This window comes from Seriola aureovittata, chromosome 4 (genome assembly GCF_021018895.1).
Source record: "Seriola aureovittata isolate HTS-2021-v1 ecotype China chromosome 4, ASM2101889v1, whole genome shotgun sequence".
Taxonomy (NCBI): domain Eukaryota; kingdom Metazoa; phylum Chordata; class Actinopteri; order Carangiformes; family Carangidae; genus Seriola; species Seriola aureovittata.
The window spans coordinates 5,047,942-5,104,531 of NC_079367.1; the positions used below are offsets into that span (position 1 = coordinate 5,047,942).

The 56,590-nt window shown below is 42.2% G+C and overlaps 4 protein-coding genes across 5 annotated transcripts; 2 read left to right on the plus strand and 2 right to left on the minus strand.

Annotated features, from left to right (window-relative positions):
• Positions 1 to 5,741: 5,741 nt before the first annotated feature.
• LOC130168139 (histone H3.3A) lies at positions 5,742 to 9,552 on the minus strand. The gene is made up of 4 exons (XM_056374739.1): positions 8,848 to 9,552; positions 7,713 to 7,856; positions 7,436 to 7,589; positions 5,742 to 6,997 (listed from the first exon to the last, which is right to left on the minus strand). Exons 2-4 carry the CDS (start codon positions 7,838 to 7,840, stop codon positions 6,869 to 6,871), a joined length of 411 nt encoding a protein of 136 aa, XP_056230714.1. The 5' UTR covers positions 7,841 to 7,856; positions 8,848 to 9,552; the 3' UTR covers positions 5,742 to 6,868.
• Positions 9,553 to 9,999: 447 nt separating this feature from the next.
• LOC130168138 (histone H3.3A) lies at positions 10,000 to 12,885 on the minus strand. Its single transcript, XM_056374738.1, has 4 exons — positions 12,736 to 12,885; positions 11,641 to 11,784; positions 11,020 to 11,173; positions 10,000 to 10,913 (listed from the first exon to the last, which is right to left on the minus strand). The coding sequence occupies exons 2-4, from the start codon at positions 11,766 to 11,768 to the stop codon at positions 10,785 to 10,787; spliced, it is 411 nt and encodes a 136-aa protein (XP_056230713.1). The 5' UTR covers positions 11,769 to 11,784; positions 12,736 to 12,885; the 3' UTR covers positions 10,000 to 10,784.
• Positions 12,886 to 13,027: 142 nt separating this feature from the next.
• On the plus strand, positions 13,028 to 20,759 carry nop53 (NOP53 ribosome biogenesis factor). 2 transcript variants are annotated; one of them, XM_056374735.1, is made up of 12 exons: positions 13,028 to 13,653; positions 14,356 to 14,432; positions 14,653 to 14,755; positions 15,633 to 15,841; positions 16,712 to 16,767; positions 16,889 to 16,984; positions 17,772 to 17,873; positions 17,959 to 18,120; positions 18,884 to 19,059; positions 19,472 to 19,538; positions 19,954 to 20,030; positions 20,146 to 20,759. In XM_056374735.1, the coding sequence occupies exons 1-12, from the start codon at positions 13,448 to 13,450 to the stop codon at positions 20,204 to 20,206; spliced, it is 1,392 nt and encodes a 463-aa protein (XP_056230710.1). In that variant the 5' UTR covers positions 13,028 to 13,447; the 3' UTR covers positions 20,207 to 20,759. The 2 variants fall into 2 exon arrangements, with proteins under 2 accessions (XP_056230710.1, XP_056230711.1); XM_056374736.1 differs by having other exon boundaries at positions 15,633 to 15,835.
• Positions 20,760 to 23,846: 3,087 nt separating this feature from the next.
• Positions 23,847 to 52,713, plus strand: LOC130168127 (gap junction delta-2 protein). Its single transcript, XM_056374721.1, has 2 exons — positions 23,847 to 25,096; positions 45,520 to 52,713. The coding sequence occupies exons 1-2, from the start codon at positions 25,026 to 25,028 to the stop codon at positions 46,367 to 46,369; spliced, it is 921 nt and encodes a 306-aa protein (XP_056230696.1). The 5' UTR covers positions 23,847 to 25,025; the 3' UTR covers positions 46,370 to 52,713.
• Positions 52,714 to 56,590: the final 3,877 nt, after the last annotated feature.

Consider the following 56,590-nt stretch of genomic DNA (forward strand, 5'->3'; position numbering starts at 1 on the left):
GTGGCTGTACTGAACCCTGCTGTGTTGCTACTTGAATACCAGGTTGTGCTAATGGCTGAACACAGTTAATCCCTGGGAGCAATTCTCTAAACACCCCCACCCTCAGGTTTTCCTAGCCCCCCCCCCCCCCCCCCCACCTCCCTAACTCACCATGCCCCTTTGTGCACTAGTACAATACAATAATCTCAGTGGTGTACTCATCTTGTCTGAACCCACTCACCCCCCGCCCTTACCCCTACCCTCCCACCATGACTACAACCCCCACCACACGCCGAGAAAAACCCCCATGTCTTTCCCCTCTTGTCATCCCACCCGGACTTTATCTCCTCACTCCTCAGGGACAGGTGAGGGTGAACACATCGTAATCTCAGTTTAGTCGGAGCTGATGTTAGCCACCCAATGATTTTGCTTCTTTCTCTGTGGCAACACAATATAACATGGGTATAATTTTGTATATTATGTGGTCTTCCATGTTTTATCTATTGTCAACATTGCCCATCACATTTAATTGGCAGACACTTTGGCCCAAATCAACTGACAATGAGTTTATGAATGCAATGTTGTTTGGTAGCCTACTCTCAAGTCCTAAGAACTATCTGGTTCTCTTCTCACTAGCTTATTTGCTTGTTCTTAAGCGTCATTAGTGACATAACCTTCTGCGGGCTTTACCTGAAAATATAAGGGAAGAGTGCAGAAGTTACATCAGGAAAAGGCTGTCCAGATCCAGGCCTCTGTATGCTTCAAACAAAGTGCTTGTTGGATCATATCACGGTGTCCAAAACCAAGACGGCATGAGCGAGACAATTTTTGTACCTTTCTGAAAAAGACAGTATGTTAAACATCTTCATGTAGCAACAGGCCAGGTTTGCAGGTTTGTCCCAACATGTGTTCCTCATTTAGTCGTGTCTATGGTGCCAGGTTTTAAAGTTTTTTTTAGTGTTGTTACACAGGACACATTTAAAAAGTTTTGCCTTCAGATGTTTTGTATGAGCTTGATCGTTTCAAGCTCATCTTGACCCTTGAGTCTGACAATTTTTGTAACTTTCCAAAGCCGATGATCCGAGAAGTACTCCACCAGCAGTTAGTCAGGTGTGTGGAAGCAGGGTCTGAACTTCTCTCAAGCTCTTAAACCACTTACATCATTTTGCATGTGTGAACCTGAATGCAACACCATGACTGCTTTTGAGGAAATACTGTCTGAAACTGTGTACCATTCATACCATCTCACTCCTCTCTGTGACTCCACAGCCTTCAAGTGCAGCTATCCACAACAGGTATAAACTCATTCGCTATCATATGTTGTTGGACGGCACTTTGTACAAACTTGCTCATTTCTAGCTCATTTCTGCATCATATATTGTTTCAGATCTGAAACTGTATATGATGCTCCAACTGCTTCTTTATGTAAAACGCCTTCAATTGTCGCCATTCAGAACAGGAGTAACACTTCTGCCTTTAAACGTGGACACATACTTGAGACCCCAATCTCAATTGCACTACCTGTCTACTACTCTATACTCTACCTGTCTCAGTTCCTCTACCTTAACAACACTCACACATTCTTGTCTATTTCATCCATCAAAACTTTATTAGCAAACTCCTCATTCCACTGGAGTTTTGTGTTAATGCGACCCCCATCCTTCCCACCCACCGTATACATCTGTCCCTCTTCCTTCTTCCCCTTCTGTCCCTCTCTACTCGATGTGTATCCCCCCCGCCCCCACCCCCACCCCCATAAACACACACACAAACACACAAATACACACACATACGCACACTGTACCAGTTGTGTACTAATCTGGGGTCGACCTCTCAACCTGCCCCCAAAACATACGCATCTCTTTCTCTCCTCCTTAACATCCATCCATCTCTCTCTTCCACCCATCCCCCATATCTCCGCACTCATGCTCCACCCCACCCCCCCCACCCCAATCCCAGCACTGTGTTAATCTGGTGCTGGTCTGACGGTCAGCACTTTGAGCAGCAGACAGACAGATTGGCTGTAATCCCCTGAGTGCCACAGATGGAGCACCACTACGTAGACCTTGGGGAAGGTGAACGCACAGTTGTGTACACACACACACACACACACACACACACACACACACACACACACACATAGACACTCAGACACACTCACACACACACACACACACACACACACACACACACACACACACACACACACACACACACACATATACAAAGACATACAATAAAAAAATACCTATGCATCTACTTATTTATATGCATGGGCATGTATGGTCCATTATATGCAATTAGGGCAGAGTGCTGCTTATGAGTGGTCACATCATCACAGTGACGCTCCTCCACTTCATGACTCCATGTTTCTGATGAACAAAGACACAATATTCACCCTGCACATTAAAAAAAACAAGAGCGTCTCTTGGTTGCATTCACTGTGTGTAACGGCAAATAAAAAAGGAGGTTTTCATCTCCACTTACAATTTTCCACAGAGCAACCACAGGCCTGTTTAGTCCGATTTTATTTATTTTAAGGTGAAGCTTTTAGTTTGTAAAAAAAAAAAAGAAAAGAAGAAAAGATTTGTTGGAAAATTCACTTGAGCCAAACTATGCAAGATAATCCAGTCATCACAATTTGTCATTATCAAGGCTCATTCATAACAATAAAGACCTGGCTCTTTTAGTCCCACATGCCAATATTCAATTCCAAATCCTGAAAGAAACAATTCTTTTGATATGCCGCTATGTAATCCTGCAGTTAGATTAGCTAGGAGTTAGCTGTTTTTTTCCCGTTTAATCCAAAGAATGAAATTATTTCATGTATAATTCTCTGGTTAACTGTGTGAACCCAGTTTTTACTGTAATCTGGGAAAATGTGCCACATTTTGTGACTTGACTGGGCTACAGATACTGGATACTGATATAAATTTAGTTTAATGCAATAACAATATACTGGATATATCAATGGTATTTAAAAAAAAAAAAAGAACATATAACATGAACAAACAATCTTGATATGGGATGCGTTCCTAGTGAGACATTGTACAGTTAAGTTACAGTGCTGACAACTGGCTGACATACAGTGGGGTCCAAAAGTCTGAAACCACTAGTCAAGATACTTCTATTTTGCATTTGTTTTGAATGTAATACTAAACTTTTCTTTACAAATGACATTATCAGATTAATAATTTGAATGAAAACTTTAATCTTGTACCTGAAAAATGTATGTGTATAATGTGTCAATGACAACGTGCACTCAGACCGACATGGACTCCACAAGTCTGTGCACAAACTAATGACTCGGATGCTCAAAGAACCTTTTGTGATGTCACAAAAACCTTTATCTTTTCCAGTCCTCAAGTGCCCACCCATAATAATGTTCAATGGGGTTGGGGTCAGGTGACTGTGGTCAATGGTAAATTGACTGCGCTTAGAGTCTCACACACACACACACACACACACACACACACACACACACACACACACACACACACACCAATGATACATTGAGGGCGATTTGGGGTTCAGTATCTTGCCCAACTTCGACATGCAGACTGGAGGAGCTGGGGATCAAACCACAACCTTTCAGTTGGTGGACATCCCGCTCTAGCACCCAGGCCACAGCCGTCTGGTGTTTTTCAGTCTCTGAGTAGTTCTTGCAAAGCTTTGAGGTTAGTTTGGAATCATTATCCTGCTGCGATATGAATCCTTCTCCACAGAGCTGCAAACCAGACGGTGTAGCATGTCTCTGAGGATGGAGTCAGGTGTAGGCACTTCAGAGAAAAGAACATATTTGTGCTTAGGTGGGGAAAAAAATGGATGGTGTCAGGTTGATCTTTAGTAGCTGTAGCTTCTATTTTCACAGTAACCAAAGGTTTTGGATGAATGGTTGAACCGTCCAGCTTCTTCCACTCGGGAGTCGAAGAGTAAATAAACATCAACAACAAAGTCAAAACAAGAAAAGTTGGGAACAGCTGTCTTACTTGGTTGATGACTCACAGCAGTGTGGTTCTTTCTTTTCACTGTCGTGGTTGTTTTGATTTGACTGATTGAATTCGTGGCTCAGTGAAAACATTCAGACTACTATATTAATCAGAAGTGACAGCAACCTGAATCGTGATTTCCAAAACACTTTACTGGATGGCCCTCACCATGGTAAAGTCACCGGTTGACTCTGTGCGTGTGTGTGTGTGTGTGTGTGTGTGTGTGTGTGTGTGTGTGTGTCCATACCACTGTAGCTGTGGTGCCCATTCAAAACAACAGGATTAAAGGCTGGTGTTTGATTAAATGTTTGTTTGTCTTTGTGTGTTTCATTGTAATGAGTATGACTGAGGCCACAGTGACATCGGTGAATGTGTGTGTGTGTGTGTGTGTGTGTGTGTGTGTGTGTGTGTGTATTTCATTGTAATGAATATGGCTGAGGGCATGGCTTTATCCCTTTTAATCAAGGAAGTAGAAGGATGAAATTAAACACTGATGAGGGGAATGATGTCTGTCCAGAAAGGGATATTAATTGTATCTGTGTGTGTGTGTGTGTGTGTGAGATAGAGACAGAGGTGCATAACAAATTATCCAGCAAGAATATGACAATGGGTAAAGAGGTCACTTTTAAGTCGTATGCTATCATCAGAAAAATGTGTAAGCGGTAGAATTTGACTCAGATTTAGTTTAAAGGACAAATGAACATTAAAGTACAAATGTTATATGGGAGTAAATACATATTTCTATACATATATCAATATATATTTTAAATACATATTTTTACACATCATTCTGTTCTACTTTACTCCAGGCAAAAGTAGATTGTACCGTCAGGAGCTGCATTCCTTCGTATGAAGATTAATTTACAGTGTTTTACTGCCACCTTGTGGTATAACTGGTGTCATTGTGAGAATAGGGTCTCAGGACACTATAGGTTCCCAAAGCCTGGATGTATGTAAACATTATAGAAAGATTACTGAGCTAGAACAATGGGTCGTGTCATGTTTCAGTAAAAGAAACTACCACAGTGAGACAGTGTCACCTTCAGTGTTTTCAGTTTTCAGGGAGTGGTTGTTCCTGGTGTGTGAACATGTGTTGACCTGTTGCATTTTTAACAAACCTCAAAACCTTCTGTAGCTGTTCTGTAAACAGATTCCACAGAGCTAATTTTGCAGTTGCAAAGGTTGTTGTTGCCACTGAAATGAAACCTAGATGAATCTTGAAATGTTTATCCTGGACTGTTAATGAAGAACCCATTTTCCATGTTGAATGTTGGTTTGAATGTGGTATAAGTTTATTTTTATTTACCTAAAGTTACTCCAATACCAGTGCCCCAAAAGCAAACTGTTGTAAAAGGAAACTGGTAAAGCTTCCAAGCAAAACCAGCTTTTTAATGTATTATATTTTTAAAAACATGTCTATTGCATAATATTTGGAGTGTATACCATTGACACAGGGGAGTGTGCGTGTGTGTGTGTAACATCCATTTATTACCACCTTATATGACAAATCTGGAAATTACAAACATTGTTTAATTGAAACATCATCCTCAACATTTCAAAAAAAAAAAAAAAAAATCAAATTGAGCAAAAATAAAAATTAAGTTAAAAGGGTGACAAGTCAACCTGAGAAACGGTATACAGATGATCAACTGATCCGGAGGAAAAAAAAAAAAAAAAAAAGAAGCACAGAGGGGGGACGTATACAGAAACATGACCATTATTTGTCATGTAACACTGATTTACAATACATTTTAATCATTTCTGTTGTTTTAAAAAAAAAAAAGGAAAAAAGAAAAGAAAAAAGTTTTTCACACTTTGCGAACTTTTGGTTTTAGAGAACATTACAAACCTTGATGAACCTTTGTTATAAAAAGGTCCTTTATTAAAAAATCAGCCACTGTTAAAAAAGTACCTCTGACACCATCCTTGAGCTCTCAAACTTTGGCTTTAAATAATTAGATGAAACCAATTTGAACACCACAAAAACAGGTGAGGTTAAACACTTGTCAGTTAGGAAAAGAGCATCTACAAGAGGTTCAAACTTTGGTGCCAAAGCGAGTCAGTAGCATCACATTTCAGTAGAAAAAAATTATTTTGTTTCTGTTCTCTGTTAAGTGTTTTAATCTGATTCATCCCCCTGTCTCCATGTCATCCACAAACAGTTTGAAGTGAAAAAAAAACAACAAAAAAAAAAAACCCCTGTGCATGAGACTTAATTTGAAGGGAAAAAAAAAAGCTAACATGACAAATGACAGCATAATCATAAATCAACTTCTCTAAGGATGCAGATGGATTGTATACAATTTGCTGTGGTGATCAGAGCCAGCACTCATGCAGACACATGCAGGGACAGAAATTCCAACCTCGGCCTTCATGAGCAGAGACTAACGCTCTTGTTTCTGCACATTTCAGAGCGGAGGCTGGCAGAGCAGAGGAAGCAGGAGAAGAGGACTGGTAAGTTCTTCTAGCACCTTGCTGCAGAAAAGAGACTCCCCGCAGACAATACCCATCCTCTCCTCTTGTCTGTCCCTCCCAAATTTGCATTGTTCTAGTCCATTGTTTTTCCTCTTTCTATCCATAAATCATCCTTTACTCCACAGAGTCAGAGTAGAAACAGTGCAACATAGGAGATGTGTGCTTGAGGGGATCTCATCACCAAAGAGTTGGTACATGCACAAAAAGAGAGTACCCTAGAAGTCTGCTGCCGAGAGCACTAAGAAAAACACGACTATACACTTTATTTATTCATAATATAATCAGTTATCATCTACACACTACTAATACAGGAAGAGAGGGAGGAAGGGGGCAGGTGGAAGGCAGAGGGACGGAGAGACAGACTGGTGAAGGAAGGGCAGGAGGAGGTGAAAAGATTAAAGACAAGGAGGAGGAGGAGAGAGCATTTAAGCACGCTCTCCACGGATACGACGTGCCAGCTGGATGTCTTTGGGCATGATGGTGACACGCTTGGCGTGGATGGCGCACAAGTTGGTGTCCTCAAACAGACCCACCAAATAGGCCTCACTGGCCTCCTGCAGAGAGAAAAAAAAGGGAAACAGTGGAGTTTAGGTTGCACAGGTAGTTAGGGTACACATCTTTTTGGTAACTTATTATGGGGACGAAATGATAACTTTATGCAGCAACAAAAATACTTAGTTACTTGATTTCAAAAGTAAATGGCAATCCCTGCATTTACAGATTTTATACACACTGTATTTACAGTTAAGTCTTCAGTACATCTGATTATATGGATTCAACATGTGTTTTGCACATATATGCATGATAAATCAAATGCTTTGATATTTTGGTATATTTTACATTATAAATATTTTCTACCTCTACTTTAAAAAGGTGAAGATTCTTCTCCTATCTTCACTTTAAAATTCATATCCATACAGTTGAATATACACCAAGGATTTACAATTAACAATCATATAAGTGCATAGTGTGAATTTGATTGCAATACTGACCTGCAGAGCTCCGATGGCTGCACTTTGGAAACGCAGATCGGTCTTGAAGTCCTGGGCGATTTCTCTCACCAGGCGCTGGAAGGGCAGCTTGCGGATCAGCAGCTCAGTGGATTTCTGATAACGACGGATCTCACGCAGAGCCACGGTACCAGGCCTTTTTTCAAAATAAATGTGTTTTGTTTTAGCTTATACTGACATATGTAACAAAGGGGCATAAACCTGTAGCATCTCTTGTGTTGCTTTTCAACACACCCAGATGAACCCAGTGTGTTCTCACCTGTAGCGATGGGGCTTCTTCACACCGCCAGTGGAAGGGGCGCTCTTGCGAGCAGCCTTTGTGGCCAGCTGCTTACGTGGGGCTTTGCCTCCAGTGGACTTACGGGCAGTCTGCTTGGTACGGGCCATGGCTACTAAATATCACCTGAAGAAGATGGAAAAGAAAGGACAAATGATGTTTGTTTTAGTATGCACACTTGTTTCGTGAAGAGACATCAAAACATCTCCTTCTAAGTCTTCCTCTGATTTCTTGTGCTTTCTTTACACATCACTTGGGGCGGCAAAACCGCATGCTGTCATGGCGACTATAATGTAAATATGGTAACAAACAGAAAGCACAAGTTTGCATTCATTACTGTATTTAGTTTGTCTAATACTTCTAAACTTAAGGTGGAACTACTATTGAGGAAGACACTTCCTTATTTACCTCAAAGGTAAACAAGTTTTTTAACATCGAAGATACATACAAATAGTTTTGAAATTGGAACAGGAAACTTGAATTAAGTTAACTTTTTGAGTAAGTAAACATACAAGACATTCCCTAACACAATAAGATCGACAAACATCAATCAAGTATGAACGACGACACTATTGGCTGGTAGACCAATACGCGTCTAAAAATATAACGCGTGAGCCAATCAGAAGGTAGAGTCTATACAGTAGGCGGGCTCTACAGCTGCCTTCCACTGTTGCTAGGTCCGCCCACCCCGCTCTGATGATGGCGGCGGTTTGATGCGCAAACGGGATAAAGACCCAGGGCAGAAGAGCAAAGGAGTACCACATAAACAACTTCAATTTTACAAATAACCGCTCTTCCAGCGTACCGGGAAATACGAGAACAACACAGAGGACATTTCAAGGAACTCATAGATAGGCATTGGAAAGCCGAACGGTCCCTAACGGCTGCGTAGAACCGAGCTGAACCGGCGCATTATTTGAAACAGAATTTCCCCTCATCTGAACGGCTGCAGAAAAGACTGCATTTCACCGTCGTTTCGACAGCCGTGTTTGTTATTTTCCCACACGACAAAACTAAAGGTTATTCTCTATAAAATGCGACTACAAATTCAACAATTCACAACTAAAAAAATATAAAGTTCATTCACGAACACTGTGACGTATTTCGAGAGGCTTACCTAGGGGAAAAGTGAGCAGAAGTCGTGAGAAATGTTTCGCTTCTCTCTTATTTTCTTCTTCGTATCCACAATGGGAAGCAGCGTCCAGCGGGAAAATGGCCGCCGCGTCAATCATCGGTCCCACAATGCAACAGTGTTCACAACATTTATGTGGTCACTTTTATCAGGTTGACACATGCCGTTCCAGACTGGAGAAATAGTTTGACTACGTTTAACCAACAAGTCTGTGCTTTTAAATTCCGATTAAGTGTAAGGAAAATACTGATAAGACGCTGGGAGTGTTTTCGCCTTTTTCTAGCAACATTCAAAACAAATGTGGCCATTCGAGGTCAAACCGAAAGTAATACTGAAAAGTTAAGTCGTACTTTTTAGTGGTTGTCAGAGTTGTTTTGAAAAGAATAGATAACCATTTTGAGACAACTGCCATATGTCTGTGTAAACGAGAAAAGACTATTTCTTTTTTTTTTTAAGAGATGAGAAAACTACCCGGGAGCGATGTGTATTTCAAGCCGATTATTTGGTGATGTGCATGTCTTGTGAATTTTAAATTGTTTTTTTTTGTTTTTTTTAAATCAGTAATTTTGTCAACATTGTTACGTTGCATTTGATTTACAGTTAAAAAAAGTTTTGTGCAATTATAATCCCTGGATTTTATGTTGGCATATCATGGTCAACCAAAATGCTCAAGATTTATACTTTTTAAGTTAATGAAATGAAAAAAGTAACTGCATTAATATTGGAAGAAAGGCTCGTTTTAATGTCAGTTGACTGCAGGAGCTTTAATACACCTCTTTTGCAGCATTTATTCTAGAAGAGTTGTGCAATAATAGAAATTTACAAAAATGCACACAACAATATGAATTAGGACTGCAACCTTCTTTTTTAATCAATTCATCTGCCAACTACTTCCTTAATTACTCGTTTAGTTTATAAAGTGTAAGATTTGTGAAAATGCGTATCTCAATTTCCTTAAGTTGAAGCATAATTTAAAATTTTTATTTTGTACAATCAAAACTGAAAAGTAGATTTGGATTAAGCAATGTTTTACAGTTACTCAAATGACAATAAATGATCAAACTTTTGCCAGTGACTTAATTGTTTCCACTCTAATATTAATAGCATTTCAATTTAGGTAATCTCTCATACAGCTCATTTAACCACAAGAATCTGTTTATTATGTTTGTATGTGAATTCCGGAGTACAAATATTTTGCTTTTAAAAATGACTGAAAACATAAATCAAAACACAGTAGAAAAAAATTAGGTTACCATATCAACCTGAGAGAGGAACCAAAAATCATAACATTACCTGGACATAATAACATGGCTGAAAATCAAACATGATCAACATAGGTCTGCTACATATATGCCGCTTGTAGTCTGTCAAACCATGCAGTGTCATCATAGCACAATGACGTTTCTAATTGACAACCAGAATCAAACTTTTGTATTTTGATACATTAAAAAGTAACAGTAGAAATACACCATTATTGTAAAAAGAAAAAAGAAAAGAAAAATCAATACTTTTAAAACAAATTTCTCTTGAAAAAAAAATCAAAAGACCCATTATATCAATGTATGTGTCCGTCTGAAGATGAAAAATGTCTCAATGCAATTTCCTATGCTTATTTCAGATCATACACTATTCTTGGCTTGCAAAAACACCTTATTCATGGAGGTAACAAGGCATTCCTGTGAGCTATCTAGTTAGAAGTGAGGAGTGTGATTTAAAGTTTCAAACATACATGACGATATTTCTAAGGAAACTCTGCTACTAGTAGCACCGAAGTAGACATGATCACACATTTTACGGTTATCACAATCATATGATATATATAGAACCTCAAACCAAACTACTAACTAAGTATAGAGTAAAGAAAGGGATGGAAAGAGTGGTGAGGGGACAAGAGGACAGCATATAATAAATCAGAAAACATTTTAAGCACGCTCCCCGCGGATACGACGTGCCAGCTGGATGTCTTTGGGCATGATGGTGACACGTTTGGCGTGAATGGCGCACAAGTTGGTGTCCTCAAACAGACCCACCAGGTAGGCCTCACTGGCCTCCTGCAGATGACAAAGTCAAAACATTGTTTTTTTTTAGCTGAGATGATGAAAAATGGTTTTAGTAAATTCATTTAAATTTTTTTTTTTTACAATGGCTGCTACTGACCTGCAGAGCTCCGATGGCTGCACTTTGGAAACGCAGATCGGTCTTGAAGTCCTGGGCGATTTCTCTCACCAGACGCTGGAAGGGCAGCTTGCGGATCAGCAGCTCAGTGGATTTCTGATAACGACGGATCTCACGCAGAGCCACGGTACCAGGCCTGGAAAGGAGAGGCAAAAATTTACATTTAAAAATTGAGGTGTGAGCTGCTGAACTGACCTGTGTTTGTACAAACTTGTGTGTTATCCTTCCTTGATTTCAACAGAACACACTACTCTTAATTGTGTGCACCTATTTTCATCTTCACCTTGACCCACTTGTTACTACTGATCCAGTCTCTGTCTTTCTAGTAGTAAAAGTCTAAGATGGCAGGATAGAACATCAGCTCACTAAATGCACAATATACACAGCCTATTGTATTTTGTGGCAAAACTTATCAATAGAATGAGCTTCAATAAGAGAACTAAAATATGTCCCCAAAGAGTTTTTGAGAGCAGGAAGAAAGCTATTGAATCCGTGTGTCAGTTTTGTTTTAGTTTATATCGACATATGTAACAAGGGGCATAAACCTGTAGCATCTCTTGTGTTGCTTTTCAACACACCCAGATGAACCCAGTGTGTTCTCACCTGTAGCGATGGGGCTTCTTCACACCGCCAGTGGAAGGGGCGCTCTTGCGAGCAGCCTTTGTGGCCAGCTGCTTACGTGGGGCTTTGCCTCCAGTGGACTTACGGGCAGTCTGCTTGGTACGGGCCATGGCTACTAAAGATCACCTGAGGGAACATAACAAAGTTTGCTTCAGTGACAACAAAGAATGTTTTAGGCATGTGCAACAGAATAACTTAGGGCACAGGATGTGAAGGATAAAAATGTAATTTTCCGTTTGTATTGAATTCAATTTAAAACTTTATATAAACTTGACACACTCTACTTTACTATACTTTACTCAGTCAGAGTGGACAAGAAAAAAACATGAGCACCAGAAGCCTTATTTTCTTTCTAATTAGATTCAAGGTAGCTTATGCAATGCCTGTAGCAGAAAAGGACAGCGAAGGCATCCAATCATAGCACAGCTCTTTATCGCCTAAACCAATCACAATCTGTATACGGGCCTACAAGGCGGGATGTTGTGAACCTTTCAACCAATCACCGCGCGAAGACCGTCGAACATATCCCGCCCCTTGCGCACAGTACGTGGGTTTGTTCGTTTCTTCATAGTGTGCTCCCCGGTTGCGCACTAGCCTCGAGTTTTTATTCAGAATAAGCTATTATAAAGGAAAACCATGCGACCCCGCCCGCGCCGGCTGCCCAGTGCAGGGAAACTAACACACCTAAAGATGATGGCTGGCTGCTGGCTAGAAGAATGTAAACGGGAAGGAAAAATCGTTGTAGGAAACGGAGAGGGTGATGATAAAAACGACGGAAGACTATAAAAACTGCGGCACGAAAGTGGAATATACTTTTTGAAGATGACACCAGACATGTCCGGGGATCAATTGACAACAATATTTTGTCAGATGACCCCTCACTTTAGGCGCATTTCCGAGTCAAACCCGACCAGATCACAAGTGCTTTTTAGGTCCCTGACTCCCCGAGCAGGCAGATAATAGCTCGACTGCTCTGCGTTTTCTTTTTCACCGAAAATAAACGAAAAACATGTCCATCCGAAAACTAATATAACATAAAACGATAGATTGGAGTTTTATTAAAATGGTGATACTTACCTTTGAAAAGTTAGTGAAAGATTGCAGCTCAAAAATGGGAATTTATTCTTGAGTCTCTAAAGCGTTGTTCTCGCAATAAAACGAAGGGAGGAAAAAAAGGAAAAAGTACATAGGAAAGCAATAGGAGACACGTTTCCCATGATGCACCTGGGACGAACATATTACATACATGCAGCAACATGATAAACAACTGCCCGACCACACTGACAGGCAATGTTGTGCAACAAGTTTTTTCTCAATCCTGATTATTAATAGTTTTGTTAGTTTAGGTTATTATTATTATTTTTTAGCTCTTTATTAAACGTATTTTACCTCGAAAGAAAAAGGAAACTATGGTACTGTAAATATTAGGGAGACCATATAAAGTGAGTACCACTGAACATTTCACTATTTCCACGTATATAATTTTGATTTTTTAATAAATATTAAAAAACATTTAAAACCAACACAACAAGACCCTTCATCTTTCTAAGCATTGTATTAAACAATGTGTATAATAAATCAAACAGGCAAAGCTTAAAATAATCATCTTATAAATTGAGATAAAGGTTGGGGGAAAATTACATAATAATAAAGTTTAAACTTCTATTTATTAAGTAAAAGCTCTTACAACATTTACACTGTCAGTCCGGCAGGTGGCGCCAGCAGCTTCACTCCAACCCCTTCAGAGCTCAAGAAGAAGAAGCGTGTTTCTTTTTACCAGTCCTCCAACATGGCGGCTGCCAGGAGGTTGAAACGCGTGGTGGCTTCACAGCCAGGTTTTTTAAAGTTAAAGTCCACTTCAGGCTCCGCGGACTCGGTCAGCAGTCGAAGAAAACGCGTGAACAAGAATAAGAAGAAAAGCTGGAACAAACACAGCGACATAAACGACGTAGAGGATTTTTTAGAGGACGTCAGGCACCAAGAGAGGACCACAGGGTAAGTTAGCCAAAATGTGGGGACGACTAGCAACTGTGGTGCTGCTGTAATGTGGAAATTTAGTACATAAATGCTTCATCTTAAACGTTATTTAGTGGCCCTTCTCGCCGGCCTTGTATTTGTATCAGAGTTTCTTTGAATAACAGTACGTTTGCACAGTGCCCGACATATTGTTTAATTCCCTTAAAAGATTGGCACAAAATACAGTTCGCGTGAATTTATTTGAAATGTGTGAATACGAGTTGCTTCACCTAACAAGTTGAAAGGTTTACGGCCGGTTGACTTTCCTTTTTGTTGTTTTTCATGTTGTGTTGGCCACTATGTCATGTGAACTCCCTAAACTGTGTTGCCTAATCCATATTTAGAGTAATTTGATAATGTTTTAATGTAATGTGTGGGTACTAGTGCTGAAACCATTAATTGACTGACAGAAAATTAATCAACAATTATGACTTTATGAAGTCATGTAACTAACAAAACAACTGCTGAACAATTGCTGCTCAAATGTGCTGTTTTGCTCTGTTGTATATGACTGTTAATGTAATTAATGTGTTTTGGACTGTTGTGTGGACAAAGCAAGCAACTACTTGAATAAATAACCTACATAATTAAATTATTAGTTGCGAGAAATAAGTTAGAAAAGGCTGTTTTTCTTAGTTGTAAGTCCTAAATGTGACATGATGTGACCTTTGTGTATTTCAGGGGTTTGCTGTCTGAGAAGCCAGATGACAGTTTGTTCTTTTTGGATGTTGGACAACCGAAAAAGCCTGAACAGAAGGGTAAATATCTAATATTTGTGTGGGACAGGCATTGAATAAAAATTTCCTGTGACCCACGGATGTAATAAATAGCTCAGATCAGATAAAAACAAGTTGTACTCTTGTATTTCTCAGAACAGTACAGGTAATTAATGAAATATTTAACTAACAAATCTTGGAAAAACAGATGTGTATGTGTCTTTGTTCTTGTTAGTGAATTATCTTTTTGTTCTTTGTGAAGCTGAAGAAGCCGTAGAGGGGAAGAAGAGGAAAGGGAAAACGTCACGTCCTCTGAGGATAGACCTCATCCTGCAGCACGACTCCCTCATTCCGCCACCTAAAGAGTCAGTACCCATCATGACCCTGTGTGCTTTTCTCTCCGTCTGTGGCTCCATTCATAGTTATCTATAAAGATATTGTCTGAAGACACAGAGCCCAGTTTTCATTCATATGTCATTTGGAGGATTCTTAAGTAGGCTGTAGTATGTGTGAATCAGGCAGCTCAGTAGTTATGTGATAGTGATAGTAATTGTAAGTGATTGGTGATCATTAAGTCTCTAGTTATGCTTACCATGATGCATATGAACAGGTTTATGCATCATCAGCTTAAAGTTTTATATCTAGATACCTGAAAGTATTGCTATTTGTACTCCTTCTGTTTCTGAAGTATAAACTTGGCACAAACCACAAACCATTAATTGATGCAAAGCTACATGTTGTGATTTTTTTCTGTTTTTTTATCAAACTTCTAAACTGTTGTAAATGCATTGATTTTAATAATAGCTAGAACTGGAAATGTATTGGAGTAAGAGGGTCGTAGTTGACAAGTAGATCACCTCTTTACAGAACTCAGCTGTACTGCTCTTGGTAAAATTCTGCATCTGAACAAATGAACATTTAAAAAAATGTTGGAACATCAGCTTTTTGATTTATTGTCTTAAATGTTTGAGGGCTGTGTGTAACCGGTGATGATCTCATCCTTGCGCTCCCAGTATTTCCTTCATGGTAATGTGAAGACAAAACAGGAGTTCAGGAGACTGTTTTGTGAATGGTGTCCTGGGATCTGAGGATATGCAAACACACCAGTGTAGACAGTGTCAGAATATCTAGTGTGCTGGGTATCAACTTCTCTCCATCATATATCAAGTAGCGTGTTTCCATAACCTCCTCCTGTCCTACATAATCAATGATTTATCTCCTCTGCCCCACCCCCCTCCCCAGTGTGCTGGCCTACCAGCAACCAAATGCCAAGAAACTTCGTCGCATTGCCCAGAAGGCTGAGCAGCTGGCAGCCAAAGGTGTCGTGCCACAGAGGAGGAAACAGCTGCCAAGCAGACGGCCGGCAGACAGGAAGGCCAAGAAATCGGTGACGGAGGCCAACAACAACCCAGACAGAGAATATTATGACATATGGGGCCAAGAGTGTGAGTGTGAGTGTGAGTGTGAGTGTGTGTGTATGTGTGTGTGTATGTGTGTGCGTTTGGGTGGGTGTGTGTGTCTGTCCAGTGATGATCCCATCCTTGCGCTCCCAGTATTTCCTTCATGGGAATGTGAAGACCAACATGGAGCTCAGATGACTGTTGTGTGAACAGTCATCTGGGATCTGAGGATAAACATAAATAAATAAGGAAAAGTTTGGATTATGTGAAGATCCAAAGGTCAAAATAGGGATGTTAGTAATAAATCGACTAGAATTTGATTGATATAATATATAAACCTAAAATGTGCATCTCATTGGCTTTGAATCCTTCAGTGTTGGTGTAATCAGCGGCTAATCCTAAACTACATTAGCTATACTGTTTGAATAACTGCAGTGTTTTCCACCAGAGAGTCAGATCACAGTCTGTGACAAAGCCTCAGATTTTTTGATCAGCAGATGTGATCAGAGGAATCTGAAAGAGGAAGTCGGATGCCAGAGTTTTATTTTCTGGATTTGGGGACGCTGGCCTATTTTGAGTGTCTTTGGCAGTACACAAGGTTTGATGTACCCACGTGTTGTCCCAGTTTATGACCCCAACCAAATGTAGAAACTATAAAATCACTTTGAAGATTGCAGCAGGAATCTGATTTTATTTAGTTGTTTTTGCAGCCTCATTTCAAAATACGTTCAAGTCTTGTTATATCAGTTATTGAGTTTAAAGCTCCAGCACTCAAGGTATAAACAACAAAGCCGGTCATTATTAGATAGTGATTCTGTAGTTATAGAGCAGACCTTAAAGTGTAGATCACAAATATACTTGAATATTGTATGATTAAAGAAACCATGTAACCCATGTATCTTTCCTTTCTTTCTAACGCAGCCAAAGATTCAGCTGACCCCTGGTACCTTCAACAGACTGGCAAGAAGCTTGTCAATGTGAGGATGAATAAGTGTCTTTGTCCAAGATTTAACTGGGTGAACAGTATTTTATACTTTACATTGTCTGTGTGGCGGTTGGAGTTTGACTAATGTGGCTTCATCTGTTCTTTTCTGTCAGCGTCCAGAAAAGTTGAACGAGAAGCCGTCAGTGCTCCCTGCTGTGGAAGTGATCGCCCCTGGAGGATCCTACAACCCAGACTTCTTCTCCCACCAGGTAACTCGCACCTCAACACCTGACAGGCTTATAATTGGACTAGGAATCATCATTTTACTTTACAGTCATTTTAATGAAACGATTGTTAACCGTTAACGAGGATGTTAAAAGCTTGTACAAACACTGTCGACTTCATGTTTAGAGGTCTTAGATATTTTGTGATGGAATTTACAAAAACAGTTAGTTAGTTAATGCATACGTATGATCAAAAGAAATGTGTGTATTTGTCTATTTTGTTATTTTTATTTTGGTGTTATGTTTAATTTTATTAAAATATGAGAATGTATTAAAAGCCCTAAAACAAGAACATGATGATGAACTTTTTATATGTTGAAAAGAATGAGATTAACTTTTTGACGGCCTTTCACAAAGACAGTCAGTTCCCATTTGTTCAGTACAGTTTAAGTTGAGTTTGAATTAAGCAAAACAACTAAAGCCTTTGAGTGTGCTGTCTAAAATGCTTCAGCTGAAGATGCTGGTTGCAGAAACTGACATTAAGATCTTTGTTATGAGTGATTGCAGTCATTTTTATTAGTGTTGTGTGGCCTTCACTTGGTCGTGTATCTTCATAAAGCCAATTGATGGTGTTGCAAACCGTTAAGGCCGTGTGATGTAAATTTTAACAGTGTCTGCGTACACATACCCCTGATAGTAGTATGAATAAAGTGTGTCCGCTGCCCACGTCCATCCTGGAGTATGATCAAAGTATAGGTTTAGGTTTGCCTCATTGGTTATTCATTGTTAATCCTGTTGTAATGACCTGCACTAACTGACCGTTTGAACCCAGGCCTTGCTGCGGGAGGCCCACGAGGTGGAGGTAAAGAAACAAAAGGAGGAAGACAAAATAGAGAGGCAGGTGATGGTCAACAAAGCCGACACAGCGACAGAGGTAGAGATCATCATTCCTTCATCTTTTGATTCATTCTAAATGCAGTGGAAACTTTGTCTAACCTTCGTGTTTGTGTGGTCTGCAGGAGACGATCTTAAGAGAGCAGGTGGAAGGTCTGGTAGAGGAGGAGAATGAAGAAGAAATGGCTCCTAATGAGGAAGAGGAGGATGTGGCAGTGGGAGGCATCGCGCTGGCAGAGAAGAAGACTGAGAGACAGAGGAAGAAAGAGAAGGCAGACAAAATTAAGGTACATACACAATTCATACTTTACTCATTTTTGAAGACGTGCAGTTCAGTAACCTACAGTTTCCTGTCAGTAATTGTTGACATCTGCAGACAGGTTTGGACCATTACTGTGCCGTCAAACATCAGCAGTGTTTGAATGCATCTACTGATTGAATTGTATTGAGTCAAATCATTCTGCTCTTCCTGAAATCTCACATTTTTAAAAATGTAATAAAGCATTTTGACATATTGACTCTTTAAACTGAACAATGCAAGATGTAATCGTGCTGCCTTACACATAGAGCTGAAGTAACTGATCAGCTGAAAGAAAATCTATCTTCAGCTATTTCAATCATTTTACTGGTTCAAGCTTCTCCGATGTGATGAGTTGTCTTTCCTTTACATATGTGACAATAAATGAAACATGTTTAGGTGTTAAGGCTGTGGGTGGGACTGAACAACACATATGAAGAAATTGTGAAAAAAATTTCACAATTCTTTGGACATTTTATAGTTGAAACGATGAATGGAGAAAAAATAATAATGAAGCATGAAATTGCATAGCTTGTGTTTCAGGATGTGATTTTTAAAAGAGCACAAATGTTTAATAATCTCACAACTGCATTCTTACAGCACTCTTGATCGATCTCCAAACTACAAATATTTAAAATGAAAGTGTTGCAGGTTGTAAATACTTCCAGCAAGATGCCATGTTGTTGTTGTTGCTCCACTCACCATCCAAAAAACATCAACCTCACTGTCTCTCTTCCTGCCGCCCCTCCCAGGAGCAGCAGCGGCTGGCCGACAGACAGCGGATTGACCAGCACCAGCAGCTCTTCCAGCTTCGCTCCATTAAGGCGTCCATCAAACAGCAGGAGCAGGGCACCAAGGACAAACAGAAAGTCCGCAAGGCCAAGCAGGAGGCCCAGAAGAGCCAGCCCAGACGCCTCGGCAAACTCAAGTACACCTAACGCGCACTTTCATGAAGTCAGGGGACTCGCAACAAAAAATGAGCCGTCAAAATTAAGAGCAGAGAAGAGAATAGATCCTGATTGTTTTGTTTTTTAAAGCTCCAAAAATACTGCACCCTACTTTTCCCATAATGCACCTCAGTAGCGCCTTTTGTGAAGATCCTTCTTGCCTTTTTTAAATTCTTTCAAAGTAAGGCAACACAGTACAATTTTATCACTACTTTACTACTACACATAGACTGAGTACTAGTCCTCATGATGAGTAACCTCATAAGCCATGCAAAAACATTTTAAGGACCTTGTTCTGAAGATTTACCTGTGGTTACTTCAGCAGGGGGCCGTGTGTGAATGGACCTGTTTATGACCACATGGTAAATGTTTGCTTTTGGTCCTTACTCACAGGTTCCAGCCTCAGGACCTGGAGGTGCAGTTGAGTGACGAGCTGGCCGGCTCCCTGCGACGACTCAAGGTACGTCACTCACATCTGAAACGTGTTCTTGCTCTTCCACTTTGACCTTTGCCAGTGAGGACACGGTGTCTTTATCTGTGATGAGTTTTGGTTCATTTTGTTGGTGTATTATCTTCAGTTCTCTGCATTGTCTTATTCTAAGCTTTATCCTTTTCTCTAATACTGCGACGACCCACTTTCCCCCCAGGGACAGTTTTAATTTCATTTGATGTAATTGCCAGTGGAAATTTCCCAGCTCTTCTCTCTTATCTCCTGCCATAATGTCTGTGAATAAGGCTTAAATCAGCCTTTGTGGTGTGAATGGGATTTTATAATTCGGGTGGGAGTTGCATTTTAAGTCAGAGCAGAGTGACGTTCATCTCACACGGATTTGTCTGGACTTGTCTCCCCCTCATGTAACGCTGTGACTCTGCAGCCAGAGGGCAGCGTCCTCAAGGACCGCTTCAAGAGTCTGCAGAAGAGGAACCTGATCGAACCCAGAGAGAGAGCCAAGTAAGGACCTCTTACGTAACATCTCATCAAAGGCTCACAGTGATGCACGGGCTCATTAGGTGTATATTGATTTTTAAAATGTGTTTTTTTCCACCCTCCGTCCCCCTTCTCTTAGGTTCAAGAGGAGACACAAGGTGAAGTATGTGGAGAAGAGGGCTTTTAGAGAGATCACCTAGCGCCGACCCACAGACCGCAGGAGCTGAACACCAGAAGCTGGGCGACATTTAAAACCACAAGTGCAACATAATGGGACTGTGTATATATACGACTTAATGACTGCTGAGGACCTGCTTGTTCCTTTCAGACGATTACAACTTCTAAAAAAATAAATGCCACCAACAATTATAATATATAAACTGGTCAAATGTGTCGAAGATAAGTTTCCTATAGTGAGAAAATAACGTGCAGGTTTTATATCACTTGTCACGATTTAATTCTGTAATTTTTTTTTGTTACGTAATACGACCCCAATCAGGAAAAAGGTTATCTAAGGTTTTGCGATATAGAGTCTGCATAGGCCAAGTGTCACTGTGTCACTGCCAGGCTCATACACGAGTAGAGACTTGCAGCTTATGTTAATAACGGGGTCATCCACATGAAGTGTCGCTCTGCACCGCGGGGATATTGGGCAGGTTTATGTCGGATATTTGTGTGTCTGATATTTTCTGAAGATTAGTGCAACACCCATCATCCAGACCTGTAATTATAATAAATGCGTTTTTTGAAGGAGTTGCATAGACGATCTTTTCAGTGGGTCATATTTGATGAATATTCAGATATGTCAAGGAATTTAATTAGTACTCCAACATGATTAATCCTCGAGGTTGCTCTAGAGAAAAACTATTAGAGCTGAAACTTTAATTTATTCAGGTTTTTTTCTACTGACTTTCTGTATCTGCTTTAGATGCCATGGTGCCCAGATTAACACAATAAAAAGTACTGGACAGTGATTTAAAAAGTAAAGGCAACAGAAATCTGGCTGCTTTTAAATCCCCATAATTAGATTATTTGATTTAGTCGAGTTTAATTGAAGTAGATTAATGATTTTTTTTTATATTAGGTGAAAAAAAAAGCAGACAGATGGGCTTGTGGAAGTCGACATGTATAATTGATTCCAACCTGCTGCTTAAAACCATAATTGCCTTGAGTGTCCTGTTGGTGTGAACAGGGACGTGTAAACACACACACACACACACATTCTGTCCCATGGTGCCTGGAGCTACGCCAAAGCTTCTTATCTGTTAATCAGTGTGAAAATGTAATCTTTTACCTTTAGAGCACAGAAACCCACCCACCCTCCCACCTAGCTGCCTCAATCAGCTGATCTCCCTCCCCTCTCACAAGACAGAGTGCGTAATGCATCATGGACCATCTCCCATGTCAGAGACTTATCAACATCTTTATGCCAAAAACCTGCTGATGAGTTAACCTGAAGACTTATAGAGTTTAACCCAAGGTATCTCTAAGATTCAGTGCAGAATATTGTTGCCAGGTTCACCATCTTATTTTAGCTTGTTAACATGCTAACGGTTGCTAATTAGCATCAAACATGGAAGTACAGTAGAGGCTAATGAGAATGTCATTAGTTTACAGGAATTTTGTCATAAACCAAAGTGTTGGATAAATTAAAATCTTGATGGTGCATCACAAAGGTTATTAAAGAACATCCCGTAGCCGTTAATACGTAATGACAAAACAGCAAATGTAGATCTGGTGGCGCTAGAGGATGTTTCAGGGGCTCATCACAGTCAGTATGATTCATCCTCTGGCGACCATGAATGTCTAAAAAAAATATATATATATAAAAAAATATTCCCTGACAAAACATTGAAAAGATATTTCACTGTGGAGAGAAGTGGTGTAGCTGCTGACACGAACTGAAACTGCCACCCCAAGAGTTACGTCCCTTGCATGGCTAAAATGTAAGTATGGTATTTTTATAAGTCCATTTATAGGAATGATCAAGGATTATTCTATATTTTGGTTTTCTAAGTAGCAAGGAATGGGATTTATAGTCAATGACAGACATCGTACAAGGATATTCGGAGGTTAGAGAAATGTCCTAGTGTTTCCTTGATGCCAGACGATACAGACTGAAGCCTCGCTGTTTGTGTTTTCCTCTCCCCTCATTTAGACTTACTCTCTTCACGTGTGAGACATGGTGCTGCTAGATTGTCTTGGCATGGGGTAGGATGGATTGTGTGTGTGTGTGTGTGTGTGTGTGTGGGGGGGGTCATTACATCCTTCAGAATAGATTACTACTCTGGTGTGGGGAGCCGGGGAGTGACAGAGGAAGCCACTAAAACACTCAGCTGCGCTACATGGAGATGCTACTGTGTGTTTATGTGTGTGTGAGTAAATATTTGTATGTGATCAATACAAATATTACATACATACATGATATATTTTTGGTATATATTTGAAGTGTCAGGCTCACATATACACACACGCCTTTGTACACTGAGGTTTCTGCTGCTGCTAGCTAGCTGATTGTCACATCCCAGCATGCCGAACCATAGCCTCATTTACTCGCAATTATTTGATTAATTGATGTTAGTTTTTTAGCAGAAAATGTATTTTCAATTTGTGAATCCTTGTTCGTTGTTTTGGACGGGTTCAAATGTTTTTCGTCTGTCACTGTAGATTGTAAACTCCTCTTCAGGCTGTTTAAACACTTCACTTTCCACTTTTGAATTTTATACACTTAGATTAAATAGATGAGTGAAAAAATAATCAACAGATTAATCACTAATGAAATAATAACTTGTAATATTATAAACAGAGGTCTTGTATTATTACAGATTGTGTGTGTGTGTGTGTGTGTGTGTGAGAGAGAGCGAGCGAGTGTGTACATGGTTTTGTTGCTTCTTTGGGACCTTTTCCGGTACAAACACCGACCTTGTGTAGTGCTCCTCATGAGGCCCGAAGCCAGGTCCTGGTCAGGGTTAGGTATGACTTGGTTAAGGTTAGGGTTAAGGCTTGGGTTAGGCTGCCCAAAATGAATGGAAACCAATGTGATGTCCTAAAACAGATAGCTGTGCAAACTTGCATGTTTGTGTGTGCACTTTTTATTTCTATCTTTTTGAGGACCTTACGCAGTGAGGACATTTTGGCTGGACCTCACAACTTTATAGAGCCGTTTGAGGGTTAAGACTCAAACGGCTAGAATCAGGTTTATGTTAGGGTTAGCACATGTTGATGATGGTCAAGGTAAGGAGTTGGGGAATGCATTATGTCAAGGAGTGTGTCCTCACAGAGATAGAAATACAAGTATTTGTGTGTGTGTGCACACATGTGAGAGAGAGCGAGCGAGCGAGCGAGCATCCTCTGAGTAAATTACTCTAAATCCTGATGACTGTCGCTAATTCCATTTCCACCACACACACACACACACACACACACACACACACACACACACACACACACACACACACACACACACACACACACACACACTATGATTCCATCACATTCTCACTCTGTCACACACTTTCCCTGTGTCGGCTCAGTATCCTTGCATAGCCTCAGCATGGCACTGCCTCCCATGTCTCTGCATGTGTGTGTGTGTGTGTGTTTGTGTGTGTGTGTAAACAGCGGAGATCATCCTCGCAGTTACAGTAGGTAACAATGCACACAAGACATCAAGAGGCAAGATGATTAAAAACATGGCTGGAAGACAAAATCACAAACAATGTGCACTGTGAGAGAGAAATGGAAATGGTTTGCGTGGTGTGTTGTCGGTGGTGGAGCAGCGAGAGATGATGAGGGAGGGGGGATAAACACAGTGATGGGAGAGTGAGCGAGAGGGAGCGAGAGGGGGGAGGAGCAGAGAAATGATTCCTCTCTCTAATCCTGTAGACACACGCTCGGTCTTGCTGCCTACTGGCTCAGAGAGAGAGACGGAGGCAGGTGGAGGGTGCAAACACAGAGAGAGAGAGAGAGAAGGAAAAAACAAGATGAAGGGAAGAGAAGAAAGGAGAGCTGCCTCTCGTAAACCACGCTGAGAAAAACGCACAGAGACAGGGAGGCGGTGAGGACGAGGAGGAGACCAACGACTCTTGCATGGTTTTGAGCAGAGGGAAGGAGACAGGGGAGGAGGAGGCAGTGTGATGCTTCTCTCCGGTGCTGCCTGAAACAAACCAGGAGAGGAGAGGAGCAACAGAGAGGACGAGAAGGAATCCCTTGAAAAATAGAGAGGACAGATACAGAGGGAGAGAGGAAGAAATGCAGAGGACGGAGGACAAGCAGAGATCCCTGGTTACTCAGGCTCACATGAGTGTATGGACCTGAGCCCGGCCAGTGTTACTACAAGATGCTGTCAAAGACCCAGCGTGTGAGGGCTGAGTGTTACTGTGCGAGTGATGGATGTCTGCACAAACTACGGCTGCTCCTCGAAATTCAGTAGTAGATAGAGTCTCTGTGTGTGTGTTCGACCAGGTGTGTGTGTGTGTTAGTGTGAGAACATATGACCGACCAGCTGTTCAGGAGGTAAACAGGGTCAGGTGCACCTAGAGGAGGGAAACAAGGAGGAAAGTGGGAAGACACACTCACGTGAGCAGGTGCACGGACGGAGAATTACACACACACACACACACACACACACACACACACACACACACACACACACACACACAGACACACAAGAGTGTGTGTGTGTGTGTGCAGCTAGCACATAAAGGCTTCAGTCCAACCATCTCAGGTGCAGTTAAGGGCACAAGTGTGTGTGTGTTTTGGGGACAGCGACGAAAAAAGAAAAAAGGGAGCTCACGATGAAGCGTCACTGATTTTCTTCACGGTTCCTTCTTTTACACCGAACTAGCCGCCTGAAACCTGAAACCGCTCCCTACCTCATCTCAACTCAACAAGTGGACTTGTTGACTCAGAAAAAGAGACGTTCAAACCAACACCGGTGCTCCTGCTAACTGGGAAGCCCACCAGCAGTGGGGTCGGCCCTGATTTCCTGTGCCCAGTGGATGCCACCTAACTCCAACAACCATGGGGGAATGGACCATCCTAGAGCGCCTCCTGGAGGCCGCCGTGCAGCAGCACTCTACTATGATCGGAAGGTGAGTTCTTGTAAGAGTGAGGTGTGTGTCTGTGGTTGTTAGACTGAAGCTTGCACAGGCGTTTGAATTGTAACCGGCATGTAAGAACAAGTTGTTCTCGCCTGGTTCTATCATGTGTGCATGTATCTTCATGTATGTCCCTGCAAACATACAGTATTAAAAATAAGAGAGTACCAACGCATGTGCAGCATGCATGCAGAATATGAATCCTTCCCCTGCTTCCAGTCACTTCATTCCTGGTCCAAAGTGGCTGATGGCAGGGCGAGGGGGGCTTTAGCTTCTTTAATCCCTCTGAGTGACATGATGGGAGGGTTAGGCAACCAGGGGGGACGCTGTAAGCCCACGCAGAAGCTTTGGACATCAGAGGATCCAGAGCGGTGTGAGGATATCTCGCCTTAAAAATCCACGATGTCTCCATTAACAGTTTCCTGCTGTGCCTCTCTGTGCTCATGTCTTCATTCTGCTTCAGAAGCCATCACGTTACACGTGTGCCTCATTTGAGCTTTCCCACAATTTCCTCTTCCCCTCCTTCCTCTCTTATCCTTCTCTTTCCGTCAAGTGTGAAGTCATTTCACAATCTCAAAAACTAGTCACCAGTGCAAGGTCACGGCAGTTATGATTTATGCATTCTCCTGCATGCTGAGAGGTCTTGTATTTTAGTTTGAATAACTCATCCTCATCGGCTGCAGAAGGAGCAATTATTCATGAGCGTTTTCGCCACAGACGCACATCAGCTCTGGAGATGCTATAAGACATGATTTTACATCTAGGAAAGAACATATCTTGGGTCTGGGGTTTTCTTGGGACATGACTGAAGACCACAGATTCCGCATGGGTTCATTAGAGACTATCTGAATTAGAAGTTTAAACCAATCCCCTAAAGCTACTGACTCACTCGCGCAAGTAGTACTCTTGAATTATTGAGTGAATAAATGTCAGGCAGTTTATGAAATAAATGATCTGTAGAGACGTTCTCTCTTTTGGCAAAGGATGAGTCTTCTTCTTCTGCTGACAAAGCTCTGAGCGTGAATTTGTGTCGTGCCGAGAAATTGAAATGATTTCGAGCCTTGCTCTCAGAGCAGTCCGTCAGTTGAATGGTTAGTTAGAGCTGTTTGCTTTGGTTTTATGATGAATGGTCGGTCAGTGTTTGCTTCCCCTCATTCATGAGACACTGGAAGTGCAGTGTCTCTCATCGACTGGACTAGTCATACTGGCTTCAGGGTCTCAGCGACAGCAAGAAAGAAAAGACATGGAAAGAAAAATAAAATCAACAAAGCCATCAAGGAAAACGCAAAACAGTTTGGTTGCAGTAGTAGAGAGGAGAGGAGCAGTATCAACAGAGTGAGAGATGTGACAGACAGGAAGCAGATGAAGGAGAAAGAGTAATAAAGACTGTGAAGACGAAGGCAGCGAGGAGCGGTTATTCACAGACAGGCGAGCAGACACATGGCCTCAGTCTGCAGGGTGTTGGTAGGAAGCCAAGAGGACTGTCTCGTCACGAGATGGTGCTGCATGTCATGACCTAAGCAGCGCAACCAGGACACCCGGCGGCAAAAAGCCTCAGATCTTCTTCGTGCAGATTATATCCGTTGTCCAGACAGTTGAAATGTTCAGATGACGGCAGGAACCGGCCAAAAACTTTTTTCAGGGTATCAGAATTTACACGCAGGATGTCCAGCGGCCTGCACAGTTTCACTTGCATTTGTTTAGTCTCGATATATTTGGCTTCCTTTATCCAGAATCACTCACAGCAATATTTTAGATTCTGTAAAGTACACACTCTTAGTTTCAGTCAACCAAAGAATTATAGCTTTTGAAATGTTTCCAAAGTGAGTTGTAGAACTGTGCATAATATATTTCTGAGAAAAGTTGAGTTGTGCATTTTTTTTTGTAACAGTATAAAATAAGTTTTTATGTGTACAGGAAGTTCAGAGATCAGGGTTATATCAACAGGTGGATAATCACTGCCTTGAACTCTGTAGGATCTGGTGAGCGTAGTATTTTAGACACTTCTCTTGATGACCAAATACCTGCATGGAAAATAAAAATAAGCCTCAGCTACTGTATTTCCTCCGATAGCGACTGGGGCCTCTGATTGATGAGTATAATTCGTCATATTTTGGTTAAAAACCTTGTTTTGATCCGCTTCCGTTTGCCCTGTTAAAGTCATTTCATTACTCTGGCAATAAAAACTCAACACTTTCCTGTAAACATTTCAGATTAAAAAGCTTTCCAGCATTTCAGAGGACAGAAACTCTCCATTTCTTACCAGGGCTTTTATAGTGAAACATTTGCAGGGACGCCATATGCAACAACAGCCGGACGGGATTAAAGGACGACAAAGCAAAGTGGATCAGAATGAATGAACCAAATACATCAGATGAGTAATCGAGAACAACAAAGTGTTGAAAATAAATTAAAGCCATAGAAATGGACACAATTCTTAAGTGGCATGCACATTAAACCAGGCGTTCATCCACCCAGCTTTTCATTAATGAATCCCGTTTTTTTCTTTTTGTGGTAAGTGCTAATTAGCATTTGTTAGCATGCTACCAAGATTAACTACAACATGGTAAACATTGCTAAACATCAGCACTTTAGCATTGTTATGTTAGCATGCTAACATTTAGCTTAAAGCGCTCAAGTGCAGCTTCACGGAGCTACTAGCATGACTGCTAGGCTTGGTGTCTTATCAAATGTCCATGCACAGTAATCATATATGGCACTGAAGTGCGCTGAACAATGATGGAAGAAATTTCATTATCATGAAGTTTAATTTCACCCAACATGAACTTGTACAGCAAAAGTGTTGGTGGTTAGGTTGTAAGAGGGACTCTTTTGGCCTTGACTCTCATTTCCACAGCCGCAGACTGAATGGATTTGCAGATTGATTGACTGTCCAATTGACCGATTGGTTCAATATAGGCTGTCCTTTCTTTGGGAGAGTCTTAATAAATTGACCAAGAGAGTTAATTTTGTGGTTTCCATGGCACTACATACGTAAGTTTGCATGTGTCTGTTTATTGGAAATCTTAAGGGCTGTTTTTGCTCGTTTCATTCACTAATAGAACATTTTACCATCTTTGTCCAATGAGAAAATATGATTAAACAACAGCAGGACATTATTCATGGTATTTATTTACCTCTTAAATTTTGTAAACCGGAAGCGCTCCTAATAACTTGAAACTGAAAAGCGCCAGTCAGTCATTTATAGCTTTAGTTTCTGTGCAACAGTCTGTACGTTCCCACAGTAATGTGCCTTCCCTACATCTGGCTTTTCTACAGCTCAAAACCATCTAATCTGGGCCATCACTGCTGACATGAATTTTTATAAATGCACGCTAATACTCCCTCAATCCTAAAACCTATTGGTCCCATCCGCTGTGAGTTCGCTCGTCTCATTGGTCGGCGCAGGTGCCGTCCTGCGAGAGAAAGCGTTGGACAGGACAGGTTGGCTGTCCCTGAGGCGATGCCAACGTGTGCTCTCATGAGACCGCCATGACAACAGCCTGCAGGCCTGAGTCGGTTTGTCATACATGAGTCACACACACATTAGGGGGAATATAACACTTGTTGTTTATGTAAGATTACAGACGGCTCTAGAGATTCCCTTCTACGGTCAGGGTGTGTGTGTGTGTGTGTGTGTGTGTGTGTGTGTGTGTGTGTGTGTGTGTGTGTGTGCGCGCGCGCGCATAAATACTCAGACTGTGTGTAAGACATGAACTTTGTTGTACTTTCTGGGCATATCACGTGCTTGGATGGGTTTCAGTCCTCTCTACGAGTGTGTGTGTGTGTGTGTGTGTGCGTCTGTGTGTATTCACCTCCTACCTGTGATTTATTCCTGCCATTACGGGCAGTGGGCCAGGTGTAAATTGATTTCCCCGGGACCAACTGATGGACTGTGGGGTCGCTGTGCCTGTTGGTACACACAGCCTCTGAGGATAAACCCTGATGAAACACTCTCTACCTAACTACTGTCAACACATCACTCATGCTGTCTCTGTGGGCCCACTCCCATTGGCTGCAGTCCTACTTCTGAGCTGCCATTGGTCGGAGCGGGACTGCTAAACATGCAAATCCATCCTCCTTTACCCCTGATATTGATCTCCAATAATGGAATAGGAAGCGGAGCTTGATAGAAGACAGGGCACTTAATGAAACGGTCTTTAGACCTGTCCATTTGCAGCACACATAGTCTCACGGGTCGCAGCGACTGGAATGTTAAGTGAGTGATTAAAGCTGTAAGTACCTCATTGACTTTTTTGCCCGTTAAAATAAACCTTGATAGTAATTAGGAGAGCAAATATTTATTCTTGCAGTGTCTTTCTCAATGAGAATACCGGAGGTTAAACACCTCGAGGACAATAAGTTACAGTGTCTCTTGACAAGCAGAAATCAAAGAGTCAGTCCTCGTCTTTTCAGCTTCTTTTCTTCTAAAAGTAAAACATTTAAATCCTTTTAACAGAAAAGTGTAAATCCCACATTTTGGTTGTTTGTTTATCAGTCACACAGTCTCCTCAAAAACAGTCAAAGGTTTCTCGCTTGCTTTTTGTCTTTTTGATACTCGTTAGGACGTTTGGGACACTGCTGATTTTTTGGGCTGCTTAATATATAATTCTCTCTCTGCAGTAAAGACGTCGGGAGTCTTTTTCACTTGTGGAGAATTTATTTCCTCTGTACCAGAAAAACAGACTTGGAGAAACTCATTAGCCGAGCAACTCTGTAAAAGTATTCTTGCCACTTGGAAAGAATATCTGAGGTTGTGAATGTGTAAATGTTTAGTCTTGAATATAATACAACCGTCCTTCTTTCAAATGGAATTTCCAGAAAAATATATTGTCTAAGATCTGATGACATTATGTCCACACCACTACGATTTCATTTTAAAGACTCGCACACCTGAAAAACGTGTACACACCTGAGCAATCACGAACACTGGGCAGGCGCGACCCGGTGTAAACAGGAAGCAGATCGTCTGCTCTGCAGCTGATTAGTTGCAAAAAAAAAAATACTAGCAATGAGGAAAAGCAAAGACAGCTGCAGTGTTACAGTGCAGGATGTAACTCCTCAACATCTGCTAGCAAAAACAACAAGGTCAGTAACGCTTATAACTCGTTATCCATGTTGCCTAAGCCACCTGTCACCTGTAATCGAGGCTGATGAGACCCAATCAGGGAGCGACCGCGGGTGTCTGCACCATCGTTTCCAAAGGTCTCCGTTTCCCTCGATTGCGCACATGAAAAGTGACGGCTGATAAGTCATTTTCAAACTGTGCCTGTTTTTGCACCTATTCACATCTGTGCAAAAAGTGCAGTATTGTTGGATTGACTCTTTTTTAGGCCGGACGCAGCCCTCTCCAATATCCGCCAGCAGGAAGCTGGTTTCAGACGCTCTTACACGGTCCGACAAAAACTCTGAAGCACGCTGAGGCCTTCGAGCTTGGTAGCTTAAATGCAATCCTTGCGGTAGCAGTTGAAGTGGAGCAGTTGGTAGAAGAGAAGGTTTAAGCTTGGCTTGTGTCTCAGCACGTCTCTGCACGTGTACACTTTACAGGAGGCGATCGGGAGCGAGTCTGGGTGTGTTCTTACCAAAGCCCAACTATTCCTTCTTAACGGCGGCCAGCTCGCTTAGCATGACTCCTCAGCATGGTTCCCCCGAGTCAAATGAGTGTTGTCACTCAGGAGCTCGGCTCATCTGTCTAGGCGTGTGTGTGTGTGTGTGTGTGTGTGTGTGTGCCATTCACTCTTTCAGTGCGGTGCAACACACACACAAAGCTAAAACCAATATTTATTAGTGAGTGCTTGTTTACACGTGACTCAGTGTGCCTGTGTTTGTTGACAGGTTACAGCTCTGTCGTCACATGACCTTTAGATCATCGTGATTTTATTTAGCAAATCCCTGTGGTGCGTTCACAACCCCCCGTGGAGGTGATAGATGATTTTGTGCAGCGTGAGGCTTATCTAGCGAATGTGCGCTATATTGCATGGAAGAGAGGAGAAAATAAGAAAGAGAGATAGATAGCTTCTCGCTTGAGGCAGATTCCCCAGAGAGATACTTAAAAAGCGACACTTACAGAAGGCCAAGAAAGGCCCCCGACGTCTATTCACTCCGTATCCCACCCTGTCTCTGCTTTCACACTTCTACATCCATATGTAATGACCCCCGGGATGCTGTCGGCTGTAATGTCAGCACCTTCGCCGCGCTGCCATAAGAAGCTGGTTATTAAAACGCTGTCACATGTTCCATAGGGACATTATGAATCACCAGTGGGAGGTGGATGCATAATCTCTAACTTTTTAGAACAAAATCCACCTGCTGATAAAGCCGAACGCCATCTGGCAAAAATAATCAAAAGAAGCAAAAGATAGGTTTATGTGTGTGCATTAACGTTCATGTCAGTACAGATAGTGGGACTGATCTGCTCCAGCTGTGCTACTACAGATACAAATGAACCCGGATGCAGGAGAAGAGCCGCTCTGTAGCTGCTTGCAGCCTTTCATGACTGGAGCACTACAACCAGGCTCCGCGGGGACTGCTGGAGAAGCGGAGTCGTAGCTGGGGGAGAAAGAGAGAGCAATTGCACATAATTATATGGCTTGTGGTCTCATTTCTTTCTCCTTACACACCACACCCACTTCCAGCCATCCTCTCCGCGACTCAGCTTCTTATTCTGCGTCTCTTCATCCTCTCACTCCACACACGCTGAGGTCAGGGTTGATGTGGCGTTCACATGCTGATGGAGTAATCCATCTCCTATTGCAAGCGTGTGCGCGCGTGTGTGTGTGTGTGTGTGTGTGTGTGTGTGTGTGTGTGTGTGTGTTGTGTGTGTGTGTGTGTGTGTGTGTGTGTGTGCTCATCAGATGTTATATTAGAAGATGAACCTCAATCCTCATCCTTAATCTTACTCCAATTTGAACATCTACATAATGGTGTACATTGATGGAAATGCCAGTGCCTAACCAGAACACAATAACATGGATGGTCATAGAGAAGAGAGAGAGAGAGGGGGAGAGAGAGAGAGGGATGAATGGATTAGAGCAGGCGAAGGGGTCAGAGTTCAGACAGATTTCACCTTGCAGGGCCTCGGGGGGGAAGCTGTCTCTGGCAGGGTGACTCAGCAAGGCTTATGGGTTTAGCGTTAGCACCTCGCTGGAGGACAGAGCAGGTCAGTGTTAGGATGATACTGGGGGGCTAGTTTAACCCGGACATTACCTCACACACACAAACACAGGAGAGCAACCCTGCAAATAAAAAAAATAAAAAAACACCTCATCTTCATTTATAAAGGATGTTTTCATTTTAAAACATCAATGTAGAGGTGGTACATTGCACTGGGATACCCTGGAATTATTGCTGTAAAACATGAAATTATGGTTTATGGCTTTATTTCACTCCAGTGGTACTATTACTATTATTATTAATGTTTATTTGTACACAGCTTCTTAAACTGATTAATTTGTTTTTCCATTCTTCCAGGCAGTCATCAGTCTCGTTGTGAATCTGTCTGCGATCGCTCAGTCGCTTCACTGTTTTCGTATAAGTCAGTTATTAGTAAAGTGGAAATGCAGTTGAACGCAGGATCCAGTTTCAAAACTCTTCCCTGCTGGTGCTTTCAGGGACCTGTTGTCAGATCTGACATTCAAGGACTGAAAAAAAAAAAAAAATCACCTGCTGAGATCTACACCGTGTTGTCAGAAAATCAATACTAGAACACGGCAACATGAAGAGCAGTCCCTGCTCTCATCTGCATGACCACACGACGGTAACGGTGATGTGATGAATTATTTATCTCAGGCGAGTTTTACATCCTCTGCAAGATCTCGCTGTAAATCATGTAGGTGGGAAAACCAGTCGGAGTGAGTATGCTGGCTGTTGCATTTTATTTTAATGAAGTATTAGTTATAAAAAAATATTGGATTCCAGCTTCATGAGGAAGTTTCCAGTTCTTATGAAGCCTATTAAAGCAGGTGACGTAATATCAAGTAATGTAACCATGAATTTGTAATGGGTTAGTTTTCTCCAGTCACTTTGAGCTGGGGGTGATGCAGTTTGTGTCTTTGAATAGATGTTTAATTAACAACAACATGGCACTGACAGCAACATACCCAGCTTCACTCACACTACTACAGTTTAGTTTTAAAACACATCTCTTTTTGCAACGTTTTTGCCTGGCGTCCACACTAAACCAGAGCCCGTAAATCAGAGACTTTTGAAAACGCCGCTGGACCTGTTTTTAGTTTGAAAACTCCCAGGTTGCATTGCTGTCTGGACGGGCAGAAGCCCACAGTCGCTCTTCTCATTAGTAGTGTTTTCTGCAACTCACCAACTGCAGAGTAGACAATCTACTTCCTGTTCACACTGACACACACATACCGAGTGTATGTGAATGGTCCTGTGATATGTGTTTTCAGGTGTGATAGTGTGGATGGAGATCGTTGTATAAATGTGGGGACATGAATAAGTAACCTGAAAGGTACACATGAGCAATAATAGTTATAAATGTATAAGTGATAACTCAGAGTATTAATAATACACAGGATACCTACTATAAACTGAATGTAAATACACTGAATGGCTGTTGCAGAAGAAAAGTCGGCTGTTAGTATCAAGAATGGGCTCAGATTTCATTTAAATGATTTTTTAATTTTTGCATCATAAAACTACATTAATTATTAGGGATAAAGATAAAAGATAACCAACTTTGATCTTTGTTTGGTACAAAGCAGCTCTGCATCTTTTGAAGTTTTCCTAGTTCAGCCTGTGGCTGCGAGATCATTGTCTGATTTACACAATCTGCTTTTATTACACATGACTAACAGCATTCCTATGTGGGAATCATCTCCGTGCATCTCTCTCTCACTCTCTTTCACTCTACCTCCAAGCTTTATCTCACTCCCTCTCACTCTTGAAGGGACAATCTTCTGCCATTGATTTATTCTCCTCGTCCCCGCCCACCTCTACGCCCATCACTGGCTGCATCGCCACACTTTACTGACGTCTCTAATGAACAAGGTGAGAGTGTAAGAGTCACTTAGACGAAAGTGCACTCATCGCTTTGAGCATGCTTGAGTGTGTGTGTGTGTGTGTGTGTGTAACGACTGTTCCTCAGAGGCAGTATCAGCTCCTGCACTTTGTGATTGACTCGACATGAATAAAAAATCAGGAGTGCACACCAGTCAAACACCTTGCACATCGCTGAAACACACACCATCTCCGCCAGGACCGACATACTGTAAAAAAGACATCTGATTCACTGCCCCCTCACACGTGTGCACACTCACACACACTCACACACACTCACAACCAGATGGTCATCCAAATATACAAACATGTGCGTAAGCGAACTTGCAGCGTGGTTGCTATATTTACTCGTTACTCAGGGGCAAGAAACATTCACGTAGACACACACACACACACACACACACACACACACACACACACACACACACACACACACACACACACACACACACACACACACGTACCGCCAAAACTGTCACAGTCCCCGAGTTTGCAGCTGATTATATGAGCAAACAGACAGAATGTGGCAATTCATTCACACCTCACAACACACACACACACACACACACACACACACACACACACACACACACACACACACACGATCCCATTCGCAGATTCTTCAATTAAGCAGTGAAGTCAAGCTGCAAGGAGTGCGTTTGACTCTCGGCAATATGTTACATTCACACCGCTCTCATGGCCAATTATTAAAAAAACGACTTGGTAGACGGTGCTGTGATGTGAAACAGATAAATTTAGCCTTCACAACCTGTAGAATGACAGCAGCAGGACTCGGCTGCTATTTACTGGAGGAGGCTGTATCTCCCAACAGGCAGCAGTGTGACCTTTTGGGAAAATGAGGCTGTATTCATGTCACATCAGATGGCGGAGAGTAGAGACAGAGCGTCGGGTAAAAGTGTTTTCAGACGGTAAATACTACGTGGGAGCTCAGGGTCTGATGTTCTTCGTACAACGTCTGAATTCCAACAAGGTAGTTAAATTTAGGGAATTAGATTTAAATTTTAAAGGAAAACTAAATATATGTTTCATAGTGGGACGCCTACAGAGTCCGAGCCCTGAACCGAGGCGGCCGTTAAAGGCCAGCATCAAGTTCCAGTCGTTCGATCCCAAAGGGATCAAGACCAGCTTCCTTTTAGAGACCAAATACAAAAGGCACGACAGAGTGAGGAAGGTTAATTATGATTATTAAGACGATAGTAAATTAAAACCTAATCGAAAGGACATTTTTGTGTAATCTACATAATATCTGCTGTATATGTCCAAACGCTCCTCGAAGTGGATAAGCTCCAAAAAATACAACATTGTGAGAAATCTTTGCTTGTTCAGCGACGAACCCCTGAACCCTAAAAGAAGAAATAACAAATTATTTCTCTTACAACTTCAATGTGGAATTCGAAAGCAACAAAACACACTGAGGCTCAATTGATAGTAGATAATGTTCGCTAATGACTTAAAAACTAATCTCTGCTTGTGCTACTGTTACGCCACATTTTAGCATACGCCATTTTGTGGTAATTGCCTCCTCCAGCGGCAGTAACGACTCTTTTTAAAGTGCTCTGAAAAACTGGAAACTTGAGCATTTACAGAACGATTCCTTGACAAGTGGGAAACTCCATCTGCTGAGGACGATTGTGCGATTACGTTTTGCCAACATGTTATATAGCACTTAGAAACAGTGTTTTGCCAACTGCTGTTTCCATCACCAACAATGAATTTTGGATCTCAAATGTATCACCACTTAAGTGTAGAAAAAGGACAATGAGCAAGAGAAATGTTCAGTCATGTGAAATATGTTATTTAAATCATATTGTTTGGACAGTTATTCTGGAGCTGATGCTGCATTAGCAGCTACTGTAGCAGCAGGTCAGGACACAGTGTAAATACAAATCCACAGTAACTTCTGTTGTATGTGAAGATATGACTATATATATGAATGCATCATCCACCGCTATAATTTCCCACCGATCCTAAATCAGTTCACACCCTTTGAATATTTACAGTCCTACGAAAACAAAAAAAACAAAATGAATGAAGCTGAAATGTGATGTTTACTGTCGGTTCAGTTTTAAAAGTTGTAAATACAAAAAGTGTAGATAATTCTGACAGTCACTCTGGACATGAGACATGCGTTCATGCAAAAAGTAAACTGCCTTTTTTATTTCAATCATCAGTGATTTCCATTGTGGCAGATGTCTTAGGTATAAGAGCATTTTTCATCGATTGAGAGTGTTTGGGATGTTCCCTGCGCAGCCATGTGCTGTCTGATTGTGTGTCATGGAGGCTCCCTGCATGTGCCAGAGCTGCTGATCTGGGTTGGGGCTTGGCACGAGAGAGCCGCGGTGGGTGGGATGTTGGCATGGACGCAGCAGCCCTAACTCGGGATTGTCCAAAACCCACCGATTTAATCCGGATTACGCCCATCATTTCTGTCTCTCCCTCTCTCCCTCTCTCTGTCTGTATTTCCCTCCGTTGACCCCCCCTCCCCCCTCCGCTCCCTCCCCCTCCCTCCTTTCCCGCCCACGCTTTCACTCTCTTCCTCACTCCTGCTGCTCTTTCTCCTGCTCACGCCTCACCCCTCCATCCCGACCTTACAACCTACCCAAAAAACCGATGCCATCCCGCTGGTTGGTCCGTTGCCACGGTGACCACTCGTGTCTCTTCTGTTCCTTCTTGCCATTGATCCGTTGTGAACGAGTAGATTTTTAGAAAGTCTATTTTTAATGTCTGGGCTCCTATTTAACCCTTACATCACTGCTTTAATCTGTTGCCAAGGTAACTGCTGTAGTTATTATCGACATGGAGACCCTCGCGTACGGTGCACTCATGTACCTGTGGTAGGAAAATCAGATACTCATAACCCCATCTTTGAATCAATCTGTTCATGCAAATCAAATAAAAACAACAACCTTGATTTGTATTGATTGATATGAATCATTTCATTATACTGATTAGTAAAATTACACAAAAATACACCGGACATTTATATGTGTCTGTGAGCTATGATCTTCAATTTATCTCCAGAGCCAGAGTCAGTTCTCATTCATCACCACTTAAATACCTTTGTCTGTCTGTGTGTGTGTGTGTGTGTGTGTGTGTGTGTGTGTGTGTGTGTGTGTGTGTGTGTGGTGTGTGTGTGTGTGTGTGTGTGTGTGTGTGTGTGTGTGTGTGAGAGAGAGAGAGAGAGAGGGGAAGAGATAGATGGAGAGACAGAGAGATGGATGGATAAGTGAACAGTATTAGAATATACTATTATTAGATTTCCATTTTAGCAGCTTACAGACCCGGGATTACACTGAGACTCCAGTATATCATAATGAACAGAGATCCGTCTCCAACAGAAAGATACACTCTTCATAGAGTGTATGAACAGATGAAAAGGTGCAAACCTGAACGTGTACACTCATTGTCAGCATTGTAAGGCAGTATCACATTTGTAAAGTAAGGCAAATCATAAAATTTTCATTTTATTTTATAAACTTATATTTTTTTAATGTAAAATCTGAAAAATAAGCACTGACTTTACAGTTAAATAAATAAAATGGAGTAAAAAAGTATGATTTTCCCCTGTGAAATGCAGCGGAAGTATAAAGTAACAAAAACTAAATACTCAAGTAAAGAAAACAACCTCAAAAATTGTACTTAAGTGCAGTATGTGGACTCTACACATCTAAAATGTATGATCCTGGTATTATTAGAATATTTGCTTTGGATATATTACTTTTGAATATTCATCCAAAGAAGCTGCAGTGTTACATAACGTCTCTGATTTACCTGAACTGAACCAAACTGAACCTGACGCCACCTGATCGGCGATCAAAGGCTCCCAGACGAGACGATGATGAGGCCATTATTACTGGTTGGTGTGGCAGAAATTCATCTTCATCTTCTGCAGAGAGGATGGAACTAACACCCGGCAATGTCAGACACAATCGGCTTTGTGACGCCCTGCAACAGCTGGGAGTGTGTGTGTGTGTGTGTCCCTGATTAAAATGTGTGTGTGCACATGTGTATGGAGAGGTAACCTTATCCCGCATGAGCAGAGAGAAATCACTGTTTCTGTGTAATGTAGTGCAACTACACACTGCATATATGTTTGTGATATCGGTCGTGTGTGTGTGTGTGTGTGTGTGTGTGTGTGTGTGTGTGTGTGTGTGTGTGTGTGTGTGTGTGTGTGTGGAGGTAGGTGGTCATGCAGGATAAAGGTCCATCAGCAGGGGAGAGTGCAGCCCCCTCACTCCTTCTGTCACTGGCCTAAAGCACCGGAACATCCCTTCTGTGTGTGTGTGTGTATGTGTGTGTGTGTGTTGTGTGTGTGTGTGTGTGTTGTGTGGTGTGTGTGTGTGGTGTGTGTGTGTTGTGTGTGTGTGTGTGTGTGTGTGTGTGAGGTTGCATACAGCCTGGTGCCAGGTGACCCACTGTGAACTACTAGCTATTGATAAACCTTGGCAAAGGAACAGAGAGAGAACGAGAGAGAGAGAGAGAGAGAGAGAGAGAGAGAGAGAGTGTGTATGAGAGGTGTCTGTCCATATTTGATGTGACAGGATTAGATTTGTCAGAGATACTGGTGCGTTGTATTTGGGTGACCAACCGGTGCTGTTAAGACAGGAAGTCAAAACATTAGCAGGAGAAAAAAAGAAAAGAAATAAAGAGGCGGGATAAAGGTTGGAGTAAACAGAGAGTTGGACAGAGTGAGGAGGGATTTTCCTAAACCACCTCTAACACAGATGACAAAACATTACTCCAGATTTTGCTACACACTATTAAGTCATTGTTTTCTTTTTTTTTCTTTGGGTATTTTATTTGTAGCGAGACTTTATACTTAAACAACAAAACAAGCCGTTTGTCATCACCGGCAAAAATATCAACTATCGCCTGAACGTTTCTGAGTTTCTCAGATTCTCTTAGCACAGGCGCATTGAACACTGTTTAAGTTAGCATATTTTGCATTTTATAATTTTATTGATAATAATGATATCGACTTACTACATGCTAACTAGCCTGGGTCCGAACAGCTATTAGGATATGCTTGGATAGTCATGCTAGCTAGCTGAAACAAAGCCAGCAGCTAAAATGTTATAAGCTACTGGTGCTTTTGCCTCAAATGACTGCTGTAGCAAACATTAGTATTAATTTCATCTCTTTGCGTTGCCTGTCTAACATTCATATTGAGAAAATACACTTGGTGTGTAAGCGCATGAGATGCGAGCCCTGTTCCAGACTCCTTCACTTGGAGTGAAATGGCGATTCAGTTAAATTACTGTGTGAGCGGCGAACATATCTGAGGCTGTGAAACAGAGGACACAAGATATAGAAGAGGCCGATTGGTGAATATTTCAGAGACATGAACTTGGACGTCAGATGGAGTTGTAAGTAAGAGAAGAAACAGAGCAGCGGCAGCAGGGATGAAGGTGTGGAACAGGAGGGAAAGGAGTATTGATGGAGGCTAAAGGTGAGCGTCTGAAAAGGATTAGCAGGTCAGCGAACAGACTCCTCAGCCCGTAGAGGCAGAGCTGCCTTTTTTTACTTATCGATTATTATTGATGATTCCAACCCAGAAAAATTAATTCCAATAATTTTTAGCTATTTTGTTAGAATCAGAAATTAAAAATTGAGACTTTGTGTCCATATTTAAAAAAGGTTTCTGAGCCAATTCTCTTCATCTTTCTTCTCAGTGGATTTAAAACAACAGCAGAGCCAGAGTTTCTTTTCTCTAAAATTGGGGCCAATACGTCCTAATTTTCCTCACTAAATTATGTTCTAAGTAACTTCTTCACAGCTGCATAATTTATTGTGCCTCGCAGGCATAATTTGCTGTTTTCGGTGAACTTTTTCTTTTTTTTAGGTTTTTAAAAATAAAGTATAGCAGCTTAAAGCACCTAAGCCGCACTCTAACGGGTGCTGCCCTCCTCAGAAGAAGAAAATATGATGTTCTGTAGTTGATTTAGCTGCTAATCGGCACACCTCTCTCTCTCTCTCTCTCTCCCCCTTCGTTTTCTGCCCCTCGCCTGTTGCCGTGGTAACTAGCAGGGGGAATGAAGCGAGCGAGGAGAGATGAGAGGAAGGGAAAAGAGGGAGGGGGGGGGTTGTGTTGGGTTTCTGGGTGAAGGAACCAAAGCTGTTCTTCTTCTTCCCTCTTCTTTTTTTTTTTATCACCACGGCCACATCTGTCCAAAACTTCCGCTTCTTATCGATCCCTCGGCCAATTATTCCATGTCCTTTGGCTCCTCTTCCTCATTATCCTCACACATTTTTCCTTTTCCTGGTTTAAATTCTTCTTCTGCTGTCTCCTTCATCCGCAATGAATTCCTGAATTATTTTGCTTTTTCTACTCCATCTCCAAATTAAACATGGCACTTGTCTCCGTGATGAACGACACATTGTGCACTTTCTCTTGGCCACAACTCACCTTACACCGCAAGTGTGTATGTTGTCATATGCTTCGCCTCACGAACCCCTAAACCTGAACTCCAGCTCTACCCATTGAGCTACGTCCCGCCTCACCTCTGCTTCTATTTTTATTCCGATCCTCCTCTCTGATCGCCGTGTTAGCAGTGTTCAAGGTTTCATTAAAAGAGATTGACATTTAAATTCAAGGGAGGACGACGGTAATATCAACAGAGCCTCGCTGCGCATGGCATTTCAATTTCTCTGGGAGTTGAATAATGCAGATCACTGGGGCAGCAACAGCGTTGTGTGTGTGTGTGTGTGTGTGTGTGTGTGTGTGTGTGTGTGTGTGTGTGAGTGAGCTGGATCTGTTGCAACAGATGCAGAAAGTATGATAATTTCTTTCCACGTTACTGCACACATTTCATTTTTGACAATTAACTGCACATCCGTGATGAGAGCTTTGAATATGACAAACGCCCCCCCCCCCTCCCCAGGTGCACGATATCCACGTTCAGATAATGAGGAAGAGCACGAGAGGAAGACGGTGGGTCGGGGGACGCACAATTGCCTGGAGGAGAAGAGGCGTTTTGGGATCGTGTTGGCATAATGTTTTTGCATAATCAGCGCCGCCTGTGTGGTGGCACAGGCAACATGTTTGTCAAAGGAAACAACAAACACTGTCTGTTTGGAACAGAAGGTGTGATTGTGTTGAGATATGTGCTAATATGTCTGCCATGTGGGTGACTTTCATCAACAGTCCAAACATTTGAGAAGCTGCCACCACATTATTTCAATTATGTTTTTTTTTCTTTTTCTGTTGACTGGTGAATCAATTAACAAATCAGTTGAGCAGTAACACAAATATAGTGCAGATGGTTTGGCAGAATTTGGTGAATGTTCGGCAGCAGGGAGAGAGGGGCTTTAGATTGAATGCACCGGCAGTTCACATGCCTCATGTGACCGTTCGCAGAGAAACCAGGATCTTCATAGAAAACTACGGACACAATCTGGAGATTATTCCTGACGGGGGTGGGAGGAGGGTGGGAGGAGGGGGGGAGGTGGTGGGGGGGGCAGAAAGCCCAGGGAGAAAGAAAAAATAAAAGAAAAAAAGATGCTCTAGAGAGGAGAGAAAAAGCAGGTGGGGGATGCTGTGTGGGGTACGATAATCTAAAGCTATTTGATGGCATTAACAAAAAAAAAAAAAAAAAAAATCTAATGCAAGAATCCTCCCTCGGCCCAGCCACAGATTACAGCAGCGGGTTGCGTGTGGAAGCTATTATATAATTCATTCTCTATGATGAGATTTTCCTTCATTGCTGGTTTTCTTTACTACACCCCCCCCCCCATCTCTTGCCCTCTGTCCCAGCACTGGCAGGTTTCTCTTTTAATTTAAGGAGAAGACGTCCGAGCCACACTGGGGGTTTTTTTCTTTTTTTTTTTTTTGGTGACTTTATAATCTTTTTATCCCTGTCTGGAACTAATTCATCTTAAACAGCAATTTGATGTCTTCTTTCAGTGCTCAGTCAGTTTTAAAGAGTCTCCACTCGCTGTCTGGATGTGGATATGTGCACAAGTGTGCGTGCGTGTGTGTTTGCGTGCACACGTGCGGACATTTAGTGCAACACTCCCTCACTCTGGTATTGTGAATTCTCTGCTCACTAAGCTCCTTAATGGAGTCACTACAAGGGCAAAACCATTTTCATTTTTCTTTTTTTTTAGCATTTATCTTTTTCTCCCTCCCTCCTCTCCCCCCCTCCTTCCTTCCTCTCTCTACATGCCAGCTGATCACAGGTGGGCGGATCGGCAATAAGTCTTTTATTTTTCGTTTTGGAGGTCATCACTAGTGACCTGCTGTTTTGATGAGAGGTACATGTGAACTGCACGCCGTCAGACTGTGGAAAGGATTAACTCTGCCCTTTGACTTCACATCTGCGCCACACAAGACTGGCAGAGCCACTGTGCGATTGGTAGATTACCCTTCACACAGCCAAATGCCATCTAATGATTATCTGGCAACGTCTAAGGTGCAGTAGAAGGGGCCTCCCCCCTTGGATCTGCCGTCCGGTCACAATGGCGTCCAGACGAACGGATCTTCTTTTGGAGTTTGATGTAATAGCTCTATAGCTGCTGCCTGTACACAAATACGACTCTTTCTATGAAATACTGTGGATTGGCCCGAGGTAAATTCAAGTGACAGCTACCATCTCTTGTTGATGTTATCTAATAAATCCAGACTTATCCTGAGGGAAAGTTGTACCTGAAAAGGAGGAACGAGGTTAAGGTGGGATTTGAAATGAGATGCTGTCCACTGAAGCTGCAAGAGAAAATGTGCCTGTAGTTTTATCAGTGAGGGACTGAGACTAAAAGTGATGTTTGACGTTTTTATATTGCTAAATAATCCTTCCAGCAAACTCTTTAATTTCCATTACTATCATTATCCAGCAATTTATCTTCTGAAATAATAAAAATACACCATGAAATCACAGAATAATCCAGTGCTCCCCTTTTTGAATAAGATGTGCGCCCTCTGCCTTTGTGCAGCTGTGTTGACACTATTGTAAAAACTATAGTCAGACACTGTTGGTGTCTCAAATCGGATACTTCAGCCGTAAATCAAACACTGCACTGTGACCACGCAACGTTTTACTTTACTGTGTGTTCCTCCTGTGTCATGTGACATGGAAATTAGTGTCCTCCTTCTTTGGTCACCGTTTTCACAAACTTGAAAATATGTTGGTGGCACCTCCCCTCTTTCATAGTTCACTGCATGTTGCCGTACTTGTCGATGTGAATGCTCCAGATAAATAAAAAATCAAAGCATAAATCTTTAACAGTTGAATTAGTGTTTAAGGAATGGCGTCCCGACAATACCCCTCAAACATGACACCATCGCATACAATTGGTTGACTTATGGTTTACTTTTAAAGTCTGACAGGTACTTATGGTGTATCCGTGGAGCTTTATCTCTTTAAATTTAAATGGAGTGTGTTATGCACAGTGACCTTTTCTCAGGAAAGAATCGCTCTTCCTGCACTTCATACTGTATTGCCCCCCGGTGCTGCCTCCAGAACCATTTTTATATGTCACCATCTATTGACTTGTATGCACACAAAACCCATAAATCCATGATAAATGTAATGAGGTCAGGTTTTGATGGGCGACTGTAATGGCGTGTAGTCTCGGTTCACATGAGGTAATGACAGTGATTCATCATACCATTATTTATGGGATTATCATTAGTACAAATGGTGGTGATTAGTGAGTGTTGATCTTATGCAGAACTCGGTCTGAACTCCCTCATATCTGCGTGACTGAACAACGAGGCAGCAATCAATCAACAGATGAACCGCGATGCTCAGGCCTGCGTCTGCAGTCTCTGCAACCTTGTTCCAGTCTGAGTTTAGTCACAGATTACAGTGTGAGAACGACAACAGGCTCGCGGAGACTGCGAAAAGCAAAAAGCTTGCTGTCTGAAGTGCTTTGCCTGCTCTCAGTTCTGAAAAATAAATGAGGGATGAATAAAGTAAGAAAAGAACAGAGAGAACGAGATGTCTGCAAGAGAGGAACAGAAACCTGAGGTCCATCTGCTGTGTGTGTCTTAACATCACGAAGCACACGGACACACTAAGTGTACCGATATGCCAAGTCAGACCATGTAAGCCCATGCTTGGATAGACCCACATAACATGCACACATGCGCACAGAGTGAATTGAAGTGAACCCAATTTCAGCAAAAATAATCTCTCTATCTCACCACAACGCTCACAGAAATAGCACCTAATCTGCAAAAGGGGGCTGACCTCAGTCATACCTGTTGCTAGGGCAGAGAAAGCAGACAGCGTCCATGCATGCATTGTTTACAACAAAGTCGACAGCCGGGCGGTTGCTCTGTATGACTGTACACAGATGTGTGCAGCTCCAACTAAAGTGAGTCTAAACTGAGGTTGCCATGCTAACTTGGGCTAATGATGCAGAAGGCGCTAAAATTAGACAAGGAGTCGTGTCATCTCACGTCTCTCTACCTGTAAACAACCTGACAAAGCACACACACACACACACACACACACACACACACACACACACACACACAAACTGCTTCTTGAATTACAGATAACAGCCTGTGAGTTACGAGCTCTGACGACACTTCAAGGCTCCACTCATAACTGTCCTTCTTTTGGAGTGTTTACTTTGGCTGATAAATGGAAGCTGGAGTACAGCACTCTTCTTCTCTGGCTCTTATCAGGAGGAACTGTGACTTAACAGTGGTCCATCATCAGTAGTTTTTCCCCTCTTTTACCTCTGCCTCTGTGTCGTCTCCCTCACATCTCTCTCTGATTAAGGGTTTCAAATCTCCTTTCTGAAACTCCCTGCTGTGATTTCAGTTTCAAACCCCTCCCCTCGACCTGGATTCTTATTTTTTCCATCCACACTTCATCTCCTTTATCAGATTTCTCCTGAATTTCCCTCCTAACTCTCTTGTCGTTTTTATGTTGTGAAAGCAGGTGGTCATGTCCAATTCCCTTCTTACCTACTCTTACTCATAATTACTCCTTTTTTTTGAAAGATTTGATGCTTTCTCATAAGAATAACGGATAGGTGGAAGATAAATGTATCAGTAATGTTGTTGACAATGTTGTTGAAAGTTACAGTGCAATTCATGTGCGTCTTCTTGAAATGGGCAAACAGCTAACACGTTAAAAAGCCAGATTCTGGCTCGTTCTGTTAAATGATGGTGTGTACAAGGTATTTTTAACACAGCAAACTGTTTTCTGTCACTTCAGAGCTGCTTATACAAAATTCTAGATTGAAAATCTTCATTCTGTATCTGTACATTTACATTCCTCCTTTACCGGCTCTCTTATCGGTTATCCTTTTATCCGTTTTTCCTGCTTTCCTGCGCTTGTCCTCAGCACATTCGTAGAACCTGGAAGGACATCAGATTACTGCACGTCTCCGACTGTATTAACCCCCATTTATCTCTCTTTCTCCTTTAGGATCCTGCTGACAGTGGTGGTAATCTTCCGTATCCTGATCGTGGCCATCGTGGGGGAGACGGTGTATGAGGATGAGCAGACCATGTTCATCTGTAACACTCTGCAGCCAGGCTGCAACCAGGCCTGCTATGACAAAGCCTTCCCCATTTCCCACATCCGCTACTGGGTTTTCCAGATCATACTGGTGTGTACGCCCAGCCTCTGCTTCATCACCTACTCCGTGCATCAGTCGGCCAAGCAGAGGGACCGGCGCTACTCCTTTCTCTATCCCATAATGGAGAGGGACTACGGGGGAAGGGAAGGAGCCCGAAAGCTCCGCAACATCAATGGGATTCTGGTTCAACATGGCGGCGATGGCGGAGGAGGGAAGGAAGAGCCTGACTGCCTGGAGGTGAAGGAGATCCCCAACGCCCCACGGGGCCTGACCCACGGGAAGAGCTCTAAGGTTCGCCGGCAAGAAGGGATCTCCCGCTTTTACATCATTCAGGTGGTGTTCAGAAACGCACTGGAGATTGGCTTCTTGGCGGGTCAATACTTCCTTTACGGCTTCAGCGTGCCTGGGATCTTCGAGTGCGACCGCTACCCATGTCTCAAGGAGGTGGAGTGTTACGTGTCCCGGCCCACGGAAAAAACGGTTTTCCTGGTGTTCATGTTTGCGGTGAGCGGCATCTGCGTGGTGCTCAACCTGGCCGAGCTTAACCATCTGGGCTGGCGCAAGATCAAGGCCGCCATCAGGGGCGTCCAGGCCCGCAGGAAGTCTATCTGTGAGATCAGGAAGAAGGACATGGCCCATTTGTCACAGCCGCCAAACCTGGGACGCACACAGTCCAGCGAATCAGCCTACGTCTGACCGTGAAGAGAAGAAGAAGAGGAGGAGTGGGATGAATGTGCAAGAGAGAGAATGAATTAATTATGATTTTAATTTAATAAAGATGGTAGGAGGTCAAACAAGATGACCTCTCCTCTGTGATGATGGAATGAAACAGAATGTAGAAAAAAAAAAAAAAAGACCAAATCTCCAGCTCTGAGACTTTGTAAGTCAAGAGACAGCAGAAGAAGAAGAAAATTACAGAGAATAAAAGAGGAGAAAACGTTATCTTCTGCAAACAAACGATGATTTCTGGTCTCATGGGGAGATATTCCAACTGCCATTTTATACTTTTTGTCTTTTTTTTAATTAATTACCTTCTCTGCCCCTCGTTTCTTTTACTGGGAGGAATGAAATCCTCAAGGGGCTGGAGAGGGCAGGACTAGAAGATGAGAAGAAGAGGAGGAGAAGAGAGAGGGGAGCAGATGAGAGGCTTGTTTTGTGTTCTTGGGGGGATATAGGAGGACGACGACGGTGTTTGATGCATCCCATGGTGATTCTCTCCTGGACTGTGTCAGCCTCAATGAAAAAGGGGGACGGGAGAGGGGGTGGGACAGGGAGGGTGAGCGGCAACATCATTAAAAGAGGAACGGAAGAACTGTCAAAGCCGTGACAGACTCTAGAGAATGAAGCCGAAGTTTGCGAGTGAGGAAGAGTAGCAGGGGAGATATCACACTCCGGGAAAACGTACGAAACAACTGAGGAGGGAGAGAAAAGAGGAAACGTTTTTCTTTCGCTTCCTCTCCTCGCCGGAGACTCGAGATACACCGAAGCCAAGACAGACAGACAGAGCTGCCTCTGATCAGTGTCAACCTCACCTCTGCTGGAACGTTGTCACGAGCCGAAACCCAAGAGAAGAAGACTGACGATGTTTATGTTTTGTCTCTTGGCGAAAGATGATTTTAACACAAACACAGCGAGAACCATAAACACTTTTTTTTCTTTTCCTCTCCCGCTTTCTCTCGCTCTCTCCGCTCCATGGTTGGCAGCTATATACACCCCTGGGGCTTTGGATGACAGTAATGACCCTCGCTGCGTAAACTTTGGAGAGGAACTTACGAACAAATGAACAAACAGCGTGAAAAACGTCAGTGTCTCTGAAAGCACAAACCAAACTTCTCTCCGTCTAGCATTCCAGCTGAGAGACGAAGGAGGGATGGAAAGAAAGGAGGAGGAGGACGGGAGCTTGTGGAGGAAGGGAACAGATCACTTTATTACAACTTTAAACAAATTTTATAAAATATATCACCATGAGTTATGATTTTTTTTTTTTTTTTTTTTCTTCTGAGAAAGCGATGGTGCCATCCTTGAGTTTCATAGAGTATAATATTATTTATCCATTTAGAGTATATCCAAATAGATTTATTTATCTTTGCGGGAAGGTTGGTTGGGATATCATGTTGCTGTTTTTTCAAATGTATAAACTGTCTGTCTTTTTTTCCATTTTAGTTTAAAGCGTTTCTCACCGATGGAACTGATTAATGACGTGCGGCGACTTGTGAGCTTTGTTTTGAAATGTTTTGAGGCTGTGCAGCTGATTTTCTTTTTTTTTTCTTCTTTTTTTTGCAACAATTATGGAAAACTTTAACAACTTTTACAATTAACTGCATTCAAAATGCAGAAAAATGCAGCTGATAAACACAACATCGAGCCTTGGTTTCCTTCAGAATCAGCTGCATGGCTTCAGGCAGTTAAGGCCTGCGAGCCATTTGAAAAAGGCATGTTTACACGAAGCGATGTTTCTGGATGAAGCTGTGTAACCGTTGAGTAGCGACTCTCTCACAGTTGTGTTTTTGAATCTCAGTGTTTTGGTTTTTTTTTTTTTTTTCTTTTTCCTGACTGGATTTCAGCATGCATGCCTTGTAAGAGAAAAGTAAAAGAATGACATGAACGAAATAGAAAAAGATAAAGATGATTGAGAGTGTTGCACCTTGAATAATGCAGACGAGTGGGAGAGTGGCAGACTGAAGGAACTCACATTGGGATGAAGGCTGTGTTCATGAACACACACAAAAAAAAAGTAAAAATGAAAAAGTGGCACTACCACACTGTGAGCCTGTGAAACCATAACCTCATGTAGGGACAGTTCAGTGTGTTGTATCCTTTGATGAAGATTGAATTATTTAACTGACATGGACACACACAGAGAGAAACACACCAGGCCAACACACTCGTGTCCTGTTGTGATTGCGACGAGCAGAGGTTAGAACAAGTTCATGCCAAACTCAGATTTCGTCTGTTTTAAATCATTTACGTTGAGTCTGGTGCAGAGACAAAGATACGTATGTGACAACAGCAGTTACTCATCCAGAACTGCAAACTGAATGGGCTTATAACGGTTTGATTCTTACAGGGGCCGCCCATGCACGAATGCTACTCTCTCACAGCATCTGTATGATGCTTTTAATTAAACACATGCTTATTATCTTCATGTCAGACTTTAAACCAAATTGTAGCTAGAATAATTCATCATAATTAATGATTGAAACCCTCCTTGTAAAAAGATTTGTAATTGAATTTTTTTGTTCTATCCACTTTCCTTCAACTTGCCTTATCTTTTTCTACGTCAGCTAGTGATTTCCTACAATTCCCACAATGCCTTTGGACAAGTCCTAGGTCATGATGCTCATGGCAAATAAAGCGGTAAACATGTTGCCACCCAGGTAGACAGGGAACCCCTTTATAAGACTCAATCACATTTTCTTAAGAGCAAATGAAACAACAGCGTTCTGGAGCCAGTTACAAATATATAGTTATCAAAGTTCTTACTGACTTACTAAAGATTTACCGCAGGTTTAAAATCTTCACACTCTTTCTCTCTGGCTGTTGAATGTGAAAGAAAAATGTGTCATCAGATACCTTTGTGACACCAACATGACGATAAGTAATGCTGTAAGCCCCATAAACACGTTAGTCATAGCTACAGAAGGTCCAACTACTGTGTTTCTCCATCACTCCCACTGACTTAATCTGCGATTCTTACAGGTGATTATCCTCAGGTTTAGACTCCTCTGAGGATTTCTATGGGGCTCAGTGGGATCGGTGCAGCCTACTGTATGCACCAGGAAGGACAAATACGCTGACAGAGCACGCCAGAACGCCTAATAATAGAGGGCTGAGTCTTGGCTTCCCTCAGTTACTGAGAGCTTGCGCTTCTAGCGAAGGCTTAAACGCTGACCTTGAGCTTAAAGGCCAAGCCAATGTCCTGTACTACACGCATCTCCTACTGGCGAGTCACTGCACAGTACAGCACTGGTATAATCTCCGCAGAGCACAGGTCAATGCTGTTGTGAACACTATATTTAGTTAATGGTACACACACACACACACACACACACACACACACACACACACACACACGTACGTCCAACATACATTAATTCTAGGAAAAAGAAGCAAATCTGAATGTAGGAAGAGCAGAGTTCACGGTTCTCCTCCTGGACTCAGTCGTTACGTCTGGTTTCATTCAGGTCAGAAACACAAACACACAGTGAGAGGACGGAGGGCCATAAATGTGTCCTGGCTTTCTTCGGTTTACATTTATCCAGCGTTCATTAGTGACTCCTGACTCCCGCAGCTCTACAGGAAGCTGGTACGCCACTTTCCAAAGTAAAAGCAGGCCCCAGATGTTCCGACAGTCCACCGCTCTCCACCGTCTGCTTTTCTATTTGTCAATGTGAAATGAATTATGCAACTTGTTTTGTTTTTTTGTTTGTTTTTGTTTTTTTTTTCATTTGCTTATCTTTTTTGACTTGTGGATTCATTTTGTTGTCTGTTGCTCTTTTTGTGCAGTGACATATCAAAAAAGAAAGATGTTTTTTCTATGTAAAGGAACAAAAAAGTTTGTTTTTTTTCAATGTGTAAAATCAAGGGTAGAGTGTTCAAATATAAGACTAGCAGAAAATACGTTATATTTCCTCCCTTGCCAAAGTAATATACGAAATTTCATTAATTTTCAAAGAGTTTGTTTTTTAACTGCATGTGTAATGGCTAGAATAAGCATGTTTCTATGTTTTCTTCAACAGAAATCTTTAAAGAAAGACTTTTTTTAGTCCAAACTTATGGAGCAAAGCTATTACGTCTTGATGCAAAGTGTGTATATTACTTACCCAGGTCTTCAGACGGTACAGAGCCAGGCACACAATACCAACTCAGTGATGTTAAAACTACCTATTACAGTTCATCAGTCTCAGTTTCTACTCTCAAAAGATTTTGAAAACCACCACACACACACACACAATGTACATCCTCTACTTTAAAGAAATTTGCACATGAATATTTACCTTTATAATCTGCAGTAGAAGATGTTTTGATCAGTCAAGTGATGGACTGTAAAACACAGGGTACGCAGGAGTATATGTATACAGGCTGAAGACGTCAGACACCAGTACATTCCAGGGTTTAGCCCCCCAGCACAATGTCAAGTTAACCTACACTTTACAACGTCTTAGTGTGTAAATATGATCAATCCTCTGTGAAGCTCTTCACGGACGACCTACCGGGGCACAGTACACTGAGAGCAGACTCAGGAAAGACAACAATGCTGATCTTTTACACCAATCTTTTCTAGTAAAAAAAAGAGAAAAAAAAATGCTGTTTCTACGTTAACACTTTTATAGAAATGGTACTACAACATGTCAGCATGCTTTTCATTTACCATCTAACCTTGTGCTGTAAAGCCCCACCCAAGAAAATTGTCTTGAAGCCTGATTATTAACCTGTTGGTGCTATTGAGGTCGGACTCTTTACCAAAAAAAAACATTGATTCAGATACATTCCCTCGTCTCCAGCACCCATACCACAGGTCAGGTGGCAAAGCAGATCTCCTTAAAACTTAAAGTTACTCTTGACTGTTACTAACAAATGGGCATGTCCACGAAAGCCTATATAGCAGGTACTGATATCCTTATCATCAAACACTCCGCGAACTTTATACTGAAGTCCAAGTAGCAAACGATTGGATTCCTCAGGAATGCAACATATAATTGAGCTGTTTCATTCATTAACACAAAGCTCAACATTACTCTTTATACTGCTGCCAGAAGGACCTTAGATTAACTTAGTAATCACGTTATGTAGCCAATCCTAAGGGTTGGTTGGTGGAAGTTTTGGAAAACGCCCGTCTCATACAGGACATTAAAGGGCTCCTTATTTATTACAAACTAAAAAGCCATAGTTTAAAAACAAAAAAAAGAAAGAAAGAAAGAATTTAAACTTGACTTAATTACAATGTGCACTCATGGGACAAGATTAATCATACGTGGTCAATCAGTTGATCATTTTTTGCATTTCAATTGAAAATTAGACATCTTGTTCCAAATGAAAAGCTTTTTACTGTATTTAATCAAATGAGAAAATGTAAGATATAAAGCTCCTCTTATCCAGATGTTCAGCTTCAATTTTCATTTTATTCCGAAGTCAAATGCTCCCTCCCTCCCTCCCTCCCTCCCTCGCGCCACAGCCCCGTGTCATACTGGTGCTGCTGTCCCGCGGGCTGGATTATTATGACCATTTCAGGGTTCAGGAAAGGACCTTTCAACCTCTCACTAATCTGTCATGATATCAGTCGTGATTACTTCATCTAATTACACTGAGTGGCAGATCCAGGCAGAGTGGAATTTAAACCACCATCCGGATTTAACCAAACAGCCCCCCTGTGCATCTCTCTCTCTCTCTCTCTCTCTCTCTCTCTCTCTCTCTCTCTCTCTCTCTCTCTCTCTCTCTCTCTCTCTCACCAGTGCTGCCATCGCCTACTGGCAGTGGGGTCATGGATGTGAGAGATGGCTTCGGTGTGTTTCTCTAACATTCAGTAAATTCCACATTTATAGAGTTTGAATTGGAACAAAAATGGGATCATGAAGAAGATAGCTCAGGTCCACTTCTCACCTAGCTGAGACATGTATCTGTAACCTGAGTGAGGAGCTGGTTGCTACAGAAAGAGGGATGAAACCTGAATGGTGGCGTGTCAGGGAAGCGGGGGAGCAATGTCAAGTTTAGCCAATATTTGGCCTCCTATCGCGGTGATCAATATTTAAGGGATCAGAAAGGGGAAACAGTTGACAACCTTAGCCCTAGGAACTTCTGCAGTTATCTTTGACATCTGTACAGATGTAAAAAAAAAATATATATATATATGGACTGAAAACAGGAATGATGAACTACACACCTACACACGCTCACGCTTTGTAACCTTCATCCAAAAATCTGTTGTTTATATGCGGCAGATTTTCTGGTGTACCTGACGGACCTCCATCGAAGGTTCACTGTATATTTCTGACTGGTGTACTGTATGTAAAGACTGAATAAAACCTTGAATGTTACATCAAGCCTGAACTGGCCTCGTGCCTGCTGATTTATGACCTGGAAAGATGTGTGTGTGTTCATGTATCTGTGTCTGTGTGTGCGTTGTTTTCCTGTAAAATGTGATGTGTGTGTGTGTGTGTGTGAATAGAAAACGTGAGTGGGTGGATATTTGAACCACGTGGGAGTGATGGGATTTAGGAAATGAAAAAGCATTCTGTTGTGTGAAGGAGACCAAACAAAGGTGGCTACGAGTCGTATTGATACGGGTCTATATATAGCAGACTGAAAACAATATTTGCAGAGAGCTGTGTGCCGCCCAGCTGGTTGGTGTAATGACATTTCTGAACCCAATAGGTGACACTGAAACCTTTCAGCAGGATTAAAACCTTTAGAACATGGCACTGATGAGAGGAGAGGAAGCGTGTGTGTGTGTGTGTGGTGTGTGTGTGTGTGTGTGTGTGTGTGTGTGTGTGCATGCCCAGTCATTCCTATCAAACCCCCTCACACTGAATGCACCCGATGTCTGTGCAGCAGTGTGACTGAGCTGAACAAAATGTAGCACACGCATGTATACATCATGCTACTAAACCTTTCTGTGTTATGTTCTGTGTATGTTGTGTGTGTGTGTGTGTGTGTGTGTGTGTGTGTGTGTGTGTGTGTGTGTGAGAGTGTGTGTCCAACCCCCACCCACCTTCCTCAGTAAGGTCACATGGTGGCTGTGCTGGACTGGGATTGAAGGCTTGTTGCCACAGTGATAAGCCAGCCGGTAATATCTCTAAGCATAGCCAGGATTAATCTGCTGACAGATGGCTGGTTGCTCAGCGTCACTTCCTGAAACACACGCGCACACACACACACACACACACACAGGATTCATATTCACCATCATCATCATCATCATCATCATCATTGTCTTCTTATCCTCTAACGTGACCATCACCTTCACTTCCGTTGGCATTGCAATCGTACACACAGACGCACTCACACACATATACAAAGAACATCATCATCTTCCCCTCCTCCATCATTACTGCTGCAGCCTTCATGATCACCATCATTACCCCTCATCCTCACCATCCTCATCCTCACCCAGCACTCCTCTCGCCCTCATCATCATATCCATTACCCCCACTATCATCTGAAACACCACGATCATTACCCAAAACCCGCTCTGTCTCACAGGGATCAATACGCCGCTGCTCCCTCATTCATCAACGCAGCCTCGTGATAATAGAAGCAGGACCTCACGTCACGGTTCAGGGAGGTTGTGTCTGCAGCTCGTCCATACAAAGAGTTCCTGGTTTACTTTGTGAATTTCACTTCGGATGAAGGGTCAACAGGTTCATTCATAAAGCAGGCAGGTGATTGGTTGTTTGGTTAAGTACAGCGCAGTGTATAATGCAATGAAATGCATCACCGCATCTTCAGGCATGAGTTGATTCTGAGCTCAAACAGGCGCCTCAGCTACAGTGTCCCTGAGAGCTCAACGCACTGCAGCTTAGGAAAAACACATGCAAACAGACAAAACACAAGCAAATTGAGAAAACCAGGTTCGTGACTGTTCTGTGTCCCTGGAAACACATCTGTTGTCGTCCGTGCTACTTGCAGCACGTTTCTGTATTTGATTGTGTTGTGTGATATTCGCAGCACGTGTTGCTTGTGTTTTTCTTGAGCTCTCAGGGCCACCGTACTCAACAGACAGGACAGTGAGACAGGATATGAGGGGACAATTATAACCATGTGCTCCAGATCTCATTATTCCAACTCAGGTCCATTTAAAGGAATTACAGGAATCAGTGGATTCACTTGACTAAATTGATCCAGTGCTAATGTTAGAGTTCGACTTTTGTTAATCGTTACACTCCAATTTGCACAATTGACCAGATGCAAACTGTCTTGTCAGTGTTGTACTCCCCAATTTCATATAATCCTGCTCTGCCAAATATGAAGCAGCGCCAGTACAACCTTCCTCTTCCTGTGCAGATTGAGGAGGACATGAATGAAATTCACTGTACCGACATTAGAGACTGGACACTTGTGTGTATTAAGATATATATAATTTTTTAAAATTCATTTTCATGTCTATTAAACATGTTACCATTCTCATCAAATTACATAAACTAATTGACTTGGTGTCGGAGTGTTTACAGTGACCTCAGAGAGGAGGCACCAGAGGCAGAGAGACACAGAGTCGAGAGAGGCGATGGTTTCAAAGTAACAGCCAGCAGAGAGCTGAATCATAATGACTGAAATATTCAGAAGACAGTTCCTACACACTTAACTCCCATGAATGTTTTTATCTCTTTATCTTATTTAAATGAACATGTTTTTTAACAAAGTCGCGGCCCCTCAAAATGCCGCTGTACATGATGTGACAGGGCTGTGGGCAAAGTAAAGAGGCAAGAAAGTCATTACCATAAACATGAGCCCATATGTGACACTGATAAAAACTGCACGAGAAAGGAGGGAGGAGATGATGAGAATCAAGGAGTAAATAAAAACTCTGTAAGGGAAAGAGGAGGAGTGGTGGAGAGATGGTTTGATGCTGAGCAGAGAGGAAGCGAGGAAGGAGAGAGAGAAGGAGGAACCGTACTGTTAATAGTCGAAACAGAGGAGGGAAATGAGAGTAGAGGAGAAGGCTTGAGGATGAGAGACAAGAATGGCCTCCAGCAATGTTTAGCAGGGTGAGAGAAGATAGAGGAGAGATGCAAAGACCAAGGATGAAGCCTGGAGGCAAGGGGAAGGAAAGGAGGCAGAGGAGACGCACAGTGCAAGGAAGGAAGGAAAGAAGGAGGAGAGTCAGAAGGAATTAAAAAGTAAGAAAGAGAATGATGATGCCAAAAAAAAACAAAAAACACACACACTATAAGGTGTGGACTATGACCTACTAAATGAGGTATGGAGGAGAAAAAAGGGGGGTGATAGAGAGAGAAAGGGAGAGGCTGAGGAGGGCTGCTGCAGCGCTGGAGTAAGAGAACATGGGAACATGCTGGCTGTTCTGCCTGGCTGCCTCTGCTCTGTCTTCAGGGAGAGCAGCTGAGGAGGAGGAGGAGGAGGAGAGGAAGGGGGTGAGGAGGAGGATGGGGGTTGCTTTAGGATTGAATACAGAGCAGATATAGAAAGAGAGAGTGGTGAGGGAGGGAGAGGGAGAAATTGGAGGGGTTGAAGAGGACAGAAGCAGGGAGCGAGAGGCGAAGAAATGCTTCATCGAGGATGATGAACTGGCTGTCAAGTTGTTAAAACAAAAGTGGCCTTCTGAGGGAGAGCAGAGAGAGACAAATGGACAAAGACTCGGGGGGTAAAGGAGCACTACGATAGTGGAACTAAAATGGAAAGATAAATAAAAAACGGTAAAGTGTAAAAAGTAAAAAAAAGAAAAGAAAGAAAGAATAAAGAGTGAAAAGGGACCAGAAATACATTTAAATACACAGTGAAGAGTAAGACAACAGGAAGACAATGTGAGAAAGACAGTAAGTCACGAGAGGATAGGGAAAGAGAGAGAGAGAGAGGAGGAAGAAAAAATAAGGAGAAGAGAGGGAATCGTGTCAGAGTGATTGTGAGACGGCAAGGCAGTAGCTCTGGGCAGGGTGAGAGGAAGTGATGCGTACTCTAACAGGAAGGAGCAGATCTCGGAGGCACGCGCCAATCAAACACCAGTCCTCCCAGGCGCTCTCCTTGACCGCCAGCACAAACACACTTACATTACCAGCATGCTCACACTTACACACACACACACACACACACACACACACACACACACACACACACACACACACACACACAGACATTATGAAGCATTAAGGGGGATCCCTGAACCACTTCCAACTTCCTGCACACTTCCTCTTGAACAGACATGTAATACACACACAAATTAGATAATTGGCAGAGCATTGCATGAAG

What these genes read in the sequence shown, in the direction of transcription:
- LOC130168138 (XM_056374738.1), bottom strand. Translation starts at nt 11,768, where the DNA reads ATGGCCCGTACCAAGCAGACTGCCCGTAAGTCCACTGGAGGCAAAGCC. An exon ending in AAGAAGCCCCATCGCTACAG is followed by an intron (nt 11,174 to 11,640) that starts GTGAGAACACAC and finishes TCTCCTTTCCAG; the next exon opens with GCCTGGTACCGTGGCTCTGC. An exon ending in CAGCCATCGGAGCTCTGCAG is followed by an intron (nt 10,914 to 11,019) that starts GTCAGTAGCAGC and finishes TGTCATCTGCAG; the next exon opens with GAGGCCAGTGAGGCCTACCT.
- LOC130168127 (XM_056374721.1), top strand. Translation starts at nt 25,026, where the DNA reads ATGGGGGAATGGACCATCCTAGAGCGCCTCCTGGAGGCCGCCGTGCAG. An exon ending in CACTCTACTATGATCGGAAG is followed by an intron (nt 25,097 to 45,519) that starts GTGAGTTCTTGT and finishes TTTCTCCTTTAG; the next exon opens with GATCCTGCTGACAGTGGTGG.
- LOC130168139 (XM_056374739.1), bottom strand. Translation starts at nt 7,840, where the DNA reads ATGGCCCGTACCAAGCAGACTGCCCGTAAGTCCACTGGAGGCAAAGCC. An exon ending in AAGAAGCCCCATCGCTACAG is followed by an intron (nt 7,590 to 7,712) that starts GTGAGAACACAC and finishes TTTTGAAAAAAG; the next exon opens with GCCTGGTACCGTGGCTCTGC. An exon ending in CAGCCATCGGAGCTCTGCAG is followed by an intron (nt 6,998 to 7,435) that starts GTCAGTATTGCA and finishes TTCTCTCTGCAG; the next exon opens with GAGGCCAGTGAGGCCTATTT.
- nop53 (XM_056374735.1), top strand. Translation starts at nt 13,448, where the DNA reads ATGGCGGCTGCCAGGAGGTTGAAACGCGTGGTGGCTTCACAGCCAGGT. An exon ending in ATGGGGCCAAGAGTGTGAGT is followed by an intron (nt 15,842 to 16,711) that starts GTGAGTGTGAGT and finishes TTTCTAACGCAG; the next exon opens with CCAAAGATTCAGCTGACCCC. An exon ending in AGACGCCTCGGCAAACTCAA is followed by an intron (nt 19,060 to 19,471) that starts GTACACCTAACG and finishes CCTTACTCACAG; the next exon opens with GTTCCAGCCTCAGGACCTGG.